At 35.2% G+C, this 72089-nt stretch overlaps 6 protein-coding genes across 6 annotated transcripts; 3 read left to right on the top strand and 3 right to left on the bottom strand.

The window, feature by feature from the left end:
- Positions 1-15352: 15352 nt before the first annotated feature.
- On the top strand, positions 15353-16002 carry LOC116117082 (protein PELPK1-like). Its single transcript, XM_031403112.1, has one exon. The coding sequence runs from the start codon at positions 15409-15411 to the stop codon at positions 15850-15852; it is 444 nt and encodes a 147-aa protein (XP_031258972.1). The 5' UTR covers positions 15353-15408; the 3' UTR covers positions 15853-16002.
- Positions 16003-26508: 10506 nt separating this feature from the next.
- LOC116117077 (ubiquitin carboxyl-terminal hydrolase 17-like) lies at positions 26509-38661 on the bottom strand. The gene is made up of 13 exons (XM_031403106.1): positions 38396-38661; positions 31472-32378; positions 31280-31368; positions 30816-30901; positions 30552-30714; positions 29899-30013; positions 29633-29790; positions 29266-29350; positions 28973-29185; positions 28319-28380; positions 26922-28233; positions 26803-26844; positions 26509-26722 (listed from the first exon to the last, which is right to left on the bottom strand). The coding sequence occupies exons 1-11, from the start codon at positions 38659-38661 to the stop codon at positions 27600-27602; spliced, it is 2778 nt and encodes a 925-aa protein (XP_031258966.1). The 3' UTR covers positions 26509-26722; positions 26803-26844; positions 26922-27599.
- Positions 38662-50665: 12004 nt separating this feature from the next.
- Positions 50666-52859, bottom strand: LOC116117081 (tetraspanin-2-like). The gene is made up of 2 exons (XM_031403111.1): positions 52251-52859; positions 50666-51297 (listed from the first exon to the last, which is right to left on the bottom strand). Exons 1-2 carry the CDS (start codon positions 52746-52748, stop codon positions 50986-50988), a joined length of 810 nt encoding a protein of 269 aa, XP_031258971.1. The 5' UTR covers positions 52749-52859; the 3' UTR covers positions 50666-50985.
- Positions 52860-54347: 1488 nt separating this feature from the next.
- On the top strand, positions 54348-56163 carry LOC116117084. Its single transcript, XM_031403114.1, has 2 exons — positions 54348-54659; positions 54745-56163. The coding sequence occupies exons 1-2, from the start codon at positions 54367-54369 to the stop codon at positions 56036-56038; spliced, it is 1587 nt and encodes a 528-aa protein (XP_031258974.1). The 5' UTR covers positions 54348-54366; the 3' UTR covers positions 56039-56163.
- A 1047-nt stretch (positions 56164-57210) lies between these two features.
- LOC116117086 (1-aminocyclopropane-1-carboxylate oxidase 1-like) lies at positions 57211-58589 on the bottom strand. The gene is made up of 3 exons (XM_031403115.1): positions 58417-58589; positions 58110-58333; positions 57211-58002 (listed from the first exon to the last, which is right to left on the bottom strand). Exons 1-3 carry the CDS (start codon positions 58516-58518, stop codon positions 57408-57410), a joined length of 921 nt encoding a protein of 306 aa, XP_031258975.1. The 5' UTR covers positions 58519-58589; the 3' UTR covers positions 57211-57407.
- Positions 58590-66406: 7817 nt separating this feature from the next.
- Positions 66407-71900, top strand: LOC116117076 (K(+) efflux antiporter 6-like; the record flags this gene model as incomplete). The annotated part of the gene is made up of 15 exons (XM_031403105.1): positions 66407-66872; positions 67178-67221; positions 67594-67649; positions 67795-67873; positions 68037-68098; positions 68199-68274; positions 68400-68474; positions 68665-68736; positions 68821-68904; positions 69242-69310; positions 70610-70687; positions 70805-70893; positions 71251-71347; positions 71491-71544; positions 71805-71900. Coding segments are annotated over exons 1-15 (1239 nt in total), but the record flags the coding sequence as incomplete, so codon positions are not given.
- Between the last annotated feature and the right edge of the window lie 189 nt (positions 71901-72089).

The raw sequence follows: 72089 nt of genomic DNA, 5'->3' as shown, positions 1-72089 counted from the left end.
CTGGCAGCCAAAATCCTTGAATAAGAAACTAGTGGCATTAAACTGAACATTCTGTTACAAAGACATAAATTCAGGCGATAACTTCATCCTCATCTAAAGTTCTTATCTTTCTCCATGGTCTACAAGGATCCAGTATTAATACTTTTTGGTATGGAACTTCCATAAATTTAAAATTTTATGTACAACAATATGATATCAGGTCAACAATCACCTTTTCAGAATTGACTAGTATCCCCCGGCTATTAATTTTACAGGAAATAGCCCCAAAACAACTTATTAGCAAATTCAACCCCACATGCAACAAAAAATTTTCTCTAAAGCAGGGAAGGAGATGTGCATACCCCTCCTGGACCAGTTCTCTTCATGAAGTTTTCAGAAGTGTTGACAATCTCTTTACTGAGTATGACTAGTAAAGTCAGTCTCAGTGTTTATAGAAAACTATATGTCGGCTACAATTGGCTTTGATCGCATCCTTCAAATTCTAAACCCGATCAAAATCAACTTTGAAAGTAACCATGGTGACTCCATCTTTACCAGTATCATAATCCTGCTTGATGTCCTCAACTTGAAAGGATTGTAGCTGTGAAAATCAAAATGAGACTTAAGTCAATTTGAAATTACCATATGGAAGACATTTCTAGAGCTAGAAAAGACCACAAAAAGCACAATGAGGATGTAGCACATAAGAGTGCCATATTTGTTGGAGACAACTTAGGCAATAAGCATTCTATATCCCATGAAAGTTGGACAACATCTTAAGTTTTGCGGTACTTACGGTCAATTCAGAGAAAAACTTAGCAAGAGCACAAAACAGGATACAAAATATGAAAAAGAAAATCAAATTATGCTGTTAAGATTGCAACATGACAGGCTTAAAACTTATAGACCTCCATAATGAAAATAAAGCATGACTATCTAACAGTGAAAGCAGAAACTGGAAAATCCTATTTAAACGCCAAGACTGTGGCATGCAAAATTCAAATCACAGTCAAGAGGAATGAGCTGCTTTAGGCTAGAAGTGTAGATCGAATTGACTTAATTCTATTGTCCACTTAAGTAATTTACCCGAAGCCTCTGATTTTTTAAGGACCTGTCTGAGTAGGTAATTAGTTAAGACATGGATGGTGTGGGCCTGGAAGTAAGGTCGTAGCTTTCTGGAGATGATTACCAAGGCAAAGGCTAATCGCTCTATTTCTGGATATCTGATGTCTAGCAGCCGTTTGTTGGTGTAACACATAGGCCATTGAATTTTTTTTCTTCCCGAATAAGAGCTGCACTAACCGTATGCTGAGAGACAAACATATAGAGAAACAGGATTTCCTTGGGAAGTGGCTTGGACAAAAGAGGTGGCTTTCCAAGATGCTCTTTTATGCTTTGGAAAGCTTGCTCACATTCTAGAGTCCATTCAAATTTCTTATTAGCTCTAAGTACATTAAAGAATGGCAAACAACGATTTGTAGCTGTCAATATGAATCGACTAAGAGCCGCTATCCTTCCATTCAAGCTTTGACCTTGCTTAGGTTTTGTAGGACTACTCATATCTAAGAGAGTTTAGATTATTTCGAGGTTGACTTCAATTCCTCGATGGTTAACCATGTACCCTAGGAATTTAACCGAGCCTGCCCCGAATGAACACTTAAGTGGATTAAGTTTCATTTTATATTTTTGGAGTATGTTGAACATTTTTTAAAGGTGAGTTATGTGATTTGAAGCGACATGTGACTTGACTAGCATGTCATCGACATAGACTTCCATTGTTTTCCCGTTCCACTCAGAAAACATTTGGTTAACCAAGCGCTAGTAAGTTGTTCCAACATTTTTTAGGCCGAAGGGCACCACTTTGTAAACAGTATAGCCCTAGATCTGTGATGAACGAGGTATGTTCCTCGTAAGGCATGAACGTCGGGATCTGGTTGTATCCCGAATATGGATCTATGAAGCTTAAAAGCTCGTACCCAGAAGTGGCATCAACGAACTGATCGATTCTAGGCAAGGGGAAACTGTCCTTGGGGCAAGCCTTATTGAGATCCGTAAAATCAATGCCAGTTTGCCATTTACCATTATGTTTTTTTTTTTTTTTACCAAAACAGGATTGGCAACCCAACTGGGATAATGAGCTTATCGAATGAACCCAATTGAGAGGAGCTTATTGATGAACAATTTTATAACCTCACAAGTGCACGAATCGCTCTCGTATTCTAGTGTGCAAAAGCAAGGGTCGATCCCACAGAGATTTGTAAACAATTTACTAATCCTAATAACTATGCTTCAATTAAAATTAATATTAAGACATAATAATGAAGAATTAGGAAAGATCAATTTAAAAGTAACAACTAAATAAAACTAAAATTAACTAAAACCCAATTGACCAAAACCTAGGGCTCATATTTCACCATAATTATCCAGTTGTATGTCAAACATCTCTCTATTGTTTATCAATTCAGGCTCTAGGGTTCGCATTCACTATATCAAGGTATCACCGCAAGGCATTCGGGATTAACCTAACATTTTTAACACAAGACTAGCTAGGGCATATGGTTTAGCCTATGAATTAAAAACTCATTAAACACAAGAATACTCAAAATCAAGACCAAAGGCGCATCTATTAGGGCGTATGCACAAACATTAATTATTCAAGAATTCATGAACCTACTAATACTCTATCAGGGCGTATGTACAAAGTACTAATCATTCATTCACATGAGTTCTTCAAGACTAAAACATAATATATGTCTAATCTCAACACATACAACCTAATAATTCACACTAAGTGTCGTCACACAATAATGAAAATTACAGATTAAATTAATAACCTAAATAAATCAAGATTTCCAATTGAATTGATAGCAATAACATATGTTTAACAAAGAGCCTTCCATTACACATTGACATCAAGAAAACAAACCTCAATTCCCTCAAAAGCATGAAAAATCCAAAACCCTAGGAAGAATCTTCTTCTCTTTCTTGCCACAAAGTGTCTCTCAATTTAGGTTAAGAATAACCCCTAAAATAAATTACAAAGTCCTATTTACACATTTCCGTTGCTAAGGGTGTTTTTTGGAAAAATACAAGTTCAAGTCGGAGTTGGAAAATGTGAGGTTTTTATTTTTCTCACGATCCATGTCGCGGCGCAGAATTCTTCCGCAACCTTAAAGATTTGTCACACCACGGTGCCAACCTTTTCACGCTGCGGCATAAACTTTCTACCCCAAATCATCTTTTCGCACCGCAGTGCAGAAAAACCATGTCGCGGTGTAGAAAAATAATGTTGCGGTTAGGGGTGTTCGGTTTCGGGTACCCTGCACTTTTTGAAGGAACCGGAACCGAAGGTTCTTTGAAATTTGGAACCAGAACCGGAACCGACGGTTCCGGTTCCTAGGTACCCAGAACCAGAACCTGTAACAACGTTTCTGGTTCTAGTTCTGGGTACCCTGTAAAATTCACGACCTCCCAAAAGTTTTTAAAATCGCAAAAAAAACCCTTAAAAACTTACAAATACCCCCCACCTGGCACTTGTTAACAAAAATAAAATTATAAATTTAAAATTTAAAATTTAAAATTACAAACTCCATTACTTTGTAAAGGTAGATTCTTAAAAGTCAAACCAACTTACTTTAAATGTTATGAAATATAAATGTATTCACATTACATTTTCTACAATAGTTTTTATTAACCCCCCTAATCTTTAATTTTATTTTATATTAGTCTCAGTTCGTGGTTCCTGGTTCCGGTTCCGGTTCCTAACTATAGGAACTGGAACCGCACAGTAACGGTTCTAAAAATTTGGAACCGGAACTTACCCATTGACGACTGGTTCTGGGTAGAAACCGGAACCAAACCCAGGGTACCCGCCGGTTCCGGTTCTTTTGAACACCCCTAGTTGCGGTGCCATCCGCCAATTTCACATTCTTTCTTATGCTTGACGATCCCGTTTTTCTCTTTAGCAAATCCAAAGCCTCCAACCATCGTGTGAGTACAAAGTCACCAGTTTTTCGCCCAAAAACCTGAAACTCATACACATACTCATGATTCTTGAAAATAGAAATATATAAAGAAACTTGCATGAAAATAATCTATTATAGTCATGAATTTCAAACAATCTACCCATAGAATCACTGAATATAAATACCATTTCACCATTTATCACTTATCCACCTCACTTTTGAGAGCCACATAACACTTTAGGTCTATGACTCTTCTTTTTTGGCGAACTGGCCTAATCTCACGATCGATGTTGAGTGCATGGCATATGACTTCAAGGCTGATCCCGATCATGTTAGCATGTATCCATGCAAAATCATCGATATTTTGTTTGAGGAAGCTCGTTAAATTAGTTGCCAGCTGGGGGCTGTAATTACTCCCAATTATCAACATACGAGCTGGCTCATGCTCGTCAATAATTACCTCAGACAATGTCTCTACTGGCCCATTGTAGGAATTCCCTCCTGAATACGAGGATCAATGTTATCCTCCACTAGGCCATGTTGTGGCTTCATCTTGCTGGTCACCATTGACTACTCTGGCTTGCCCTCAGGCTTTCCTTTCCCCTTGCATGCAATCTGAACTGCTTGATTGTAGTAGTCACGAGATTCACGTTGTGATCCCCTCACTTCCCCACACCTTGACAGAGTAGGGAACTTCATCCTCTGATAATAGATAGAAGTAACGGCTTTGAAGTTCCGCAACAGTGGTCATCCAATGATGCCATTGAATGTAGAGGGACAGTACACTACCTGGAATTCTGTCATCTTGGTCACTTTGTGGGGATCGTCCAAAGTGACTGGAAGAGTTATCAGTCCTTGTAGAGTTAGATGGTCCCTGGTAAAACCATAGAGAGGAGTTGCTACTAGCTTCAAGTCTATATCTTCCAACTTCATCTCCTCAAAGGCTTTCTGAAACAGGATATTCACGGCGCTTTCATTGTCCATCAACATTCTGTGGACTTCACACATTTCTATCTCAGTAACAATGACTAATGCCTCAATATGAGGGTGATGGACTCATCTTGCATCTCTTTTAGAGAAGGTTATTTCAATTTTTATATCCTATCTCAAATAGTAATTGAATCTTATTAACATATGAATGTGGGATAATGTGATAATTTATATATCAATGTATTAAAAAATTTTATCTTTAGGCTAACGCAAATTAAGGTGAGAATATATAGAAAATTATGAAAGATAATATTTTTTTTTTTTTTTTTTTTTTTGTAGATACCCATTACCCCCTTACCAACCTCATTTCTAGTCAGGGATATGACATTAGGGTACAATTTCTTCATAAATTTTTAATTAAAGGACAAATGTTACTTCTTCTTCATAATTAAGGGACAATAAAAAATAAAAAAATTGAATTTGACTTTATAGAAGGGCAAAACAGTAATAGTATACGTTTAAATTATTTCTTCTTCAAAATAAATTAAAATTAATAAAAAGGAAAAAAAAAATAGTAAAAGAAATCAAAACTTAAAAATGAAAATTTTTGGAAAAAAAAAAAAAAAAAGGCCAGAAAAAGCTTTCTTTCTTGAAGTTTTTTCGTTTCAATTTTTTATTTACTCAAAAAAATGTTGGTCAGTGTTTAGTTTTTAAAAAAAATTTAATCTAAGAACTAAATTTAGTTAGGGAAAAAAAAAAAAAGGAAAAAAAAGTTAAGGGCATCTAAGTCTTTCTATCATTTTTCATTAAAGTTAATGATAAATCACCGGTTGTTAAATGTCCCTTAATTAATGGATTTATAACTTTTGTCTTCCTATCCAAAAATTCTAAAAAGTTTATACCATAAATGACAATATCCATTTCTAATTATAAAGAAAGTTTAATGGTAATTATGCAGCTCTTTTTCTGGAACAAATTCATATTCAAAGACATTAATTGAGCGGTTTGGTCATTGTTGCGCCTTGCAATAATACCAAACTTGGAACTAAAATTCAATTTACCACAAAAAAACTAGAAAATCCTCTTCTTCTTTGAATTGATTCGAAAATCTATAAGGTAAAACTTGTATAAAGTAATACCGTCAAAAAAATAAACTATTTATTAATTCCTATATTATGCCAGAACATATGTGTTCATAGCTGATCAACTTTGTCAACAACCCAAGTTTAAGATAACAGGTTGACCTAGCGTTTCTAGGCTAACTTGGAACCAACCTTTTCCCATAATGCTAGTTCACCAAACTCCTGGACCTTCAGTTCACCTAAAAGAGTTTTATCTATTTGGTTATGCTGAACCAATGCATGAGATCAAACATGCGTCGATGAACCATCAGATTGATTTCCCAAACAATCCAAAATCACAACTATGTGGGCTGTATGGTATTTTTCTGAGTCAAAGGTTAGTTGAATTACCCAAATCATAACCAGGAACTTTTGTGGATTGCTTAAGAGTTTGGGTTTTCTGGGAATCCCCAACTTTAAGTTAAACTTGCAGGTAGACCTATTAGGGAGATAAACTAACCAATGTTTCTCTATACTTTCCCCAACCACAACTCATCAAACTTTGATTCTAACTAAATGATCAACCATAGTTCCAACATTTTTCCATCTATATAACCCTATTTGAAATGAGTAACTCTTCAAGAAAACACATACTAGAATTTGCCCATTGTTTACAGATTCCAGCTAGAGTCTTGTACCTTCTGCTATCTTCCAAAAATGGCATTTTCTAAAGATTTTCTGGCTCTTTGTTTGTTGATAGCAATCAATCTCCAGCATTGACATGAGCCTGGCAGCTCGCCATCTTTTGGACACACCGGCAGCTCCACCTCCAGCATAACACTGCCTACAATTCCACCTCTGCCGAAGGCCACATTGCCTCCATTGCCCTCAGTGCCAACTTTGCCTCAGGCCACATTACCGCCATTGCCTCGACTCCATTGCCAACACTGCCGACGCAACCAACTCTTCCAAACCCACACTGCCACCTTTGCCAAGCACCCAAATCCCATCTTTGCCACAACCTACATTGCCCACCATCCCCGCAACCCCTAAAGTTACACTGCGCCATTGATCACTCCTCTGCCACAAATCCCCACCATCAACAACAATACCAACCATTCCATTCCCCTCCCCACCCCCATCTAAAGAGCTAAGCCCTTGAAATGCCACGGTTACCGGTTATTACCACCATAGAATGTTTCTTGGACGTGTTTCAAGTCAGATATCGTGGGACCTGCCATGGCACATGTGCTTTTCTGCTGGACTTAAGTTAGTCCATATATATTTGTTGGTTTGTGGATCATTGATTTCTTCTATCCAGAGAACTTAATGTATCTCTTTCTGTCATATTAGTAATGTATGGAGTATATTTTTATGTATTAGTCTTACTCTTCTTGATACAGATGTTATAGTTCTCAAAAAAAGCTCTTTAAGGATATGGCCATGATTATGTCAGGATAAATAATATTAATTTATGCTACTCTTCAAAATGTTTAAAGATGAACAAAAGTAGAGAAGCAGCACTTATGCGGCAAGGAACCAGCATATCAAATACGTGCCGGCACAAAAGCACTAGCTCTAGCCAAAACCAAACAGGCAAGCCAATCACTACAAAGACTTCATTTAATTCATAAAATTGTCTTCAAATTCCAGATTCTCCATTTAAAGAACTAGTTACGAGAAAATGAATACAACATATATGCAATTAACGTGGTAAAGTTGCTATTTCTGAACAAGAAAGTAAATTTAACTGTATTTAGAAGTGAAAATATATTGGAGAACTGCTTATCTTCAATTCCAACTTGAAGCATTTCTGTTCTAAGAGGAAAAATACTAATAAACACTATAAACTTAGAAGTTTTGCATCAATGGACGAAGCTGGCAGCCAAAATCCTTGAATAAGAAACTAGTAACATTGGCATTAAACTGAACATTCTGTTACAAAGACATAAATTCAGGTGATAACGTCATCCTTATCTAAAGTTCTTATCTTTCTCAATGGTCTACAAGGATCCAGTATTATATTACACTTTGCTATGGAACTTCCATTTTTTAAATTTTTTGTACAACAATAAGATATCAGGTCAACAATCGCCTTTTAAGAATTTATTAGTATCACCCGGCTATTAATTTTACAGGAAATAGCCCCAAAACAACTTGTTAGCAAATTCAACACCCCATGCAACAAATTTTTTTCTCTAAAGCAGGGAAGGAGATGTGCATACCCCTCCTGGACCAGTTCCCTTCTTGAAGTTATTAGAAGTGTTGACAGTCTCTTTGCTCGGGTATGACTAGTAAAGTCGGTCTCAGTGTTTATAGAAAACTATATCTCGGCTACAATTGGCTTTGATCGCATCCTCCAAATTCTCAACCCGATCAAAATCAACTTTGAAAGTAACCATGGTGACTCCAACTTTACCAGTGTCATAATCCTGCTTGATGTCCTCAACTTGAAACGATTCTAGCTGTAAAAATCAAAATGAGAGTTAAGTTAATGTTGAAATTAGCATATGGAAGACATTATTAGAGCTAGAAAGACCACAAAAGGCAACAATGAGAATGTAGCACATAAGAATGTCATATTTGTTGGACAACTTAGGCAATAAGAATTCTATATCCCATGAAGGTTGGACAACATCTTAAGTTTTGCGGTACTTGTGGTCAATTCAGAGAAAAACATAGCAAGAGCAAAAAACAGGCTACAGAATATGAAAAAGAAAATCAAATTATGCTGTTAAGATTGTAACATGACAGGATTAAAACTTATAGACCTCCGTAATGAAAATAAAGCATGACTATCTAACAGTGATAGCAGAAACTGGAAAATCCTATTTAAACGCCAAGACTGTGGCATGCAAAATTCAAATCACAATTGAGAAGAATGAACTGCTTTAGGCTTGAAGTGAAGATCGAATTGACTTAATTCCATTGTCCACTTAAGTAATTTACCCCAGGCCTTTGGTTTTTGAAGGATCTGTATGAGCTAGTAATTAGTTAAGACATGGATGGTGTGGGCATGAAAGTAAGGTCGCAGCTTTCTGGAGGCGATTACCAAGGCAAAGGCTAATCGCTCCATTTCCGGATACCTTGTTTCAGCGTCCAGCAGCCGTTTGCTGGTGTAATACATAGGCCATTGAATTTTATTTTCTTCTCGAATAAGAAATGCACTGACCACATGTTAAGAGACGGATAGGTAGAGAAACAGGATTTCTTTAGGAAGTGGCTTAGACAGAAGAGGTGGCTTTCCAAGATGCTTTTTTATGCTTTGGAAAGCTTGCTCACATTCTAGAGTCCATTCAAATTTCTTATTAGCTCTGAGTACATTGAAGAATGGCAAACAACAATTTGTAGCTCTCGATATAAAACAACTAAGAGCCGCTATCCTTCCATTCAAGCTTTGAACTTGCTTGGGTTTTGTAGGACTATTCATATCTAACAGAGCTTGGATTTTTTTGGGGTTGACTTCAATTGCCCGATGGTTAACCATGTACCCTATGAATTTAGCCGAGGTTACCCCAAATGAACACTTAAGTGGATTAATTTTCATTTTGTATTTGTGGATTATGTTGAACATTTCTGAAAGGTAAGCTATGTGATCTAAAGTGACATGTGACTTGACCAACATGTCATCGACATAGACCTCCAATGTTTTCATGATCTGCTCAAAAAACATTCAGTTAACCAGGCATTGGTAAGTTGCTCCAACATTTTTTAGGCCGAAGGGCATGACTTTGTAACAATACAACCCTTAATCTATAATGAATGAGGTATGTTCCTCGTTAAGCATGCACATCGGGATCTGGTAGTATCCCAAATATGCATCCATGAAGCTTAACAACTCATGCCCGAAAGTGGCATCAATGAGTTGGTCAATTTTGGGCAAGGGGAAACTGTCCTTGGGGCAAGCTTTCTTGAGATCCATGAAATCAATGCAAGTTTTCCATTTACCAAAACATGATTGGTGACCCAACTACGGTAATGACCTTCTCGAATGAACCCAATTGAGAGGAGCTTATCCACCTCACTTTTGAGAGCCGCATAGCACTCTGGGTCCATGGCTCTTCTTTTTTGGTGAATTGGCCTATTCTCATGATCGATGTTGAGTGCATGACAGATCCTAATCACGTCAGCATGTATCCATGCAAAAATATCGATATTTTGTATGAGGAAACTCGTTAAATTAGTTTCAAGTTGAGGGTTGAGGGTTGAGATTACTCCTGATTCTCAGCATAGGAGCTGGCTCATGCTCGTCGATAGGTACCTCAGACAGTGTCTCTACAAGTCCATTGTGGGAATTCCCTCCTGAATATAAGGATCAACGTTATCCTCCACTAGGCCATGTTATGGCTTCATCTTGCTGGTCGCCACTGACTGTTTTGGCTTGCCCTCGGGCTTTCCTTTCCCCTTGCATGCAATCTTGATTGCTTGATTGTAGCAGTCACGAGATTCACGCTATGATCCCCTCACTTCCCCACACCCTGACGGAGTAGAGAACTTCATCTTCTGATGGCATATAGAAGTAACGGCTTTGAAGTTTTGTAGTTGTGGTTGTCTAATGATGCCATTGAATGCAGAGGGATAGTCCACTACCAGGAATTCTGTCATCTTGGTCACTTCGTGGAGATCGCCCCAAGTGACTGGAAGAGTTGTCATTCCTCGAAGAGTTAGATGGTCCACGGTAAAATCATAGAGAAGAGTGGCTATAGGCTTAAGGTCTGTATCTTCCAACTTTATCTCCTCAAGGGCTTTCTGAAATAGGATATTCATGGCGCTCCCATTGTCCATCAACATTCTGTGGACTTCGCACCTTCCTAGATTAGTAGCGATGACCAATGCATCAACATGAGGGTGATTATGCACTCGTCTCGCATCTCTTTCAAAAAAGGTTATTTCTTCTTCTCTACGCTGTTTATGAGGTCGATGTTCCAGATTGAGAACATTATAAGGCTCATATCAGGCTTCTCGGGCATACAGATCTTGTGCATGCCGAGAGGTCCCTATAATATGAGGTCCCTCAATGATGGTCCCAACTAAGTAAAGACCCTTGCAACTTTTGCATCTTTTCCCGTCGTCATAATCTTTTTCCCTCAAAGGAATTGGACCACCAACATACTTCTTGGAATGACCGTTCTAGATGAGATCTTCAATTGCTTGCTTGAGAGCTCGACACTCATCGGTATGATGTCCAATGTCCCTATGGAAGTGACAATATTTCTTATCGCTTCTCTTTGACTGGGGTGCCTCAATGGGCTCCGAATCTACGAGTAGGTTGGCTTCTTTTGAAACAGCCAAAATGTTCAAGATCGATGTGTTTAATGTAGTAAAGTTGTCGCAACGAGGTAGCGGGGCATAAGCCTTCTTGGGCTTAAAACATTGTTTATTTCCCTTCCTCTGATCGTCATTTGCCCATTTGCGACCATTCCTTCTACTCTCCCCGAAATTCATCCCTTCGACTGGGAGCGTTGGTCGTAGGCCTGGGGTCATGGAGATTTAGAGTTGCCACAGAGTTTTCAATTCGTAGATATTTTTTTTTGTAAGATTGTAGAAGCGAGTAAAAGAAACATTGTCTTCCAATTGTAGTTTCCACAAGTCGATTTGCAGGCGAGCTCCAGCTATAATCAGAGTTCGAACTGAATCTTCGAGTGTGTTGGCCACCTTATTCAGTTCCTTGCGGAACCTGTCAATGTAAGATTTGAGAGACTCATTCTTCTCTTGTTATATATTGCTCAAATAGTTGAACGACATTGAGAATTTCTGATTTACTTGGAAGTGTTTTAGGAATAATGAGCTCATCTACTATCATGTGTTGATAGACCCTGGTGGAAGCGATCTGAACCAACGTTTTGCATGGGTAGTCAGGGTCATTGCTAAACAACGATATTTTGCCAAGTTTGAGATTGGTGCAACTCTATGAGGTCGTTAAACTCATAGAGGTGATCCTGAGGATCACCATTGCCGTCAAATGCCTTTATATCTGGCCTTCTGAATCTTGGCGGAGAGGTTTGTCATGACCTTTAGAGAAAAGGGAGACGCCTTAGCGATCACTCTCTGCTCATTTTGTTGAGCTCGAAGCTGATCTAAAGTTCGCTCTAAATCCTCAATCTAAGGAAGTGGAGCCTTTGGGGGATCACTTTCCGCAACATAGGTGCATGCCCTATGTTGCGGTTGATGAAAGACCGCAGGTAGGTACTTTCTATGCTTTGGTTGGAGCCTTCAGCTTGCCTTGACACTTGAGGTTGAAGCCCTATGAAGGCGCTAAGTGGTTGGGGGAGTTTTCCTTATCTCTGTGATGGTCGGAACCATCATGTCGATGATGGTGGGAACCTCCCTGCTTGGCACTTTCATGAGCGTACTCGTGCAATGTGCCATGGGACTACTCTTGAGTAAAGTACTGCCAAGCCGCTGAACAGGAGTTTGTTTCTCTATTCGTGGGCAGTATTCAAATGCCCTTTTGAGTCTTTTTGCCCTTGATAGGCTATGCGTTTACCTTTTTGCACTGTAGTGCACATGGTACGAGGATGTGCTCGTTTCCACGCTTTTGCGCAACCTATAGGCATCTTTGGGGGTGGTACCACCTTGTTTGAATTGGGTGGTACTACTTTGTCCAAATGATCTAGTCACTGGTTCATCGTTTGGAGAGTGTTGTTGAACTTTTTCAAGTAACAAATTAAGGTAGTATCCGTCTGGGAGTCGAGAGCATGCTCCCTGCATTGTTTTTAGGGAGTTAGAGCTCCTTCGAGAGGAGTTGTTTCCTGATTGTGGGGAATCTCCTCGTTGTTGCCAATGCTAGGACGCTCAGTTTTGAAGCCATGAGCCATGAGAATTTTTGGTTTATCTTTGGAAGAGAAACTGACAGGTCAATTGAGTTTCCTAGATAAAGAGCTGATGTGAATATAGGCCCTCCTTCTAGCATCGAACTATTGATGCTTGATTTTGACACCAACAACTTCGCACATGTAAAAGGCTATGAAGTCACACGTGAGATGATTATAGTAAGTGGGTGAGGTACTATAGGCACAGTAGCATGCAAAGACGTAAATATAAAGCTGACAAAAGAATTTTTACAGTGATTCAGATGCTTAAAGAAAATCCTACATCCATTGTGTTTTTTATATCAATTTGTTCCTGTTCATTAGATAGGCTTACAAGAGGTCGTGAACTACGATCTGGTATTATAAGTGTCTCGTGTTCTACGTGTCTGATCTCGATTTTGTGAGGAGGAGCTGCCTATTTATACATGTTTTGCTCAAGATAATGATTACACTTTTGCAAGTGGCTTAATGTCGTGAAGATCTCACATGCCTTCCCATTCTTTAAGAACTCAAAGAATATCCTCAAATTAAATGAGGCTTGGACATGTATGCGAACCAAATTCATCCAGGGACAAATTCTTGAGTCAGTTGGGTTATTGACAACTATATTCTTTTTGCCTTTGGAGACGGCATAATGCTTTTTTGAATTCTGATTGGTGCTTGATGACATCAGCATAGGTCAACCTTATTTTAGGCATAACAGAATCTATCACCTACATAGATATAATTTGTTAGATTTTAATTTGAATGGCTCTCGAATCTACCGCCTAAGCAAATTGAACTAGGAATGTGTTCCTGAATTCTGCTCAAGCTAAGAACCTTAAGACTAACCTTATTAAAAACTATGACAAATCCTATTTTTGCAAGACTAAATAAACTAAACTTTTAATAAAACTAAATAAACTTAGTTTAATTTCCAACAAACTCATTTCTTAAAACAATTAATTCACCTGAAATTTGAGAAACATAAGTTATGTTCGAATAAAATAAACAATCAATACTATTTATTTGCAATGAAAATACGAAAAAAAAAAATTTTCAATTTTTATATCTTAGCTCAAATAGTAATTGAATCTTATTAACATATGAATGATGGGATAATGTGATAATTTAGACATCAATGTATTAAAAAATTTTATCTTTAGGCTAACACAAATTAAGGTGAGAATATATAGAAAATTATGAAAGATAATTTTTTTTTTTGGTAGATACCCATTACCCCCTTACCTGCCTCATTTCTAATAAGGGATATGACATTAGGGTACATTTTCTTCAGAAATTTTTAATTAAAGGACAAATGTTACAAATCCTTCAATTAAGGGACAATAAAAAATATATATAATTAAATTTGGCTTTATATAAGGGCAAAACAGTAATAGTATACATTTAAAATATTTCTTCTTCAAAATAAATTAAAATTACTAAAAAGTTAAAAAAAAAAAATTACAATATAGTAAAAGAAATCAAAACTTAAATATAAAAATTTTGGGAAGAAAAAAAAAGGCCGGAAAAAGCTTTCTTTCTTGAAGTTTTTTCGTTTCAATTTTTTATTTTTTTTTTTTTATTTACTCAAAAAAATGTTGGTCAGTGTTTAGTTTTTAAAAAATTTTAATCTAAGAACTAAATTTAGTTAGAAAAAAATAAAGGAAAAAAAAGTTAAGGGCATCTAAGTCTTTCTATCATTTTTCGTTAAAGTTAATGATAAATCACCAGTTGTTAAATGTCCCTTAACTAATGGATTTATAGCTTTTGTCTTCCTATCCAAAAATTCTAAAAAGTTTATACCATAAATGATAATATCCATTTCTAATTATAAAGAAAGTTTAATGGTAATTATACAGCTCTTTTTCTGGAACAAATTCATATTCAAAGAAATTAATTGAACGGTTTGGTCATTGTTGCGCCTTACAATAATACCAAACTTGGAACTAAAATTCAATTTACCACAAAAAAACTAGAAAATCCTCTACTTCTTTGAATTGATTCGAAAATCTATAAGGTAAAACTTGTATAAAGTAATACCGTCAAAAAAATAAACTATTTATTAAGTCCTATATTATGCCAGAACATATGTGTTCATAGCTGATCAACTTTGTCAACAACCCAAGTTTAAGATAACAGGTTGAGCTAGCGTTTCTAGGCTAACTTGCAACCAACCTTTTCCGATATTGCTAGTTCACCAAACTCCTGGACCTTCAGTTCACCTAGAAGAGTTTTATCTATTTGGTTATGCTGAACCAATGCATGAGATCAAACATGCGTCGATGAACCATCAGATTGATTTCCCAAACAATCCAAAATCACAACTATGTGGGCTGTATGGTATTTTTCTGAGTCAAAGGTTAGTTGAATTACCCAAATCATAACCAGGAACTTTTGTGGATTGCTTAAGAGTTTGGGTTTTCTGGGAATCCCCAACTTTAAGTTAAACTTGCAGGTACACCTATTAGGGAGATAAACTAACCAATGTTTCTCCATACTTTCCCCAACCACAACTCATCAAACTTTGATTCTAACTAAATGATCAACCATAGTTCCAACATTTTTCCATCTATATAACCCTATTTGAAATGAGTAACTCTTCAAGAAAACACATACTAGAATTTGCCCATTGTTTACAGATTCCAGCTAGAGTCTTGTACCTTCTGCTATCTTCCAAAAATGGCATTTTCTAAAGATTTTCTGGCTCTTTGTTTGTTGATAGCACTATCAATCTCCAGCATTGACATGAGCCTGGCAGCTCGCCATCTTTTGGACACACCGGCAGCTCCACCTCCAGCATTAACACTGCCTACAATTCCACCTCTGCCGAAGGCCACATTGCCTCCATTGCCCTCAGTGCCAACTTTGCCTAAGGCCACATTACCGCCATTGCCCTCGACTCCATTGCCAACACTGCCGACGCAACCAACTCTTCCAAAGCCCACGCTGCCACCTTTGCCAAGCACCCAAATCCCATCTTTGCCACAACCTACATTGCCCACCATCCCCGCAACCCCTAAGGTTACACTGCCGCCATTGCCATCTACTCCTCTGCCCACAATCCCCACCATCCCAACAACAATACCAACCATTCCATTCCCCTCCCCACCCCCATCTAAATGAGCTAATAGCCCTTGAAATGCCACGGTTACCGGTTATTACCACCAGTTAGAATGTTTCTTGGATGTGTTTCAAGTCAGATATCGTGGGACCTGCCGTGGCACAAGTGCTTTTCTGCTGGACTTGAGTTAGTCCATATATATTTGTTTTAGTCCATATATATTATTTGTTGTTTTGTGGATCATTGATTTCATTCTCATCCAGAGAATCTTAATGTATCTCTTTCTATTCATTATTTATAGTAATGTATGGAGTATATTTTATTATGTATTAGTCTTACTCTTCTTGATACAGATGTTATAGTTCTCAAAACAAGCTCTTTTAAGGATATGGCCATGATTATATCATGGATATAAATATTATTTTAATTTATGCTACATCTTCAAAATGTTTAAGGATGAACAAAAGTAGAAAAGCAGCACATAAGGCTGCAAGGAACCAGCAAATATCAAATGACCTGCAGGCAAAAAGGCACTAACTCTAGTCCCAAACCAAACAGGCAAAAGCCAATCACTACAAAGATTTCATTTAATTTATAAAATTGTCTTCAAATTCCAGATTCTCCATTGAAAGAACTAGTTACAAGAAAATGAACACAACACATATGCAATTAACGTTGGTAAAGTTGCTATTTCTGAACAAGAAAGTGAATATAACTGTATTTAGAAGTGAAAATATATTGGAGAACTGCTTATCTTCAATTCCAACTTGAAGCATTTCTGTTCTAAGAGGAAAAATACTAATAAACACTATAAACTTAGAAGTTTTGCATCAATGGACGAAGCTGGCAGCCAAAATCCTTGAATAAGAAACTAGTAACATTGGCATTAAACTGAACATTCTGTTACAAAGACATAAATTCAGGTGATAACGTCATCCTTATCTAAAGTTCTTATCTTTCTCAATGGTCTACAAGGATCCAGTATTATTACACTTTGCTATGGAACTTCCATTTTTTAAATTTTATGTACAACAATAAGATATCAGGTCAACAATCGCCTTTTAAGAATTTATTAGTATAACCCGGCTATTAATTTTACAGGAAATAGCCCCAAAACAACTTATTAGCAAATTCAACCCCACTTGCAACAAATTTTTTTCTCTGAAGCAGGGAAGGAGATGTGCATACCCCTCCTGCACCAGTTCCCTTCATGAAGTTATCAGAAGTGTTGGCAGTCTTTTTACTCGAGTATGACTGGTAAAGTCGGTCTCAGTGTTTATAGAAAACTATATCTCGGCTACAATTGGCTTTGATCGCATCTTCCAAATTCTCAACCCGATCAAAATCAACTTTGAAAGTAACCATGGTGACTCCATCTTTACCAGCATGATCCTGCTTGATGTCCTCAACTTGAAACGATTGCAGCTGTGAAAATCAAAATGAGAGTTAAGTTAATTTGAAATTACCATATGGAAGACATTTCTAGAGCTAGAAAAGACAACAAAAAGCAACAATGAAGATGTAGCACATAAGAATGCCATATTTGTTGGAGACAACTTAGGCAATAAGCATTCTATATCCCATGAAGGTTGGACAACATCTTAAGTTTTGCGGTACTTATGGTCAATTCAGAGAAAAACTTAGCAAGAGCACAAAACAGGATACAGAATATGAAAAAGAAAATCAAATTATGCTGTTAAGATTGCAACATGACAGGCTTAAAACTTATAGACCTCCACAATGATAAAGCATGACTATCTAACAGTGATAGCAGAAACTGGAAAATCCTATTTAAACGCCCAGACTGTGGCATGGAAAATTCAAATCACAGTCAAGAGGAATGAGCTGCTTTTGGCTTCAAGTGTAGATCGAATTGACTTAATTCTATTGTCCACTTAAGTAATTTACCCGAAGCCTCTGGCTTTTGAAGGACCTGTCTGAGTAGGTGATTAGTTAAGACATGGATGGTGTGGGCAAGGAAGTTAGGTCGTAGCTTTCTTGAGATGATTACCAAGGCAAAGGCTAATCGCTTCTTTTCTGAATATCCAATGTCTAGCAACCGTTTGTTGATGTAATACATAGGCTATTGAATTTTTTTTTTTTTCTTCCTGAATAAGAGCTACACTTACTGCATGCTGAGAGATAGACATATAGAGAAACAGGATTTCTTTGGGAAGTGGCTTGGACAAATGAGGTGGCTTTCCAAGCCGCTCCTTTATGCTTTGGAAAGCTTGCTCACATTCTAGAGTCCATTCAAATTTCTTATTAGCTCTAAGTACATTAAAGAATGGCAAACAATGATTTGTATCTCTCAATATGAAACGACTAAGAGCCGCTATCCTTCCATTCAAGCTTTGACCTTGTCTGGGTTTTGTAGGACTACTCATGTCTAAGAGAGCTTGGATTTTTTTGGGGTTGATTTCAATTCCCTGATGGTTAACCATGTACCCTAAGAATTTACCCGAGGCTACCCCGAATGAACACTTAAGTGGATTAAGTTTCATTTTGTATTTTCGGAGTATATTGAACATTTCTGAAAGGTGAGCTATGTGATCTGAAGAAACATGAGACTTGACTAGCATGTCATCGACATAGACCTCCATTGTTTTCCCCATCTGCTCAGAAAACATTTGGTCAACCAGGCGCTTGTAAGTTGCTCCATCATTTTTTAGGTCAAAGGGTATGACTTTGTAATAGTATAGCCCTAGATCTGTGATGAACGAGGTATGGTCCACATTAGGTGTGAACGTCGGGATCTGGTTATATCCCGAATATGCATCCATGAAGCTTAACAACTCATGTCCCAAAGTGGCATCAACAAGCCGATCGATTCTGGGCAAGGGGAAATGACAGGATATTCGCAAGTATACGAAATCGCGCAAGTAGTAAAGCTCGAGTAAACGAGTGTCGAATCCTAAGAGAACTACCTATCAAGTACCAAACTAATCTATTTTGTTGTTATTTGATGACACAGAATTTTAAGAATGAATTTAATGAAAAAGAAAACAAACTAAAAACTAAACAAAAGCAGAATTTTATTAATACTTTAGTAAATAGATCAATATGACTAAACCTAGGGCATAGATTTCACACCAATTTAATCCTATGCATTGACAATTATTGCTAACCTAATTAAGCTTACTCTAAAGGCCAAACTCCCTAATATTCCACTTTCTCTCGAACAATTAGCGAATTAACCCTTAAGCAACAACCCAAAATATCTCTAAGTTAGATTTAGGAGCTAAGAGATTATTAAATTCTATGGAATTTACCATAGCCTCATAGATCACAGTAACCTATCTCTAGCGTTCGCTCAATCTATGATTTTATTACCTTAGAAAAATAAGGTTTTATCTCTCGATCTCAACCCAACCCAAGATATCATTCAACTCTCGGATCCTTAAGAATTGAAAGCATTACACACAATAATAAAACTTAGAATTAATGCTCAATAAGAATTAACAACAATAAAGTCAACACATATTCATAAATTGGGCTACATCTTTAGCCCTAGAAAAGGGATTTAGTTCATAATTGCAATAATAAAAACCATCATTGTATTCAATAACATGAGTTCAAGAAAGAAAAATATACTTCTCTAATTGGCGAACGAGAACTGCAAGAATTCTGATCTCAAAAATAGTAGCCGTCATTTCTCCTTCTCTAATCCCCTAAAAACTACTTAAAGACCCTTATTTATAGTGCTAAGGTTTGGAGGTTACTTAGGAAAGAATTAAATACCTTAACCCATTGAGATTCGGAGTAGGAGAATGCAATAACCCAAACAGGCCCATGACCCATCGTTGCGACGATAAGAAACAATCGCTGCGACGATCGTTCTTTCTGTCCCACGAGTCTGTGATATTTAGAATTTGGTAAAGTCATCGACATGAACTTTCTAGCTCTTTGAATAATCTTTCTAACGCCACAAGAATCGTTGAATTCTGATTTCTACAGCTCAAGTTATGATCGAAAAATCGAAGCATGCTCATCTTGAAGGATTTCCAGATTTTACGTTATATCTTCGACGCATCACAACTTTCTCGTTTCAACTCCAATTCTTGCACCGTTTATTCTTACTTGTCACAAATTCCATTGACATCATTTTTTTTCCTTCAAATATCGGTTTGAACCTAAAAATACTCAAAATACACCCGTGATCCCGTAAAAGGTATTTATAAAATAATTAATTCAAATTCCACAAATTAAACACATTTTTCCACAAATAATCCAATTAAATCACTAACAAAATATATACTTTCAAGCTCTTATCAACAAACTATCCTCGAGGCAAGCCTTATTGAGATCCATAAAATCAATGCCAGTTTGCCATTTACCACTGTGTTGTTTTTACCAAAACAGGATTGGCAACTCAACTGGGGTAATGAGCTTCTCGAATGAACCGAATTGAGAGAAGTTTATTGATGAAAAATTTTATAACCTCACAAGTGCACGAATCGCTCTCGTAGTCTAGTGTGCAAAAGCAAAGGTCGATCCTGTAGAGATTTGTAAGTAATTTATAAATCCTAATAACTATGCTTCAATTAAAATTATTAATAAGACTTAATAATGAAGAATTAGGAAAGATCAATTTAAAAGTAACAACTAAATAGAACTAAAATTAATCAAGTATTAAAATTATCTAAAGCCCAATTGACCAAAACCTAGGGCTCATATTTCACCATAATTATCCAGCTCTATATCAAACATCTCTCTATTGTTTATCAATTCAGTCTCTAGGGTTCGTATTCACTGTATCAAGGTATTACCGTAAGGCGTTCGGGATTAACCTAACATTTTTAACACAAGACTAGCTAGGGCATATGGTTTAGCCTATGAATTAAAAACTCATTAAACACAAGAATACTCAAAATCAAGACCAAAGGCGCATCTATTAGGGCGTATGCACAAACATTAATTATTCAAGAATTCATGAACCTACTAATACTCTATCAAGGCGTATGCACAAAGTACTAATCATTCATTCACATGAGTCCTTCAAGACTAAAACATAGTATATGTCTAATCTCAACACATACAACCTAATAATTCACACTAAGTGTCGTCACACAATAATGAAAATTAAAGATTAAATTAATAACCTAATAAATCAAGATTTCCAATTGAATTGATAGACATAACATATGTTTAACAAAGAGCCTTCCAATTAGGCTACATTGGATCCCTAGATAAGAATTTAGTTACGCATTGACATCAAGAAAACAAACCTCAATTCCCCCAAAAGCATGAAAAATCCAAAACCCTAGGAAAAATCTTCTTTTCTTTCTTGCCACAAAATGTCTCTCAATTTAGGTTAAGAATAATCCCTAAAATAAATTACAAAGTCCTATTTATACTTTTCCATTGCTAAAGGTGTTTTTAGAAAAATACAAGTTCAAGTCGGAGTTGGAAAATGTGAGGTTTTTATTTTTCTCACAATCCATACTGCGGCGTGATTTTCTGGCGCCGCGGCGCAGAATTCTTCCACAACCCTAAAGATTTGTCACACCGCGGCGCCAACCTTTTCACGCCATGGCATAAACTTTCTACCCCAAATCATCTTTTCACACCGCATCGCAGAAACACCATGTCGCGGCACAGAAAAATAATGTTGCGGTGCCATCCACCAATTTCACATTCTTTCTTTTGCTTGAAGATCCAGTTTTTCTCTTTAGCAAATCCAAAGCCTCCAACCATCGTGTGAGTACAAAGTCACTATTTTTTTGCCTAAAAACCTGAAACTCATACACGTACCCATGATTCTTGAAAATAGAAATATATAAACAAACTTGCATAAAAATAATCTATTATAGTCATGAATTTCAAACAATCTACCCATAGAATCACATAATATAAATACCATTTCACCATTCAACACTTATCCACCTCACTTTTGAGAGCCGTATAGCACTCTAGGTCTATGACTCTTCTTTTTTGGCGAACTAGTCTAATCTCACGATCGATGTTGAGTGCATGGCACCTGACTTTAGGGCTGATCCCAATTATGTCAGCATGTATCCATGAAAAAACATTTATATTTTGTCTAAGGAAGCTCGTTAAATTAGTTGCAAGCTGGGGGCTGTAATTACTCTCAATTATCAACATACGAGCTAGCTCATGCTCGTCGATAATTACCTCAAACAATGTCTCTACTGGCCCACTGTAGGAATTCCCTCCTGAATACGAGGATCAATGTTATCCTCCACTAGGCCATGTTGTGGCTTCATTTTGCTGGTCGCCATTGACTACTCTGGCTTGCCCTCGGGCTTTCCTTTCCCCTTGCATGCAATCTAGACTGCTTGATTGTAGTAGTCATGAGATTCACGTTGTGATCTCCTCACTTCCCTACACCTTAACGGAGTAGGGAACTTCATCTTCTGATAGTAGATAGAAGTGACGGCTTTGAAGTCCCGCAGTAGTGATCATCCAATGATGCCATTGAATGTAAAAGGACAGTCCACTACCAGGAATTCCATCATCTTGGTCACAGTAGCATGCAAAGATGTAAATATAAAGTTGACAAGAGAATTTTTACAGTGGTTCAGATGCTTAAAGCAAATCCTACATTCGCTGTGTTTTTTATATAAATTTGTTCCTGGTCGTTAGACAGGCTTACAAGAGGTCATGAACTGTGATCTGGTATTATAAGTGTTTGGTGTTCTAAATGTCTGATCTCGATTTTGTGAGGAGGAGTTGCCTATTTATACATGTTTTGCTCAAAATAATGATTACACTTTTGCAAGTGGCTTGATGTCGTGAAGATCTCTCTTGCTTTCGCATTCGTTGAGAACTCAAAGAATATCCTTAAATTAAATGGGGCTTGGACAAGTGTGCAAACCAAATTTATCCAAGGACAAATTCTTGAGTCGATTGGGTTGTTAAGGTGTAAATGAGCCGAGCCGAGCTTTTGGCTTATCGAGCTCGGCTCGTTTACAACAGTGTCGGGCTCGAGCTTGATAAGGCTCGATCAAACCACCATTTATCCGGGTTTGATGGAGCCAAGTTCCCCTTTTTTACAGCAATCTGCCTACGTACAGCATTTCATATTTACATCCAATGTTGAGTTAACCATGACAGTTTCGAACATTACAAAATGTCTATTACCTTACAAAATCAAAAAACAGTTCTGAATATATATAAATAACATTCCTAGGAGATTACCGATTTCAGAGTGTCTGGTTCGCGATTTGGGATTTGGGGGTCTTTGATTGTGATTTGGGATTTAGGGCAACTAGGATGGGGAACTAAAATTGACGCTCTGTTTTGGTGTATCGTATTATTTCAAATTTGCACTTTGGGGGTGAAACTGCCATTTTTTAAAACTTTTTTCACTGAAAAATATCAGTTTAATACATAATAGTTTAAAAAATCACCAAAACACCCTATGAAGTGTACAGTGCTTAATCAAGCCGGACCAGGCTCGCGAGCCCACGAGCTGAGCCAGGATCGCAAACCCACGAGCCGAGCTTCACTGTGTTCGAACTCGACTCGGTTAACGAATCGAGTTCGAGTCGAGTAGAACCGAGCCTTATCGCTCGGCTCGGCTCGTTTACAGTCCTAGTTGTTGACAACTATATTCCTTTTGTCTTTGGAGATGTCGCATGTTCTGGACAGTGGAATGCTTTCTTGAATTCTGATTGGTGTTTGATGACATCAGCATAGGTCAACCCTATTTTAGGCATAACAGAATCTATCACCTTCATAGGTATAATTTGTTAGATTTTAATTTGAATGGCTCTCGAATCTACCACCTAAGCAAATCGAACTAGGAATGCGTTCTTGAATTCTGCTCAAGCTAAAAATCTTTAAACTAACCTTATTAAAAACTGTGACAAATCCTATTTTTGCAAGACTAAATAAGCTAAACTTTTAATAAGACTAAATAAACTTAGTTTAATTTCCAACAAACTCATTTCTTAAAACAATTAACTCACCTGAAATTTGAGAAACATAAGTTATGTTCGAATAAACATAAACAATCAATACAATTTTATTTGCAAAAAAAAAAAAAAAATCAATTTTTATATCCTAACTCAAATAGTAATTGAATCTTATTAACATATGAATGATGGGATAACATGATAATTTATATATCAATATATTAAAAAAAATTATCTTTAGGCTGACACAAATTAAGGTAAGAATATATAGATAATTATGAAAAATAATATTTTTTTGGTGGATACCCATTACCCCCCTGCCTACCTCGTTTCTAATCAGGGATATGATATTAGAGTACAATTTCTTCAGAAATTTTTAATAAAAGGACAAATTTTACAAATCCTTCTATTAAGGGACAATAAAAAAAAAATATAGAGTTAAATTTGACATTATATAAAAGCTAAATAGTAATAGTATACATTTAAATTATTTCTTCTTAAAAATGAATTAAAATTACTAAAAAGGTCAAAAAAATACAAAATACAAAAAGAAATAAAAACGTAAAAATGAAAATTTTGGGAAAAAAAAAGGCCAGAAAAAGCTTTCTTTTTTGAAGTTTTTTCGTTTCAATTTTTTTTTTTTTTTATTTACTCAAAAAATGTTGGTCAGTGTTTAGTTTTTAAAAAAATTAAATTTAGTTAGGAAAAAAAAAAAAGTTAAAGACATCTAAGACATTTTATCATTTTTCATTAAAGTTAATGGTAAATCACCAGCTATTAAATATCCCTTAATTGAAGGATTTGTAACTTTTGTCTTTCCATCCGAAAATTCTAAAAAGTTTATACCATAAATGATAATATCCATTTCTAATTATAAAGAAAGTTTAATTGTAGCTATATAGATGCTCTTTTTCTATAACAAATCCATATTCAAAGACATTAATTGACCGGTTTGGTCATTGTTGCGCCTTAAAATAATACCAAACTTGGAACTAAAATTCAAGTTACCACAAAAATACTAGAAAATCCCTTCCCTACGAACATAGCTGAAATGATACTATAAACAAAACAAAATCCTCTAGGCCATGTTGTGGCTTCATCTTGCTGGTCGCCACTGACTGCTCTGGCTTGCCCTCGGGCTTTCCTTTCCCGTTGCATGCAATCTTGATTGCTTGATTGTAGCAGTCGCGAGATTTACGTTGTGATCCCCTCACTTCCCCACACCCTGATGAAGTAGAGAACTTCATCTTCTGATGGTAGATGGAAGTGATGGCTTTGAAGGTACATAGTTGTGGTTGTCTAATGATGCCATTGAATGCAGAAGGGCAGTCCACTACCAGGAATTTCGTCATCTTGGTAACTTCGTGGGGATCGCCCAAAGTGATTGGAAGAGTTATCATTCCTCGAAGAGTTAGATGTTCCCCGGTAAACCCATAGAGAAGGGTGGCTACAGGCTGAAGGTATGTATCTTACAGCTTCATCTCCTCAAAGGCTTTTTGAAACAGGATATTCATGGTGCTCCCATTGTCTATCAACATTCTGTGAACTTCGCATCTTCCTATCTTAGCAGCGATGACCAATTCATCAACATGAAGGTGATGCACTCGTCTCGCATCTTTTTCAAAGAAGGTTACTTCTTCTTTTCTACGTTGTTTGTGAGGTCGCTGTTCCAGATTGAGAACAATGTAAGGCTCATATCAGGCTTCTCGGGCATACCGATCTTGTGCATGTCAAGTGATAATCATATTTTACACTATGATTTTGCATTGAATTTTGATAGGATTTAGGATATTTTTCATACAATTTGGGTCATAATTGCTACCTAGTTCTATTAATTTGTCTTTGCAGGCCTAAACGATGATTTTGAGCACTAATGATAGTTTTGAGCGTAAATTGTGTAACTTCATATTGAAAACTTAGAATGACCTGAATTTAGAAGCTTTGGAAAGCTAAGAAGAAGAGCTACAAGTCTTATGTTTTGGTTTTTTCCTAATTCTGACTGGACAAGGGTGAAATTTTGGCTTGAAGTCTTGAAAAGTACGCTGGGAACTGAAGAAAAAATGTCTTTGGATGCGCTTCAGTATTTCTGCCATAACTTGAGATGTATACCTCGGATTGTGCTGATTCTTGAACGAATGGAAATATAATTGAATGGGATACAATTCCTATTTTTAACACTTTTCAAGATTCAGAATCTATCATGCTCAAATTTGGCTCGAAAGTCCTCGCCACGGCAAGGAAAAAACTTCGCCGCAGCGAAACCTGCATCAGCTGTAAAAATAAAACGACGCGTTTTGGCTTGCTAGGGCTTCATCCTTAAGTGAGAGAGGTATAAATTAGAGCAAAAATGAAGAGAAAAGGGGACTTGGTTCGTCATTTGGAAGGCAGCTCTTGGAAGGAAAAGAGTATTGAAGATTTGGGCTTCAAATTAGAGAAGATTTCTCCATCTTTTGCTTGTTTTTCAATGATGAATCTTGATTCAGTTTATTTTTGTTATTTTATTTCGTTTTTGAGTATGAATTGACTTGTTTAGCTAGTGTAACATCTACTGAAAACTGTACAATGCATGCATAATAGCAATAGAAAATTGGGCCCAAAGTTTTCTTTTCATTACAATTCATGTGTCTTTTATACATAAANTGCACCCACAAAATGCTTAATCACAACACCAATCTGAATTTTCATTTATCTTTTCCTACACATGAAGCCTTCAAACAAATTTGATGCAAATAACATCTGAGGTAAATTTCATTTACTTCAGATAGGTATGTGATGATGAATGGCTTATAAAAATTTTCATAATCTCAAAGGAGGTTTCAACTCAGGCGTAAGCCTGTACTTTAGCTAACCTCACGAGGAACTCAAGAAAATATTCCAAAAAAATCTAGTAAAAGAAATGGGCAAACACAAAAGTCTTAAAAAAAAAAAAAAATCACCTTGTGACAACGACCATAACTCTATCTAAACCAGAAGAAACAATAGCAGAATGAATAGGTTTGCCAGCAGTACCCGAAGGTTCACCATCATCATTAGACCGGTATTGATCTCCAACCTACAAATTATATCACATAACTACATTTACAAATCAATTCAAATCTACCAAACAATACAATTATTATTCAAACACCATACCTTATAAGCCCAGCAGTTGTGAGTAGCGCGAGGGTCCCCAACCTACACAAACAACATGAAATAACATCCATTTAATGAAAAACGAAATTGTCAACGTGGATTATATAAATATAAAATACCTGAGAAAGGAAAGAACGGGCAGATTGTTCGTTGGAAATAGGTCCAGCGATGGCGATGAATTTGCTCTTTTTGATTTCTTTCTGAAAAGTTACTCTCTCTTTGATTGTAGTGTATGCGCCTGCACTGTTGCCGTGGCTACTGCTAGCTAACGAGGTGACCATTGGAGCTGCCTTGGCGCGGGTGAGTGAGAAGAGTGAGCGATGATTGAACTTGTGGCAATAGTTGTGTATTGTTGTGGCCACAGGCATTTGGTTTTTGTTTTCTTTTGCAGTAGACTTTCAATGCCTGCCTCTTCCTCTTCGCTCGCTTATGCCCCAACCTTAAATTTATTTTCCTTTTTTGGGGCTTCGGTTGACTGGTGAACGTGTTTGTAGCCTGAATGACTTGTCAATCATTCTATTAATTTTCTGGCTCTTGTAAACATCATGTTATTTTTGCGGCTTCGGTAGACTGGTGACGATTGGAGATATTTGCATTTGTTGTAAATAATAAACTTCTATTTCATTTCACCCATAATCTCTATCCATCAAACTGCGATTTCAGCTACTCCAGCCCAGTCGATGCCAATTAAAGATGAAGTAACGGAAAGGAAAGATGGATAACAAGTCTAGAGAGATTAGGGGGCGACTGATAATTAACTTTCTTCATTATATTTCAATAGATTGCTTAATTTAATATCAACTCAAACCTCGATAAAACGTTTGAGCTGACGTATTGTCACTTGCTCTCCTTAATCTTACATCATAAGGATTAGCCGAGAATACATTGTCAGAATTAACGCCCTTTCTGCTATTACTAACAAACCGGTGGCTTAAGTTTTCATAATGTTCAATTGAGTCAGTATCCAAAATTTCAGGGTTTCCATCTTGTCTCCAACCCTCTCTCCAGTCATCTGGGTCTGTGTTGAAGTTCTGCGAGGAAGATGTAACCGAGTCTGATAAAATCCCATAGCGGCTGTACCAGCTAGGTCCCATTTCACCAAATATGAAATCAGTTAAGTCCTCACTCCTTGAAGAATCCTTCGTACTAGCTGTGCTGCAAGAACTGGCATCGGACCAGCTGAAAATGGAAGAACTTTCACTTAATGAATCTACAGTTGGAATTCTTCGCATTGACTGATATCTCCATTCATCTCCATAAGGCATCTGATTGTTGGTTAAACCAAACTTTTGCCTAGCTGGAATATCAGATTTAGATTTCTGCTTGGAAGCATTATGGCCAGAAGGAACAGCTTCCCAACTCCTCCTCTTGGACTTCACACCATGACACACCACATTATTTCTCATCAAAGTTGGAGGCCGTGGAGAGTGCCTGAGAATAAGAAAACTGAAAGTGCTAATGCTCCAATAAAGTGAAGAATATATATTTTATCAATCCAGCCATACTGATAGATTACCTTGCATACAAGAGCATGTATGCCTCTTGTAATAAGACCACCTCCAACTCTACAGGCATAACCTACATAATATATCACCAGTCAGTTTATAATTCAAAAACAGATTCCAATCTAATTATTAAAAAAAAAAAAAAAAAAGGATTATCCAAATTCTATAAGTTCAATAAATAAAAATATAATTTATCTATTTATTTTCTAGCATAGTATCGCAACCAGCAAAACAACACTAGTCAACAGCTAGAGTTCATATATGCACAAAAGACACCATTTAACGTATTGAACAAGTTTCATCAATTCTCTTAATAAATTCAAAATTGTGAAAAATGGAAGATGCTAAAAAGTATCCAAAGAATGAACTCCAACCTTGAGGATGCAAGATTTCATAGTAAGTGTACCTCAATTAATCAAGGATGCAAGTATAATTTGGTATTTACAATCCTAAACATTTGATACAATTAGGGGAAAGGGTTAAAATACATATGCAGAACAGTTTTCTTTTGTTCTAAGTCAATTCCAACTTCGAAAGGGGGCAGCTTTTAGTTAAAGGGGATATTTTTCTGTAACAAATAGATAAGAGAGCAAACAAAGCCAAGCCTCAAAGGAACAACAATACTTGTAAACACTAAACACATTAGAGGTAAACAAGAAACATACACTGCTGTCATCAATTCTGAACCACTCCCCATGAGAATCCTTCACATAACAAACATAATGACCAGAAAATGCAGCATGCGTAACATCCAAGTGAACAACCACTGCATAGAGACTGTACACAGGAGATCTGTCGCCAGTTTCACTCATATATGGAGCTATGTTGAGGACATCAGGGAACTGAACTGATTTATTTAACTTCCCAAAGTTTCGAGACTACAAGGCACAAATGGCAGAGCAAACATCAACAATCAAGATCACATAAAAAGCACAGGAACTTGCAGTCAAAGAACTACCTGAAATCTTTTTAAGACAATAGTAAGTATATTTGGCTCCTCCAATATCATCAACTTCTTTTTGGCTTTCTCATATGATTTACACCTGATTGAGACAATATAATGTAAATTTTACTTTGCATCACTAAAGGGTCAAACAAATTATTCAATTACTTTAAGAGACTTGTATTGTAATCAGAGAAGAAACCACAGAATAAAAGTAAGACTTAAAACTTAGATAAAATGGATAACACTTAAAGTGCCAAATGAATGAGATTTTTATTCTAAGAACCTAAACCATGGGGCATAAAACAACAGAACATGTAAATATCTTGATTCTAGGAAATTTGAGCAAGAACTAAGAATGGAAAATGAGCATTTAATTAACCTGTCGCAATGATACTTGTTCTCTCCAACCAAGATCTCAGTAGCTGTAAATTGGGCAAGAGCATCTTCAAGTGTTTCAATGTCCCCATCTATCTCAACAGTTAGATCCATCATCCGCTCACACCACTCAGATTTACTGTGGCATTTCAAGCATTTGATCTGATAAAACCCGATCATGACATTCCAAATAACAAAAATGAGACGACTTCTACTTTGGTAAGGAAAAATAACATTATCATAGATGTATCATCAAGATCATGAACAAACCTTAGATAAAAGGAAACCCCCGAAAGTCAAGCCTATTAAAGTTGTTTCTTCTGCTAATTTTCCTTGGGTCCCAACCTCCTTGAGGCAAACAGATTGCATTGTATCCACAGCACACCTGCCATCTTATAGAGTAATGTCGTAATTCACATTTGCGAAGATAACAAAATTTAAGGCACAATAACTGTAAAACGCCCAAGGTTTCCCTAATATCATAAACCCCTATGGATATCAGAAATAGCTCTGAGACCCTCACTATTTATCAAACGTTAAGAAAATTTTTGTGGATAATCCAATTAAATAAAAACATATCTTGTAGGTTGATTTTGAATTCGTTGCAGATTAGGTTTGGATCGGTGAATTTAGTTGTTTGCTGTGTTGATCTGGGTTATAGGTGCTCGGGTGAGGTGTGGCGGGGTGGAGTGGGGTGGGGTGGGGCAGGGGAAGGTGATTTAAGGACAATGGCAATATAGGTATTTACTAGTCAAATGACAAATTTCAGAACGTTTGCTAATGGTGGGGTCTCAAAGCTATTTCTGATACCTTCGGGGGTGTATAGTACAGTAGGGAAACCTTGGGGGGTTTACAGTTGTTATCCCCAATTTTAATATAAAAACAGTAAATACAAACAAACAGTAGGTTATTAGCTGTTTCACCTTAGAAATTCATGAGCATCTTCTTCTCTCCCATGACCAAGATGACTTCCGATTTTTTCAATCTTGGATAGTATACCTATGGGGGACACAGGAGAGTTTCCCTCCCTTGCCTTCAGAATTAGGCGCTCAAACTCACAAATGAAACACCACTCTTTCTTTCGACCTGGGAAAGATGATAATTGAAAGAATGAGAGTGTTAACGAGCACAAATTCCTAATAATAAACTCGTTGTTAATCCACAAACAAAGCATTAAAAGAACTTACAAGCTCTGGAGTGGAGCCTTTGAACAAGATAGGAACTCAAAGGCTGAGTAAATGCCAAGCATTGGAGCACAGCATTAGCATAACAACTGCAGAAATTCAAGATATTTAGCCATATGAAAAAACAAGAAACTAAATATTTCAATGTTAAATGCCTTATTAAATTACCAAACGAATATGGCCTTGATTTAAAAATCAATGGCTTAAAACCTCTAAATACCCAAAAAATAAATATAGTGGAAAACCATAAACGACGTACACAATACAGACTAAGATAATAAGTGCATGATTTTAGCAATCTTGTTGTTTCAAAAAGTATGAACCAGAAACAACAGCAATGGTTAATTCACCCACCTCGTAGAAGTATTCACCAGAAAACAATATTAAGAGCATGGAAAATGAAGCACGCGAAAACATATTGCATCCATATATTAGTGTTTTATAAATTGAAAAAATTCTAAAATTACCTGTTTCCACAATTTGTAAGGCCAAATGGGGATAATTCCACCTCATCACAAGAGTAAAGTTTCGTGAATAGATCATACGGAAATATTGTCTGTCAAATCAAAAAGAGTAAAAAAAAACAATGAATACTGTGTGACATGGGAATTAAGAAAACCACAGGGCTCCAGAAAACCACATCAAAACATGCAAATAACCTTGTCGTTGTAATTTTCAGCAACCTCAGTCTCTGAACCAAGCACATGAGACTTCAATGGTTTGGAAGCTCTAAACTGCTGCACAACCTTCTGCACCGATGTTTTAAACCCACGACAAGCATTTTGTGGCAGGCTTGGAATATTATTATTTTTTGTGAGGAACACAGACCTAGATATGGTATGTGATTGACCTGCTGCAGCCGAAGATGTCCGAGGAGCAGAAAATGATGAAGATGGAATATCTTTTCCCTTAGGGAGCTTAAAATCATCTTTACTATCTTTAATTACAGAATCTGGCCTTGAAGAACTCAAAAATAAAGAGCTCCTGGATTTAGAAGGGTCTTTAATTAACAATTCAGGCAAAGCACCTCCTCCAACAGGCTTCTTATCACCCAATTTTCCCGGTTGGACATCATTTGGCATGGTTGTCTTCCCATTCGGAAGCTGCGATCTGAAGTTAACCTCTTCATCATTTTGACTCAATTGCATATCATTTGATTTACTTGCAAGAGAAGTGCCACCTATATCATCAACTGAATTAATGGACTCTGAAGATGGTGACATTTTCTGTTTCATCTTCTTGACTCTAGTCCTTGTTCCAGGCATAGGAGTAACAGCATCAGCACTAGGTCTCTCTGGTCTGTCAATATTGCTAGACGGAAAATCAAAATGTGTTCCTTCTTCATCTGCACAAGGCTTAAGATTCACATCATTATCTTTCATTGATACAGCTTCAGAAGAAACATTGCCTTCTATCTCAGAATCATTACTATAACTTCCTAACTGTTTTTGTGATGCTGTTACACCAACAATGCTACCTTCCTCTCTCAATGGCATGGTAGAAATCAAGGGACAACACGCATCCTTGTGACCTTGTCTCCAGTGAATAATTTGACACTTACCAGAACTACAAGTAGAAATATTTAAAAGTAAATACAATAGGAAGACACCAAGTTACTGGAACTGTGCATATTCAGAAGCAAATACAGTAGATATTCAGCCACACATCAACAAAAGCATAAAAATGCAACCAAAACTTTCAGATGATAAAAAAGTCTGTATTCCTAAACATGTCACTGTTGCACTCCTCCCAGTAACATCTCTGAAGATATGCAAGTCAAGTAGAGCTGACAAAAATCCATAATGATTGAGCTCCGACTTGACCAGGACAAATTGAATCAGAAAAGTCATACTAATTGCCAAATTATCATCAAGAATACAAGGCAGGCATTCTACAAGATACTTGAAGATTCATTTTCCAAAGCATATCAAAAGAAATGACAAGCAGCAAGTAAAATAAAACAATCTATCTTTTCTAAAACAGTGTGAAAATCCCACTGAAGCCCCTCTCTCCCTCCAAAAAGCAAAGATGTAAAAATAATAAGACGAATTTCTATAAGGATATTTTCATAAAATAGATAAACCAAACACTGATAGTGGCAGGTTCAGTGTCATTATACATGAAGATTTATCACATCGAAGATAGTTGAATTTTCAACAATGTTGTCCTCACAATGCGAAAATTATATAATGCCTAATCTTCCATGTAAATCTTCAGGTTTCATGCACCATTAAGAAACAATCACTTCTCTACTTTCTTGTGGTTAGGGACATTAAATGCACTAACTACTGCAAAAACAAAAGTACCAGCTTCACTAAATAGTCAGTATCATACATTCTCAAACAAGCAAAGGTCTTTCTCAACCTAGCTACATGATCTCCCAAATATCTTGCCTGACATAGATTTCAATCACACACAGGAAATCAAAATAAGAACAACTTTTTCCATGAAATTACTCAATATCAACACCTTGTCATCAACATCCCACCACCCTAGTACTCAATGACAAGCTGATTCCCTAAATTGTATTTATCTGTTATGATCTACATAGATAATTAAACTAGGCTCTCAGCAACTGATATAGCCATTTCCATAAAAATGACTATAAACATCCTTTCCTCTACTCACGATAAATATTAACGCATGAAATTTGATCGCCAATGAGGTGTACTTATAACCGATAACATAGTGATTTAGTGAAATGCAATCAATAGCCTGCAAAAAGACAGAAAGAACATCAAAGGGAGTTGGCACTATTCTGACTAATCACCCAAACGTTGAAGTTAGCTCTTTGATGATTCAACATTAAAAAGATAAGAACTAGGAGGTTTTGTTTGTGCCTCATAACATTCTGATTAAACATACATGCAGTGCCAGTAGTTTCTAAGAGTACTTGGGTCCTACTAAAAGTGATTCTATCATCTATTACCAATATTCGGTTTTTATCAATCTCCTTGTCAAATTTTGAGATTAATCTTATTACTTTACAAGCCTACTTGATGGCAATTTCCGATTAACAAAGTTATCTAGTCTTGATACTCTATTAAGCCAAGCAAGAAGATCATGTGTGTATTTTTTCCAGTGTCACATGTGTGTTTATAGGAAAATTAGTAGCAGCATTCCTCTTTCCAACTATGGTCACCTTCATTAGGCACCTTAGGTCAAATTATGGTGGCACTTAATACCCTCTCTACTCCCTTTTTGGTGACACCTAATCAACACCTTTTAAGAGGTATTTGGAGCCAACCTTGGTGACATGTTAATGCCACCCATAGGGCCAAGCATAACCTGTTCTCATGACAACTTGATCCAAAGTTAGTGAGAGCTTCATCTCTTCTATACATATGGGTTACCATTTCATTTTATTCTCACATTTAAAATTTGTTTCTAGGGAATTCATCGGTCTTAAAGAATTATTAGTCTCCATCTTTTGATTGCTTTTTCCAGTGAATCTTTACTGTTCGTTGTCTTTTGTTCTTCTTGGTATTTTGGTTTGGTAAATTTTTCTAATCAATAGTTTTCACACCTAGTACTAATTCCATGTCATTGATCCATAAAGAAATTTTATGCTTCGTACAAACGCCCAACTAGTGCTAATACCAGTGAACATGGTAGTATACACTAAAACTTAAGATAGTTTTTGCTCTTACTACATGTTATCTTTTTCCTCAATGTCCAGATAACACTAAGCCAGTGGTGGTGGTAATAGGGTTGAATGGTCTATCAACAAGGAGAAAATAAAATGCATGGACTCCATTCAACTTGTAAGTCTTTAGGATTACAAATTGGGCACCAAGTGCTCACAAGGGACATCAGAAAAAGGAGAGAATAATTTAATAGAGGGAATTCACACTGCTAATTCGTTTGCAAAATTCACATGTGGCGGTTCTAAAATTCGCAGGTGCATAAGAATGGTAGCTCTTTGACATAACGAAGTCAAATAACAGCTGCTACCAAGCATATTTAGAAGGGGTCATTGCCCAATCCCTCCTAAGGTTTCCCTAAAAGAACTTCCCTCTTATGGTATCCAAAATAACTATATCCCCCCTATCCATTAGGGTCCATCCATTAACCTTGAAGGGTGAATCATTTTTCGACCTTTAGGTTCCACAAAAGTATAATTTACCCCAATTATCTTTTAAAGCAACATTTTCATCCTTAGCATTTGAGGGCTGATACTTCAAAATAAAATATAATCGGGCTTTTATCAATCCTTCTCAAGATTTTCTTTTTTCTAGATTATATTATTTCATATTAATTAATTTTATAATTATAATTATATTTATATTTCATAACTGTAAATTTTATTTTTAAATATCAAAGTAATTACTTTTAGTTATTGTAATAGGACTATACAAGGGTAATGAAATCTTCTCATAAGAGATGATAATGTCAACAAACTTGACTAATGATTGTTAAATCCAAGGATAAAAGTGTAACTTACATCAAACCTAAAGGATGAATAACTTCACGCTAAAGGATGAAAACGAATGGCAAGAAGATTATAGTTATTTTGCATGAGAGGAAAACTATCTTTTAGGGAAATAGCAATTACCCCTACTCAGAAATTGCCAAGATTTCTACAAGACCTAAAAATTTTAATAGGTTAGCAATTATCTTCGTTTTTAGTTAAAAAATTTCCAAGATTAGTCTTTTGTCTTTAGGTTTTTATATCTATCTTGGGCAAATTTTATCTTTATCACCTTTTAATCTTATAATCGTGGGCTTTACAGTCATAAATAGGTCAATTATTTTATTAATCATCATCATCCATTAGTATTTCTTATATTTTCCTTTTGACTTACTTTTCTCATAGACTTGAAACCATATGCTCAACAATATTAGCCCCCTCATCCACTACATCAAGCAGTATACATAAAGATAAAATAAAAAAAGCATTTGCCTCAATGTGCACCTCTTAAGAGAAAGAAAAGATAGAAAAATTCTGAGTTGCATCGAAGATTCTCTCACTAATGGCTTTCACATAACAATCTGTAAATCAGACACAAAAACAAATGGTAGTCGAATTGATGCATCAAAGAAGGGCAATCCATTAGGGATGTAAGACTGATTTTAAAAGCAATCTTCAATGAGCTTATTCCAATCCTCCAAACTTTTGCTATCGTTTTCATCCTGAACATGTTATTGATTCATTAGATGAAATAAAGGCCATTGAGTTTAAAGAGATTCTAGAAAGGAAACAAGCTAAATATCCAGCCCAGAAAGGATAATGTCTATTTTGGTAGGAACTTCTAGAATATGAAAGAAAATGGCCTACAAAGGCACGGGGAAAAGTGAAACAATATTAAGTGCATGAAGGATAATTTTTTCCTACTCCCGAGGCTGAAACGTCACCCATAGGGAGAGAATAAGAATATGTTCCTAAAGCTTCTAAAGTGGAAGGATGATAAACTCTGAAGCAAACTATTCTTGTAGTCTCTAATTTAATCATTACATCAATACATATTGGATTGCACATTTTGAAGAAGGTAAACAAACTGGTGAAGTAGAAAATTATTTGAGAAGATATAATTGCTTAAACTTGACACCAAGTAAGATGTTCCATTTGAAAATATGGCTGAGAAGGTACAACACACTGAAGTTGAAGTAAAGCAAGATGATACGTAAGAGCAAACACTGTTAAGCTGAAGAACAAGAAGGTTGGACATATTGGAAAAGATTATATGTTCAATTTCCATTGATGGCATCGCGGCGTAACCATTATTTAGACGTATTACGTTCCAAATAAACATAACTTGAGGACTAATTATATCGAATTGCAATAGAAATAAAATAAAAGACTTTTATACAATAAGAACTTTTTTTTAACCAAAGGAAAGCTTTTATACCACTTGATGTAACTAATAAGGAGGTTAAACATTGTTTTAGCATATTTTCTCAAATCCATTAGTATATTGTCAGATACACTACAAACTAATTCTCCAAAGCAAAAATATAAAAAAATATTACTGAACACTAATTAATGATATATAAAGCCTGTTTATAGCTAATAATCCTAAGATAAATAAAAATAAAAGAATAAGAGATGATGAAGACAACAAAAGAAAAAAGATGACTATCAAAACCAAAAGTAGAAAAGAAAGGGGAAAAAAAAAACTAATCTTCCCAAAAGGAAAAAAAAAAAGGAAGAAAATGGGTAAAACCTAAGAAGATAAAAATCCTAACCAATCTGGCAATCTCCCCTATATCAATAACAACTCAAAGAATTTGATGAAGAAAATGATAGAAATAAAAACATCAGAAGACCGATAAGATCATTTCTACCAAAAATCTATGACTATCATAGGATACTGTAGGTATACTAAAAGTGGAAAAAAAAAATTCTACCAAGTAGTTCTCGCTTTCTTCTAAACTCACCCACCAAAGAGCTAAATTGAGCTTCCAGAAGGTTTTTCTATATTCTTTCTGCTAACTATTATTTGTATTCCCACAACGAAAAATCCCATGTCATCAATCATAAACACAACGCACCACATAGTGATGAATTTCTCACTTCAACAATAAAATATTTCCAGAATTTTCAAAACCTACAAGTTCCATCAGAACAATTCTTCTTAAAAATTGTCCAAAAGAAAATAATCTAACACAGCAACTACAGAACAATCATTAATTTCTACCAATACGTAAATTACCCATAAATACCTAAAATCAATTAAACCAAACAAACAAACTATGTTCCAACCAAAGCACCAACAAGTTTGTTTATTTCATTCAAGAAATCTAAAGCACTAAAGTTCCTCATTAACTCTTAATCTAAAGCACTAAAGTTCCTCATTAACTCTTAAACCAAAATGTATTTCATAAAACATAAAACAAAAACCTTCATATTCCAAGTTTTATCAATGTATTCAAAAAAAAAAAAACATTAAACAAAAACCTTCATTTTCCAAGTTTTACCAAAATTTATTCATAAAACAATACCTTCATTTTTTTCAAGTTTTACCGAAATGTATTTATAAAACACAAAACAAAAACCTTCATTTTTCAAATTTTACCAGAATGTATTCATAAAACAAAAACCTTCATTTTCAAGTTTTACCAAAATGTATTTATAAAACAAAAACCTTCATTTTCCAAGTTTTACCGAAATGTATTCATAAAACAAAAGCCTCCCTTTTCCAAATATTACCAAAATTTAGTAATAAAACATAAAACAAAAACCTCCACTTCCCAAGTTTTACCAAAATTTATTCATGTAACATAAAACAAAAACCTTCATTATCGAAGTTTTACCCAAGTTCATTCATTAAACATAAGACAAGAACCTTCATTTTCCAAGTTTACCAAAATTTATTCATAAAACATAAAACAAAAACCTTCATTTTCCAAGTTTTAGCAAAATGTATTCATTAAACAAAAACCTTTACTTTCCAAGTTTTACCAAAATGTATTCACAAAACAAAAACCTTTACTTTCCATGTTTCACCAAAATGTATTCATAATCATAAAACATAAAACAAAAATCTTCAATTTCCAAATTTTGAAATTCAAAAGGCTATACATATATTGGATTACCTCTTAATTTCACAAAAAAAAATTAAAAGACTAAATAATTAACTAACCAGTAACGAACAGCTTTGCACCGGGAGCAACGAGTGGTGGTGGGAAGAAAACACACAGCACATTGATAGAACCGTGGCATGGAATTGTACTGATTCGCAGCTTCGAATTCCACCATGAGCGATTCCTCGGCGACGGCATTGAGGAGATTCGTAACCTCCACCTTTCTGACAGCGGAATCCCTCCATTTCTGCCGAATTACAACGCCAAAAACAAGCAAACAAACGACGAGGATGCCGTGAAACCCTAGAATTCCAGGAACCAGCATTTAGCTCAAATCCTAATAATTAAACCGGCGCCGAGGACGAGACCTGAACTGAGAAACATTGAGGCCGGTGTTTCAATGATATACATGAATTCGATTAGTGCGCCGTCGGTGGTGCTAGTGGTGGTGGTGGTGGAGGAGGAGGACAGGGCGGTGGCGGAGGAATCAAGGGGTAGAAAGGGAAATGTAAGTGGTGGTTGTGTTGAATAAAGGATGATTCTTTTAGCATCTGGATTGAAAAGAGGAGCGAGAGTGATTGTGAGAATAGCAAGCGGACTGAGTGGTATAGAATTCGTGAGTGAGTACGAATCTTTTTTTGTTTTTTTACATATTTTGTCCTGGCAAGGACGTGGTAAAGTAAATGTTTGATAACCCATTGAGGTTTCATATCATTACAAACTTCCTCTAAAAGTTTTTAAAATAACTGAAATTCCCCTATCTTATTGTAGTGTTAGTAAACCCATAAAACTTAGACAGGTTTTTGGAATTGGGATAAGATTGGATTAGAGTATTGATAGTGTTGTCTCTTGTTTGGTGTATTACAAACTGGATTGTAAATATATTAATAGAGTAATGCTACGCCAACAATCTTTTCTCACAAACTTCTGTTACAACCCTCGATGTTGGCGTTGTCACATCAAAATGATTTTAATTAGACAAAAAACCGTCATTCCTTCATAGGGAACAGTCATTCCTCACGAAAGGAATAATCATTCCTCACGAAAGGAATAGTCATTCCTTATGAAGAAACAACCAAAGGAATGGTTGTTGATAAACAAGGAACAACCATTACTAATGGAGGGACAGTCATTCCTTATGAAATGAATAAATGTTCCTTAAGGAACAATAGGAACAACCAAATGAATGATTGTTCCTTTGTTCTTTCATAAAGAACAGTCATTACTTATGAATAAACGGTCGTTCCTTCATAAGTAACAACCGTTCCTTTTGAAAGAACGATTGATTCATTTCTAGTAGTGTCTTTGGTGTCTTGAGAGCTGACGTGACAATACCAATCTACCGACACGTTAGAATTGTAAGAGAAGGTTGTAAGATTGGGTTATAATCGTAGTATTTTTCATATTAATAAGTTCTTTTATTATGTAATTATAAAATAGCTTACAATTGAATTTTATAGTTAATTATTATTGAATACCAGTATTTTAACTTTTATTTACAAATAAATTTAGGCAATGATGCTTTAAATCAAATGAATATTTATGTTAGAATAATTAGAAATAACATTTTTAGATTAATATAGGTACAGTAATTTATTTAGGAGTTTTTTTACTCCTATCTTGGGTAATCCCACGTGCATGGGCAGGATTGATAAGCACACTACACTGCTACATCAGGATTAAATTTTGAATTTAGGATCAGTCCAATCCGTTGAAAGCCAGCAAACATGGGACCGAAATGAATTATAATTGAGAGTAAACAAATTATTTAAATTTTAGGGGTATTTATGTCATTTCATGTTTAAAGTTAAATTTCCGGTCAAACATCCTAAAGTGTCTTTTGATTAACATTTTTCAAAACTTGTGTCCCTTGATTGATACATTAGAAAAATTATATGCCCTTAAAATAGTATGCCATTACGAGTTAATATATATTTATTTTAACATCTAAAATTTATTAGGAGGATATTTATTACTATGGGACGTTTGGATCGTATAATGTTTTTTTATCTTAATAATAAGATTATTGAAAAGAAATATTACATTGTAGATTACCAGATTTAAATTATTATTGTGCTTGGTTCAATTGAAATGTATTAATAATTAATGTGGTTAGTTGACAGTAATAACAGATGTCCTTAAATACCCTTTTCCTAGAATACCCTTAGGATGATTACTTGTATTACTAATTAATTTGTTTGGTTGGCTGTAACAGCAGATGTCTTGATTACATTTTACTAAAATGCACTTTAGATGATTATTGGGTATAAATAATTAACTTGTTTGGTTAATAAAAGAAATGATAAATTAACAAAATTATTTTTCTTATATTTTAGCCAAGTATTTTATTGTTAAGTTATTTATTGACAAATTTACACAAACTATTGAAACTCCGAAAAAAACCTATTGTATATTCTGTTGGGTATACATTCAACACCTGACCCTAGTATTGCAACAAATATAGTTGCCATCTCCCAATTTAAAACTCTATCTAAAACTCTAATTTTTGTATTACCACAAATTATAGTTCGTACATGTTCATTTCTACTTTAGTTCAATTGAAGCCTTTTTTTTTTCAAGGCAAAAGAAAAATTGTATTTTTTTGGTTTACACCATGGCTAGAATTTAGAAGCAAGTTTCCAAATTTGAGGAAATTTTTTAACTTTTTCCACTTATCCTGGGCCGAAACTATGTCTGAAAAGTGTGAGAATTATTGGTACATTTGTCATATCACATATTTTGGAGTACCTGTGCATTTACATTATGTTGAATCCAAGCAATGTACCAATAAATTAACTACAAACTGAATAACAATGCTCTTTAAACCTATGAACCAATAATAATACATAATTTCGCACGTTGCAACAGTGAACATAATCACCACCATTTTTTAAGTGAACTCGATTTGACATCCGCAAATACTAATTACACAATACTCAATGCATAATAATCATACATAAACGAATAAAACGTAGCCTATGCTACTCAACTTCACACAGCAGTTTGTCACGGAAGGCTGTAAATTCAACTAGTGTAAACCAATCATGCGTCATCTGTGGAGAATAAAAATCAACAACAATAACTCACATATTATAATTGAAGAGACAATAAACAAATCAACCTGATCAATTAAAAGATTGCAGTAATTACAAAGTAAAGATACCCGTCGTTGATTGAAAAGTCTTCTGGGGCAGCTTCCACAAACTTGGTTATATAATACAGTACGAAATATCCGCAATCCATGTGGTTCCGTTGTTGAGGGACCTGGTGAGTGCATTTATCGATCACAACAAATACATGAAATACTGAACATATGAACCACTAATTACCATCAACCAACACAATATACTGTTTTATCACCTTAGGCACTAGCAAAGGCAGTTTCTCAACCAATGGTGGATGCTTGGGCATTGTTCCTGATTCATAAATATCCCTCACAAACTTGCATAATTAAGCTTGGATAATTTGAAACCCATTCCAATATCACATCTCCAACAATACAATTTCATCATGTGCTCAAATGTGCTTGCAAATAATTGCGAAATAATCAAAGTTTACCGTCAAATCAGAGGTTGAAGTGTCTTTCTATTTTCTGATCCAAGTGAATCAAGCAGCACCATGCATCAAGTTTTAATTTCCAAGTTTACATCTCCACCAAAGTTGCACAAAACTAGTAAACTCCAATGACCCCTGTCAGCATAATTTATGCATATTATCAATGTCAACTCTTAAGTAACCGAAATCAATCCATGTCCGCGTTTGGTAAGTATAAAACAAATGCCTACAGCCACAATATCAAAAAATCACCAGAGGACTACAGGAATGAACACATATTTCCTTGAGAATGTGTTCAATTCGTCAATCCACTTCAGCACGTTCCTTTTGTACACTTCTTCTATGTACATAAAAAACCACATACAGTCCAGGGTGATGAAATTGTGAAAGTTATCTCCTTTAAAACTCCTTCACAAGTTCCTGCAGATCACTAAATATGCAGTCCATCATATGAGGTAAACATATTATGTAAATATGGCATGAAGCATGTAAATTGTAAAACAGTTTTGTACCCCATGTGGAGGTCAAACATACTGCTGCTCAACATCCCCCCTCCCCTTCTGTTTGTCAATCGCCTACTTGACCTTCATTGATTTGTGGCACCTGCATATGTTCATCATTCATTTACATTAGCAAACAATTCCATACATCTTTCATAACTGAAAGCATTAGTCGGTTTACGAGTTGCAAGGTTGGTACCTTTGCATTTGCTGCCCTTTAAAGCTGAAAGAATCTCTTAATTTTCTTCATGTACCAAATGACTGGTCCTGCCTACATCTGCACAGCAATCAATTATGAGCTACGTTAATAAGCATTATTCCCAACCATACAACAAATTGACTCCATAACTATCCAATCGTAATACCTTTCACATTGCTATATATACAAACTGTGTGGCTCTCTTGACATTGTTCACGAACTTTTGTGCTTTCTGTCGTCACTACTGGGCAACATGGTGGTCCTCCCATCGTTCCTACAATCCAACCCACAAAACAAAGCACATCAAAGAAGGAAAGAAAACAAAAATTATAAAATTGACACTTTATAAATGCTAGTATACCTTGACCATACTTTCTTGGTGACCTAAATGTCAGTTTTCATAAGTAAATCAAAATGTCACATTCACCATACTAAGACAACAAACATTAAATGCACAGACATGTAAACATCCTTTTATACATCACTACCAAAGTTAAGAGTTTTTTATATTCCATATTAGTGATCCGTACCTTCCCGTACTAACTGCAAACATAGACCATTACCATCTAGTTACTAGACATACATGGTTTTCACAAAAACATAACAAAAGACATAATCCTGTATGCTGTTAGAATATAGGCAAAATACAACTACGGGAATATAACCACTGTGTCAGCATACTAATAACCCTGTGCACAAAAATAAAACCCATTACAAGACTTCACTAGAAATCAAATATTGGTCGGTACTCATTACTTGTTCCAAGCTGCATCTTCATAAATTCTCTCTGCACATGCATTGGTAACCCAAACAAGATATCTATCTTGTGAGGTTCCTTCCAAATCTATGTGGTGGCTGTCAGCATCTCAGTGACTGTGAATCCATCCAATTGAGAAATGATGGAATACACCTGCCCTTTACGGTCTTTCTCTTGGGTCTCCTTCTTGAAGTAATCAACAATACCCTTCAGCTCAGCTCGAATCCCAGCCAAGGCAGTCTCAAACCTGCCCAATGTGGCGTGCCACTCTGTTGCTTTTCCAGCCTCTTTTTTCCTCCTCTTACTGCTGACTGCAACTCTGCTTTGACTAGCAGCGGCCACCTAACAAGTAGAATCAACCACATCATCCTTTGACGGGGACATCGAGATCTACATCGACATTGATGTCCATCTGTTCATCATTGTTGTTAGCACTGTCTATTATCAAAATCCTCAATAACATCAGCCGCTGTCTCCGCACCAGCTCCATTGGCCCTTTCTTTGTCGAAGATGGCGATAAAGGAATCATAGTGCACCCACGGTTTGTGTCGCAGTGCTTTTGCAAAACGATGACTATACAAAAACGTTAATTATCATAAGATATGCAGCATTTGTATGAATACATATAAACATGAAGTTCATAATTTAAAATGTACACAAATAAACCAACAGAAGCATACTTACCCGGACCCATTCATCAAAGACATCCTTGGTACATGTAATGTATTTCTCCTCATCATTCCACTCGAAGCCGCTACATTTCTCAAGCATCTCGTTGATTGCATTATATTGCCTCCTCAACATCTTCACCCTCTAGTCGATATGTGGTTGTGCTTTCAGACCGCAATGAGGAAGCTTTTCCCACATCATCTTTTCGACCTCAGCTAGGTAACCGCATTTGAACCCCCACTCAGTTCTCTAAAGTGGCTGCTCTTTGAGCTCCAACAGACACTCCACCAGCATAGCGTCCTCTTTTTTTGTCCATTGCTGCTTACTTCCCTTAGCCTTTGCCTTTCCCTTTCTGTTCTTTTTCATAGGCACAGGGTTGTCATGCATGCTAATGCTCCTGTCGGACTCATGGGACCACAATGCTGACCTTTCCATATTGCTAAAACAAAAAAAGAAAGGCAGATTAGTGATATTGGGAAAAAAAATTAGGTTACAACTTCATTTATACACAGTGTTCGAGCTACTGATATGCGCGATATTCATAATTTTAAGTAAATCAACAAGAATAATACATGAACAGGATCAGTTAACATTCAACCATCCACATTACGACAAATGTAAGTCGATGTACAAGTCCACTAACAAAGCATTTGTGTTTGGGTTCATTCATAAATGGCAAATCAGAAAAGACAGAAATTTAAAAAGTCACAACACTACACATAAACTAAACACAAGCACAATCATTCATGTCGTGCAGCCATCCAAGTATTGAACATTTCAGCCACCAAATTGTCTCTAAATGTAGTCCACGCGGTACTAGGCTTAACATGCCTGATCAATTCTCCATCGTCATCCTCTTGCCCTTCATTGTTCACCTCTTCTTGAAGATCCGCTTCAACCAGGTCAATGGACAACTCAGACCTTATGAAATTATGCAAAAGACAACATGCAGTAATGATTCTACATTGAGTTTTGTTGGGGTAGTAAGATGTGTCCTTCAATATTCCCCATCGAGCTTTTAGGATGCCGAAACATCGCTCAATACAATTTCTTGCTTGAGAGTATTTCATGTTGAAAAATTCTTGCGGTGATGCCGATTGGTGACCTTGTCGCCATTCACTTAAATGATATCATTGTCCTCGATAAGGGGCCAAAAACCTTTTCCTGTTAGTGTATTTAGCATCGCACAAATAGTATTGCCCTAAAATAAACAATTTCAAGTCAATAACAATTACTAAGTGCACTATTATGGCAGACCCTAACATTAAAAATGCAATTTATTTTGTTATATTACCTTGGGGGACCTTTAATCCATTTCTCCTAGTAATGGCATTCTTAAGAATTCTACCATCTGCAGCGGAATCTTCCCACCCAGGGAGGACATATATAAATTGCATGTCAGGTGTGCATACACCAAGGACATTAGTTGCGATTTCACTTTTCCTTAACCGATACCTAGGTATATCGTCAGTTGGCACGTGAACCTTTATGTATGTTCCATCTAAGGCTTCCAAATAGTTCTAACACAGAACAACAAAAATATTTTAGAGAAAACACTAAGTTTGATTTTAATAAGCTACTGAACTACATGTGCATCCTAAACCTATTGATTAGACTGTACCTTGAACCATTTCCATCGCTCATTGGTTGAGTTCTCGGGAATGGCCTCTGGTTTTTTAAACAGCAGGGTATGCAATCTTAACACGGCATTTAGGACTAAGTGAAAATTGCGACTTATCATCTCAGTGGATCTATGCATTTGACGTTTCATTACTCTGGCATTTTGGTTATGGGCAGGGATGTGAAGAAAGGTCTTAACTAATTCTTCTACGGATGAATGACGGGTTGATTTTAAGTTGCCATGTATAGTAAGTAAATTACATAATTTGTGAAATAGAGCCCTATTCATCCTACAGCTCTCAAAACATAACTCATCACTTTGGAAAAACATGGTGTGTAAATTGAACGACCTAACCTTAAACCTAGACACAGACTCACTAGCATATGATATAGCAGCCTTACGTCTACCCCGTATATTAAATGCATTAGCCAACCCAAGAAGGACGAGCATGGTGTACATGGTTTCCAACATGTCCAAATGGAAGACTAGAAGGGCAACCAAGTGCATCTTCTGCCTGACTGTTAAACGAGTCATAGCTGTTTCACATAATTCATGGATCAAAGCATAATGAAGTCAATCAAGCATGTACAAGTCCTTAAACCCAACACAGGCAATTGTATATGGAAGAAATCAAACTGAATATCAAACCCTAAACATCATAAACACCATAATTTAATAATCTCACCAACAAAAAAAAATTCACCTCAAACACTCATACAATTCTCAACGTCCCACACATAAAAATTTCTCATCCATCACACAAACCGACATAAACATCACAAAAATTTCACATCAATCCCTCAAAACTGTCTTCTTTAGCAATTCAATTGGTAACATAATCTGTAAGGTTAATTTTTACTGTATATATTTTATTTAACTGTCCTATAATTCGACGTTTAAAAATCCTAAATTTATTACCGCTTTGGCCGATTTTAGCAATTGCAATTTTATTAACTTAATCAAATCTTGATTAGGGTTCCTCCTTCAAAATTGTTATTGGTTGAATAGTGGTTATCTCCTTTAGTTATTTCCAAACAAAATATTAAACAAGGAAAGACTAGTATTTTTTGCAGGCATTATTTTGTTTCTTGTAGATCAGTACGATCAACATAACTTCCTAGGTATCATGTATCATGAGACAAATAAGAAAAAAGTATGAGCATGTAAATAATGACAAATTAACACCCCTCTTTGAACTGGTTGAGTTGAAACCTTTGTCTATATGACGCTGCTATACTGGGCCTCATAATCATGGACTAATTTGCACACATATTGGTATATGGCCATTATATTGGTGAGGTAAAGACATTCAATGCTTTGAATTATGTCTCTACAGGTTTTAACTGAGTATGTTGTTCAAGACATAAATTTAAATCCTAAACTTCCATTTGAAGATGATTCCTTTGACATCATTACTAATGTGGTATGTACATCTTTTACATCTCAGGAATATTTCATTGTTTTTTCATGTAAACACTACTAGTGTATGCTTTCCTAATACTACTGAACAAATTCTTACCGAAATATTAGGACACATCTGAATTAATATGTTCTTTTTCCTTCTCATTTGTGTATTACTTGTCATTATATTTTAAGCTTCAGTTGGTTACGGCTTAGAATCACTTGACATGTCACAAGCAAGTAGACCGGTGACATATAAACTAAACTGCAGCCCACTAGGTTGTAAGATAGGCTTCTTCTTAAGAATAAGAGATTTGCATGTACTAACAGAAGAATTACTTATACAGATACTCTCTCATGTGAGATTATGACAATAAGGCATAAGCCACCATTTTATTTGTGTATTTGGTGGCTCAAAGTACTGAAATGACGGGTATACTATCTGAAGTTGTCAGATCTGCTAAAGATCTAGGCATCATTATAAATTTGTATGCCTTTTTTCAATATGATCCACAAAAACTACCAAAATAATGACAATATTTAGAATGCAAAACTAGGGTATATGGTTTGCTTCAACATACAGAGTAGCAACCACATCAATAAGTGAACACGAAAGGACAATTGCATAAACATCAATCAGTTTATCCAAATAAATCACTAGCTATTAGAGAAACCCCCTTACATTGACCAACCATATATCTCTAAGGAAAGAAAAATGGCCAAGAAACAATTACCTTAAAGCTCTCTATGTTAGTGGACCAACGATGGTTTTCAAAGAGTTGTCATATGGGGAGCAAACAGAGGGCGACGAAGACCCGCCATTGTTACGACGGAGATGGTGGACCAACGACAGAGGGAAAATGGACAACTTAGGGTTTAGGGTTGCAATCCAAACAAATCACGCAACATAAAAAGGAAAAAGGGCAAATGACTTACCGAAAATAGCGATCGAACTAATGAACTGGCGAACAAGATCGACGAGAAGAAGACTCCCCTAGTGGCGAATGAGTTTCTGCGCAGAAAAGGAAATCGTGCCTGTTTGTGTGATTTAGAAAAAAAAAAATTTCTTTTATCCTGTAGTTTTAATGAAGTTTAAGGGCATATTGGTCACAATATGCAAATATCTGAGGATAATATGGATACACCAATCTTCGTGGCATTTCTAAAATAAATGATAAAAAGCAGGGCAGTTTCGTCTGGAAAATCAAAAAACTGAGGACAAATACGTATGTCTGTGCAAATTGGCTATTTTGTAATTATTAATAAACCAAAGGATATTTTTGTCCACATAATCCACTGTTTAGGGGCAAGATTGGACATAAATTATGATTACCAGAGAAATGTTTTAATATCAGCCCCCCATCAGGTAATATTATTCCCGATAATTTACCCTCTTTTTGGCACTGTTTGTCATCTTATTTTCCGGTAATGTTTTTGTACAAAAATTCCAAACACGGTTATCTACTCAATTAAACAAATATTACCCATGTTAAAAAATTTCAACCCGATCCAAACGGGCCCATACTTGTAATCATATTTACTTGTTTTACACGGAATATGTTTTATAAATTAAATTTTAGTGAAAATACAATTATATAAAAATTAAAATTAAAGAAATCCAAAATTTATAATTTAAGAAATATAAATGTAATATAATAGGTGAATAGGGGTTAAAATAGAAGTGTGGGTAGGCTTAGGCCTTAGAGTGTGCCTTTTCTGGTAAAGTATAATTGAGCTATTTTAGGATGGTACTACCTAGGAATTATGTTAATATTAATAATAATAAATACATTTATGACATTAAATACTTTGAGTTAAAAGTTTGGTTAAACATTTAGTGACAGATTTGTTTTTTAACATTCACCTAATATTGAAGGAGGCAGAAAATGACTGCAAACTCCTGCATAAAGATAGACCCATTTTCACAAAAATAAATTAATATTTAATGAGAATCTTCAACTGTGTTTAATGAGAATTTTGAATAATATATATATATACACACACATAATCCAATCTCACAACCTTCTCTCACAACTTTGACATAACAGCTCGTAATTGGTCAGTTCACAAATAGGAAGCAAGCATTTGCGAGCTATCAAGTCGGAGGTTTTAAGAGAATGTTGTAAGATTGGATTGTGGACCTATACTCATATATATATATATATTATATATTATATTATATATATATAATATTATATATATATATATATATATATATATATAGTTGTGTGTGTATGTGTGACAATGTTCGTCGACACAAATCAGTTTTATAAAGTTAAAATTTATATTAATACTTTTCTTTTTGTATATTAGTAAAATACTAGTAAAATATATTAAAATTTAATAATTGTAAAACACACACACACACGCATATATGTGTGTGTGTGTGTGTGTGACAAATGTCCGTTGATACAAATCAAGTTTTATAAAGTTAAAATTTTATATTATTACTTTTCTTTTTTTTTATTAAATACTAGTAAAATATATTTAATAATTGTAAAACATATTTTTTTTTAAAATGAAATATGTTATCTACATGAGTATGAGTGATGCTATTGACACCCCAATTGTTTATCTAATAAAATCATATCTCAAGGATAAATTTGTAATGTTAAAATGTATTGCAGTTAACCATTCTTAAAGCACTATTTTAAAACTCGGACTAGATTAGTGGATTGGTTGGTCTGACCAGTTCGACCGGGACCCAGGGTCGACTTTGGTCCGAGTTAATAGTAAAATCAATAATAACTAAAGAACAGCTTTAGATCGATGGTACAGTGCAAACCGGTCAATGCGACTGGCCAGAAGCTTAATCCGGTCCACTAATTCCCTTGCATTAGTTTCATTCTCCATTTCGTTTCCAAGTTTCACTCTCAGCAAGCCAGCACAGAAGCAAGCATTTTCCATTTTCATCTCCAATATCAGTCGAGCCAACAGCAAGCATCCTTCCATTATCGAAATAGAATCTTCTTCATCTTCTTTGACTTCAACTTCAACAACGCCAATCGAAACTCGAGATATTCTCTTCATCTTCTTCACTTATTTTACAGGTTAGATTCTTCATCTTCTTTTAATTCTCTAAATCTTCCATTTTCATCTCCAAAGGTGTCTAAACTCTAAAATGCTTTTTTCTTTTTACTCTTCTATTCACTAAAGTGCGGCTTATTATGAATATAATGTGATACAGAGTCAATGAGGATCTAAAAGAAATTCTTTTTACCCTTCTCTTCACTGAAGTTCAACTTATTTGCAGGTGAGTTCTTTTTATTTTCTCTTCACTTGAGACTGTTTTACATAAATAGGTTTTGAAATAAAATAGCTTTCGCCTTTGTAGTAATTGTTGTATAAGTTCTATAAGCATTAGGTAATTAATAATGTCCATCCCTTACCACCAGCTCATGCCTTTTCTTTTGGATTTCGTCATTAGTAATATAGCAAAGTTTCANTGTATTACAATCAGAAACGATCGTGGAAGGAATGAAGCATCGAAAAGCGCCTGTTGCTTCTTGATCAGTCGGTGAGGTCGGTGCCTTTTCTATTAAATACTCATTAAGAAATTTTTGTGGGGCACCATGGTCTAAAAACTACCTCCTCACTCCCCTCCACCACCCCCTCTCTTTATGTGTGTGTGCAAGCACACGCGGGTGCAAATTGTTTGCAACAAATTGCTAATCTGTAAAAAGCATTCTTCACTCCAAGAAGCCACAATGACCACTGATCTTCTACGGAAGAATCTAAAGTTGAAAAGCTGATAAGATTCTCTGCTCGTTTTAACAATATGAAAATTCAATTCCAAAAGTCTGTCCATACATTCTAGATAGAGCAGAATAAGGGAATATAAATATATTTACACTAGTGACAAAGACACTTTCTTTCTTGAGAGGATAAGAAACAAAAACTGACAAAAACCATCAAACTGACAAGTGGGTTGTGTTTGGACAAGCGTTTTAAGACCAACCCTGTTTGTATCTGCGGAAGAGGTCTTCAGTTTGGGCATTTTTGAAGGCACTGCAGGCAATCAGATAAACCCATATCAGTACAACAACTGCAACAATCAGAATGATATTGGCTTTCCTCCATTCTTTTCTCAGGTTCCCCAACAGACCGGCTTTGCAGGAATTGCAATTGTAGCAGAGTTGGGTTTGGTCATTGTTCCACAAATAGCAGTCTGGATCAGCCATTGGATTCACTGGGTTTAGCCACAATGTTGGGTTCACATAACTGAAACCACAAACCGTTGGAGGCTTACAACATCCTGACTGTTTCACAACAAAATCAAACCTTTAATCCCAGAAAAAAACAGTAAAAAGAACTGCTAAAAAAAGGGGAAAAATATTAAAAGCACCCCACCAAACTATGTCTTTATATACACGCCAAAGCTGGCAACCATAACTAGCAATTTCATCTTTTGCAATAAAGACAAAGCAATAACCTTAATTATTGACTCGTTGATTACTTTAACTCGGGCTAAATTTTATAATCTTCTTGAGTTCTGATAATAAATGAGTGGGTAGTTACTCACTCTATTGGCACAAACTTTCCTGGCCTCGTGATGGAAGGGTACAAAATTTCATCTTCTTAGATAATTGCATATACCCCACAACGAATGATATCTGATATTGTGATTTCTTCTTAAATCATGCTGAGTTAAGCTATCATCAATAAAGTTTTTACTGGGAAAAAAAAAAGGGGCAAGTGGCCTAGCTAATTAAATTACATGTACCACACAGCATGTCAGCATGTGAGGCTTGTTGTCCTCAAATTTAAAAAAAAAATGATGCCCACATAATGGTAGGCACTAATACAATTTTTTTAAGGAAGAAGTGGGTCCTGCGTTTGGACAACTATCTAGTCCTGTCTTCTCCAGTGAGTTCCCGAAATCAGTCGATGTTCGTCTGATCTGTATCAAATCACCAGGAGAAGGAATCATGTTCGTTTACCCCCTAAGTCGTGATGGCAACCAATGGAAATGCGCCACATTCATCAAGATATTAACTTCGTTTGTTAGAACAGTACATTAATTTATGGGGAAGTCAGAAGGGAATATGCACGCCATAGAAATTGGAAGTCTGTATTTTGGAAATTAATGCTAAATCATGGTTGAAAATTTCTAAAACTGAATTAGAGTAAAGAGAAAGTGATGTTGGGTTGTTGGAATTATACATAACGTAAAAAAAATGAAAGGAACAATAGATAGAGAAGTTAAACAAACCTGAAGAGGAGAGATATGAGCACTAAAGAACTGATCGGGGGTGATGTATTCTTGGTTTAGTTTAGGACAAACATCGGTTTCACTGAGACAAGCTCGAATCTTGTTCCAATTCTTGGAGTCAACAACGTGATCCCTCAACCATCTGGAGAACCCATCAAGCCTGTACTCCCTGTAGCCTCTCCCGGGGACGGCATAGCTACCGTCAGGTCTCGTTACAACGAAGGCAAAAACAAGGAGAATGAGGAGGAGGGCAATCAGTATGGCCATGCAGCAGAGATAGAAGGCCAAAAGAGTCTCCTTGTACCAGTAGGCTCCAACGAAGCCACAGAGGGAGACAAAGAGGATGAGGAAACCGAGGATGACAACCGGCCAGCGAAAGAGATGGATACACTCATTGTCAGGCTTGGAGGCTAACCAGATGCCGGAAGCAATGATGGGGATGGAACATAAAAAGGCTATGAAGTTTAGAACTGCAGTTATGTTGTTGGCTACTCCCATGGTGGTGGTGGGTTTCTTTCCAGTTGGTGTGTTTTTGTGGTGTGAAAATGGTGAATTATATGGTTGAAAAGGTGGGTGAGAAACTGGATGAGGGCACTGTGCTCTAGCCTCTAGGTCTGGACACACAGTTTCATAACCAAAAACGGAAGTGATAATTTATAGATAAATATTTTGACTTTAACTGCTTCAATTGAGCCAAGGGCATATTAGGACACCTTGCTTTTTTTGATGTTACACCTTCACTAGCATAATAATACATCATGGGATAAGATAATTATTGATCTTATTTGTTGAAACGTATTTTAATAAAATACTGTTATATTTTCTTTAATATCCTATTCAAATCCAAATTATATTATAGATATTTTTTTATTTTTTTTTTTTTAATAATGTGATATGATTATAAAAGAACAAAATAAACATCTATGAGTTTTTAAGTTTAAATCCTCTTAAACGTTAATAGAAGTGGTCACTTATTGAGATTTTTATCCGATCGTTAATTCTAAAACCCTACATAATTAATTAAGGTGTACGCGAGCTGGCCTAACATCTTCAATAATAAAAAAATTATATTAAAAATGTTGAAAATTAATTTTAAAATACATATCAAAAGTCTTGCAAATGTATAAACATATAACCATTTTCACTCATAGAAACAAAAAAAAAAAGAATCTTGGTAATTGCTTTAATACTTCCGATTCCGTGGAAGTATAGATTAGGTTGATATGGGAATTTTATATACTTTATTTGGCCATCAAGTTGATGATAAAGACTATATAATATAAAGACATGAGAATATTAAATAAAGGGACACATAAGATAGATATACATATACAATTCAGAAGACTTGATATGAATTCCACATGCTTTTATTGGCTAACATGTCCACTTCTTTGGCATACTAATTAATGCCATCCAACCATACGTCACATTTTATCATTTATGAACACATATTGTGCTATCATCCCATAATTAAATGCATAATAATTGACTATTAACGGATTTTCATATCCCAATCCCGTTTAATAGTTGAACAATGTTGAATTGATTGATTCCTTGATGGTTTTCACTATCAGCATGTTATCTATTTTATTTTGTATTTCTAAAAAAGAAAATATTCTTATAGATATATGTATCTTTCCTATAAAGGATAAACAATGTGTTTGCATGAATATTTAGAGTGTTTTTTTTAAAATAAACTGTATTTTTGCATAATACTGTTAATAATCAGCCATATAATTTGACTAATAAAATGTTGTGTATCTTAACTCTCTTTAGTGAATGTTTCGGTTATAATTTATCAATTTACAGACCCTTTTTAATTACAACTTTAATAAAAAAAATATAAAAGTAATATTTTTTATATTACAGTCAAACGTTTCGAATAAAAACACCTTTTGTAAAGCCTTTAAATTTTCTCTAATGAAGCATTGCAAAACAGAAGCCATATTTGGTGACGTCGCGCATGTGTCACCGAGAAAGCCGCGGCTTCGTCGGTGCCATCGCCATGTGGCATGTGGTCTCGTCTTTCTTTTTTACCCTCCCAAAAGGCGCTAATTGCTTAAATTCCCCAACCGCTTCCCCAATTATAACACTCTATTGTTTGGCTACAAGTTTTATGCTAACCTTCCCCCACCCGCACAAATTTTCCCGCGTTTTCCAGAACTTGAAAAAGCAATTCCTCACTCTCCCAGTGAGAAGGAATATGGAGTCATGGCTCCCGCTCATGGACATTTTTCTCAACAACCCAACACCAGAAGTGGAAGCATCTCTATGGCTACAACAATCTTTCAGTGCCACGTCGTCGTCGTCAACCTCAACCCCAATCACTACTAGCTCTTTTATTTCTTTGCTCACAAAACCCTGCAATGTCACTATCAACGATTCATCCTCTTCTCCCACCACGAAAACGTGAACCCAGAACGTGATTTAGTTTAATTCTTCGGTGTTTTATTTTTCTTGCTTATTTTTACTGATTGTGGTTTTTGAATTACAGGGTTATGTTTATAGAGACTTTACCGGGTTTCGTACAGTCCAGGATTTTATCGTTTCTTGCTTTTGAGAATAAGAGATTTAATGCACGTGAGTTGTGTGGGTTGGCCAGGGATGTAATGAGTGGAGGTGGGGGGAGTGATTTTTGGGTTAAGAGAACTGCACGCCATCTGTTTGACGCGGTGTCTGACTCGAACTATGAGTGGATTTCTGGCTTGAGTTTGGATTCTGAGGATCAAAAATTTGATGAAGAGTTTGAGTCTGTTCCGTCTTGGCTTAAGGGCTCTTTGAGTAGTAACGATGATTTGCTTTTCCCTTGGCTTCCTATATCGCTTAATGAATTGAATTCAAGAACCTTTTTCACTGCTTGTGAAGATGAGAATGATGAGGATTCAGTGAGTGAAGTGAGAGAGAGTTTAGAGAATGAATTGAATGAAGTTGTGGAGGAAATCCAGGATGATTGTCCTACACATGTTTGTACAGAAGGTGAGATCGGAAAAGTGGCAACAGATTTAAGCGAGCGGCTTAGGAATTTCGAATCTAGTTATAAAACTGTAGCTTTAGCCAATGAAATACAACAACTTTGTTTGGAAAAAGGAGGAGACTCTTTTAAGGTTTTGGGTTTGATTAAACCTTGGAAAGCAGATGATGAGACTGCTTCGGTTCTGATTTCTCATTTTTCAAGTGGAAGTGAAGACGAACTTGCTTGGCCAAGCCAGGTTCTTTGCTCAGTTGTCCTTCCTAAGTTATTGGTTCTTGAGGAGCCCGCTTCTCGTGTGCTTGTGAGTGCATTGATAGAGTACTGCAAGATCCATCAGAGAGCTGCTGAGTATGCATTAGTTTTTCCTCTAATATTGCGAAGAGAAGGTATCAACAACCCTATTTGCGATGTAATAACAAGAATTTTAAGGGAATGCCTGCACCCAGCTCATGTTTCAGCCTTCTGCCAGAAACTGCTTTATGGAGGAGAAGATGAGAACAGATTCATCTGTCTTCCATCCCACCAATGTCTTATCTCTGATGAACTGGTATGGACAGAATCCTTGTTTACTCTTTTCCAAAATATCTTGAATCATAATGTTCATTTTACTCAGGATTCGATTGATCATATTGTTTTCCGGGTTGTGGAATTGACTGAAAGGTTTTTCAAATCTCTTAAGTTTGGAAACTTTTTGTTATGTTTGGTCACCAAATGTGCCCCACTGTTGAAGTCTCATAAGCTTTTATTGATCGAAGTCGTTGAGCACACAAATACGATTGTTACCAAATCTATATTATCAAAATTGGCTAGCTTTTAGCAGTTGTACTTTTCAGATCATTCTTGTTGATGTGAGTTTGAATCAGTCTTTGGGAACATACAGTTTGCACAATCTGCAAGCTCTCATTAGAAAAGTTAACATTGATATAATTGTTTGGATCATTTCTTGGGTGTTGCTACGTAGGTTGTGCTCTGGAAACATTTGAAAAGTTTTAATTTTCATTGATGAGTTATTAGGGCCTTGTTGGCTATATTCTGTTTAGATTAATAGTTAACCTAATAATATTCAGAGAGTTAGTCAATGCTGCTGTCAGCCTGTCACTGGTGTGTATAACCATTTAGTCATTTTTGTCTCCCTAGTGGCTTATGATATTTCTTCTTACCAACAAAATTTAGGAAGCAAAGAATAAATATGGGTTTCTGTGATGAGCGAGTTTTCTCAATTTCTGGAAGACTGAACTCAAACGTGTCCCGAAAAGCCCAATAACTCATTCACCTCATTAATAATAATATATATATATATGGATTGTTTCCAAATGATCTTATTTTAATATTTTTATTTCTTTAGATTTTATATATATCTCAACATTTAAGACGTAAGGCAACAGATAAGATGCAATTGCTTAGGAAGAAATATGATTTGCATATGCAAGAAAATATTCACTCAAATCATGGATTTACTATGTTAGGTAAATTGAATGAGCTTGTGGTGCTGTGAACTATATAAGAATAAATGGCCATGTGGTTTCCTTGGTTATCTTTTGTAAACTACAAAAGTATGCTAATATTCTATATAATTTTATCAACTTTTTTGATATATAAAGGGTAGGTTTAAGGGCACCAATTATTTTTCTAAAATCAGTGACACAATTTTTTGAGTCATTTGGAGTGAGGTTGAGTTTTCATGTTAACTTGCACAAATAATCCATTTAGTTTCCAACTGTTTAAAGACAAAAATTTACAGTATTTTAAAAGCGGAAATTTGGTTAAATTTTGTCTTTTATAAATTATGTGATACCTATGAACGTGATCCGGATTTTAAGAAAATCAGGAACGTTTGCATTTGGGAACTTTCATAGATATATCGACTTCCTCATACTCTTTTATTTATTTATTTTGTTAATTACCTTTCATTTCTTTTGTCACTTTGAAATGGGGTTTCATGTTAGGAGTATTTAAACTGCTTTCGTAATTAAACTTCAATGATTTATAATACTTCAATACAGATAAATGATAAATGAAGGATAGAGAGCATCATTTGTTACATTCTCAAGAAATCCAACAGCATAACTCTCTTTCCTAGTTGGGCAAAAATAAAAACACATTCTTCTATAGAAATAAGAAAATGTAACGTCAAACTGACAAATAAACCCCTTACATAGTATCCGTAGCCTAAGTAACTGATACTTTTATATAAGACTATTGTGGTGGCCATTGGTCATCTTCTTCACTGACTCGAATCTGGGGCTTTTGTCTGAGAACTTCGTGGTGGCATAGAGCTTCAGGTAATCCTGAAAACTGTAGTTATTGGGGTATAAGAGTTTGGGAGCCGGAGAAATAATGGCCTCACCAGCAGGATTGTAGAAGGTTGCAATGGAGAGTCTGCTTCCTTCCTCCCCAGCCATTACACGATGCAACGCACTTTTGTAACTTCCATTACTCAGCACTTCCACTTGGTCACCTGTGTTGACAAAGATGGTGTTGTTTTTAGATGGTGGGATTTTTATCCATTCTCCATCTTTCAAGAATTCAAGACCTGGAACTTGGTCGTCTTGGAGGAGGAGGATGATCCCTCCAGCATCAGTGTGTTCTCGAAGCCCTCTCACAAGCTCTGGACGAGGACATTGAGGATATTTTGCCACTTTTGTCCCCACAGAAGGACCTTTCTCTCCCGAGAATGTTTTCATTATATAATCTTTCTCTAAACCAAGGTTCTCGCACATTAGTTCAGAAAGCTTCTCTGCTAGCTTAATTAGTTGAGCGATGTACTCGTCCATTGTTTTGCTGCAGGTACACATCACATATAGGTCAATAAATTTATCGATATTATTTTGAACTAGATATATAAGTTGAAAGCGTAATTCTAGCTTGACAGATTCATAGTGACTAACCGAAGATCCTCAGATAGATTTGTAATTTCATTGATGTTAGATTTTGGATGATGCCAGATAAAAAAGGTGCTTTCCCAGTCCATATCATTTAAATTATCTTTGCTGTTCAACCTTTTAGCCATCTCTGACTCATAGAAGCTTTCCTTCAAGTTATGTTCATAGTGTGAGTTCACCAGCTGCTTCACCTTTTCCATCAACTTCTTGTCTATTCCATGGTTCTCAACCTGCAGAGATTAAGCATTTTGGTATTAGAATGAAGAGTTGATCAAATATTCAATTCAAATAAAGAAAACGCCATCTTTTTTACCTGAAAGAAGCCCCATTTCTCACAAGCTTGATGCAGAAGCGCCATTGTTTTTTCCCTCTTCTCACCTTCGAGATCACTGAAATCTATCACAGGGATCTCCATTTTTCTTTCTATCACAGTGTAAAGATGAGTAACTGAGGGTGGTATTTATAGGCTTTGAAACAGGGCTTGCTTTCTTTTTCTCTCTTCTCTTGTTTTTTACCACTTCTTAATTGTGGCAGTTAGATTTGGAGCATAAGTAATTACAGGTATAGTATAGCAATGACGATAATCATGTGATTGACTTTATGTTTCTCTGATTGGCCAACCATGTCCTCGTTATTGCAACGCAAAAAATAAAAATTCTTTTATTTTTTTGTATAAGTAAATTTTTTCTTTGACGTGGACTACCCGCCCCTTGTAATGCCTATCACGTTGACTGTCTCTTTTGCCCCTTTGTATTATTGTCTGTATGCATGTCAACCAGTCAACATGGCTATATTCTAACTCTATGAATGGGAAACTTGTTTTGCTTGTTTTGGGCATTGGAAATCCTCATTTCAAGCAAAACTAGGGGCAGTGTTTCTTACTGAATGATTTGACCTTCAAAGAGAAAGTGGGGGATAGGAATCTTTTTCTCTTTAGAGACATTCCAATGGGCGTTCTTGGTGGAAAGTAGTCAGAGTCAACATTTCTGTATTGGTTGGTTTTTGTAAATATTCTCGGTACTGGCTTCAATGTAGATATTAGACTGATATATAAGTTAAATATTCTTATTGGTTGGTTTTTGTCAACATTCTCAGTATTTGTAATTGGTAAACTGATGATGTTACCATTTATCGTATATTGTAGCACTTGGTTTTATGCCATGACTGATCAGATTCAGCTGCAGGATTAGAATAACTCTAATTTTAGATTTTTTATTTATTATATAGTTTGAGAGACGTATTAGAAGAGCCTTTTCTGAGAGAACAGTAGAGCTTAGTTTTCTACCATAATTTAGAAATCTGATGATGGTTTTTGGACTGTTTTTAATGCTATTTCTATGTGCTAATCACTGTATAGATGACTTTTTGAAACTTTTATTGCCATGTGACAATATGATGAAGTGCAACAAGTAAAATCACTATTATTTAGTCTCTTTTGAATGAAGTAAAAGTGTGTATAAAAAACCTCTAAGGTATCGGAGAAAGAAATAGATTAAATAGTTTTACAAATTAAGAGGCAGATCTGAGATGTTATTTTATTTACTTAATATTTGCGTCTGAATAGTTTCTTTAAAATTAGTGAGAAATCATTCCCAAGGATGCATCAAGTCACAGAAGAATCTAAACTTTAAGGAAAGGTACCGAAACCTAGCCAGGTACAAAGCAACTTGATGTAGTTTGCTTGATAAGTTATCGCTCCAAATTAATTAAGTTTTCGTTGTTTGATTCATACAAACGCAAACTCAACATTCTGCTTTTGTTCACACTAAATTATCGCCGGCTATTGTAACTTTGTTCTTTGTATTGAGGAATTATTGAATTGAAAATATGCTTATAGTCAATTAAAACATGTCTATACTTGTTACTTGAAAATGCAACAACCAGAGATACCCAATCGACCTTGGCGGGATTGGATAGGATATGTACATGATTACAAATAACCAATTAGGAACATATTAGAAAACAAATAATGAAAAGACAAAGATAGATTTTAAAGTGGTTTGGCGAGTTAGAATCAAGTTTACGTTCGTTGTCATGTTATTGTTTTGTATTTGCTTTACACTCAGACTAATTATAGAGAAAACACATAAAAACAAGGATCAACTTGTGTGAATAATCGATCTCCCAAAACAAAGGTGGTTTCTCCTTTTTATACATCATCTGATAGTGGTTGTTACAGAGTGTATTATACACATAATCTCCCGTAATTCGGATTTGAGTCGGGCACACCCATATGTAAAACTGAACACCCATGCTTAATACTGATAATCTTGCTAGTGAAACCATCTGCTATGGGAACGATACGTGAGGTGAGCTTAATCGTTAGATCCTGATATGGTGTAAGGAGAGGTGACACAAATTTGGTTGTCGAAAAGTCCACTGCACAACAATACTAATAGATGAATTAGTGGTGTTGAGAACTTGTGCTGTGAATAGACTGTTGTATGTCCAACAATGAATGTGAACATTTTAATGATAATTAAACACTCGATGCTTACATATAAATCATTACATAATCACAAGATAAGGATAAGTTTTTAATGTAGCTATTGACTTTTTGTAAAACACATGTTAATATTAATAAAGGCAAATTCTCTATATCATTGTGTTTATATTATTTAATATATTGGTATATGCTTTTAGAGCGGTAAAATCACGATGAGAGTATCAAATGTTTTAAATTTTGATTGTAAGGATTCTATGATCACATATGATGGTTACTCTAGAATTGTTCGCAGCCTTAGTATTATTCTGAATTAAGGTCAGTGGCGGATCCAATAAATGACAAGTGGAGACTACAGACCCTACTCAATTTTTAAAAAATTTCAGATTTTATATTTATTTAAATTTTACCCCTATAGAATTTTGAGATTTTGAAAACAGAAGGGCCCCTACTGTAAGTTTGGATTTTGTTTTAGTAAAATCTCATTTTTAATCCTAATATATATATTTCGTATTTTTTGTGATTTTTATTTTTATGCAAGGGGGTTTGTTAGTTTTTAAAAGCTTTTATTATGAGTGAAAATTAAAGGAATAAGAACTGTTGGGTTTGCATCTAATTGAGGGGAGAAATCTGTGCATTTTTACAATAAAACTGATGTAGCAGGGTCATAGTGAGAATAAGAGATCAAAAAAATTGTTTTATACGTATATAAATTGGCTGTTCGCCCAAAATGAAGAAGAAGAGAGAAAAACTCATAAAGAAGAAAGGAAAAGGAAAAAGAGAAGAGAGGAAATAATGGGTTTGACCAGTTTTTTCTATCTAATTTTTCTGCACTTGAGTTGACGGTATTTGAGAACTAGGCTAAGACTATGTTATTGACATGCATTCTTGTGATGAATTTGCTAAGTTATAAGAAATTGGTGATTTGGCTAAGAATTTAGTTCAGTTTAAAAAAAACATTTTATATCTGTAGGTGTATAAGCTTGTGAAAGTTGTATTGGTTTTACCAGTTGTGATTGCGACCATAGAAAGGATTTTTTCTGTAATGAATCTTGTGAAAAGTCGGTTACGCAATCGAATGGGAGATCAATGGATGAATGATTGCTTTGTCACCTATATTGAGAAAGATGTATTTGATACAATTGACGATAAGATGATTATCCAACGTTTTTAAAATGTAAAAACTCGTCGAGGACAATAGTAGAAAAATTGTTTTATGTTTACAAAAATTGTGTTTTTTGAAAATATTTATTTGTATTTTGTAACTTTTTGTTGAAGCTCATCGTAATGAAAAAAAAAAAGCATGGTGATGATTGGTTTTATTTTATTTTTGTTTATTTTTTGCCCTCATAAAGTGAAATTCCTAGATCCGGCACTGATTATGGCACAAATAACTCAGTAAGACTATTGTAGCGTTGAATAACCTTGTCGAAAGATAGTGATAGATCTCTCGCATGTCAAAATTGTTTGGTGACAACTTGATGCAATGCTTGAGTGTTTGTAGTTAGCAAGTTCATTGGATTGACCTCTCAAAGGATTTCATATAAGATGGTAACTTTAGTGTCTATGGAATATATTATTTAACGGATGGTGGTGCATGTGATCCTTAGACTTGAGATCACCAAAGCATTGTGCGTAAATATTGATGTAGTTTGACACTAATCTAACGTAATCTTATTGAGGGTTATCAGTACGATAATGGTTGGCTACATTGAGAAATGCACTATGACTATGGTGAATCGACATAGGATTCATCATTTATGGGTATATGAGAATTTATCTCGTTGAATAATTCGGTAAATGATAACAACCGCAAATCTGTACCCACAGTGAAATTGAGTTGGTGCTGAAGTCCAATTTTATTTAGACGTTGGTTCGGTGACTGAATACGAACATATCAAGATAGTTGATTTGAAGTTGACACTATTTATGTTCTTCAAACCTTGATGAGATAATAGATGATGAAAGAATTAGATTACACGGTAACCATATTGTTGATAGGAAGCTATATCGCTGAATCTGAATCTATTGTGTGGCCATGATGCCTTGTCAGAGACCAATCTTGGACTGTGTTTAGTGAGACGATTAAATGAGTGTTAATTACGACAGTACTCACTGTCGATATGATGAAGAGCTTACGAGTCATACACATATAAGATAGTATAAGAATTAATAAGTAAAAGGGGTATTTTCATCTTTTAAGATAAAAATGTATTTTATTAATTTCTCAGTGCAATTAAATTTGGTGAGATTGTTGCCTGTATTTAATTTCATATGAGAATTAAAATTAGTGAGATTACGTATTTATTTAAATGTATGTGTACATATATTTAAATGCAATATTATTATTTGATATTAATGTAAAAATACCATATATGGCTTGTTTGCTTGTGGGGTTAATTCTATTCTAATAAAGGAATAGGATATGTGCTACTCCAATTATGGACCAGGGTTTTATTTGTTGCACTGTATAAGTGCAACTTAAAATAAAACAAATAACACTTTTTAATATTGAAAACCCTAGCCATCCTCTCTCTAAAAGACGTTCACCCTTGAGAGAGTGAATTTTTCAATTGAAAAATTCTGCCCTTTTTAATTCTAAAAGTCAATTGATTATTCAAGCAAATTAAGCAATTGATATATCGTCCTATTTTGTGTGGATACCGTTCGTGCATTCCTATTCTTGGAGTGAAAGTGAATCCGCAAAAATCAAGTGAAGGAGCCTACAAACGCTGGTATGAAATTGAATTAATACTTTTATTAATTGTTTCATGTTTAAAACAAGGCAAACCAATATAAGGATTGCAAGGTTTTGGTTTATGAATAAGAAATTCTAAATTTTGCTGCGCTACAATTGATTCAATAAACTGACAAAACTATGTAAATGTAATTGAAGTTGCAGCAGCTGATTCAAATACAATTTTGATAGTTATGTATTGATGCATAAAACCCTATCTCCGATCTTAAGTAAGGATATAATTGTAACAATAAAATTTATTCTTCTTCCATACTTTTTACTTTTTACTTTAAAATTTTATATTTATATATATATAATTAGAGAATGTTAGATCCACAACCTAATCTCACAACTTTCTTTCACAATCTCTAACATGGTAGCTTGTCATTGGTTAGCGTGTAAAATGGGTCTTACCCACCCATTTGCGAGCTATCCCATGACGAGTTGTCACATCGGGAGCTGGAAGAGAAGGTTGTGAGATTGAGTTACAATTTTGGATGTTTTGTGCCCCATTGTTCTTTATCTTGTGCTTCTTTCCCTCTTCAAGTGTTTGGATAAATGGGGCCATTGTTAAACAGAATAGTAATTAGCAATGGGGGCTAAAGCGTAAAAGAGAAAACCAGTGGAGGCTAACAGTCAAATCACTTCCCTAAAATAAATTGTCATTGTTATAGGAGTTAGATTTTTGGTTAAGTAGATTGGGCCGTGGGCTCAGCCCAAAGAGAATCTGCTGACAGAAAATTAACTTAAAAAAAAAAAAAAAATCTCTCTTAATTATTTTCTCTCTAACCAAACACTTAATTTTCATCACTTAGAATTATGGTTTTAAAACCTGGCCCGGCCCGTCTGGTTCAACCGGTGATCGAGCCGGTCGGTTAGACTAAAAAACCAAAAATTTCAAATGACTCAGTTTGAATCGTGGTTGGATCGGATTTTTTATTACGAACTTTTTAGTTATTTTTTTATATGTCATGTTGATGTCATAATGATGTCATCACGCTGACATCACGGTTTGAGCCCGTGGTTGAACTGGTTTGATCGGTCAACCCAGTGACTTGGTAACCTGATTAGGCCACTCCCCGGGTCGGGTTTTAAAACCTAGCTTAAAACTCCAAGAGATTAATTTGAAGGAATAAAAAAAGTTTATGTCATCTACAAGTTGATTAGTAATAATTAATAGATTAAAATAGTCCTCTAACGTAAGATGAGGGGAGATTCAAACCAAACCAATTTATTAAACACCATATTGTCAGTCAGGAAAGTGATTTTGTCATATAAAATTAAGAAATAGATTTTTCTTTAAGATATAAGTATTCGTAAGAGATTGGTGATTCTGGTTATATAATACTTGGGTCTATTAGTATTGAAAAGTTATATTTAGTTCAATTTAGCCCAAAAAAAAAAAAAAAAAAAAAAAAAGCAAAGGATTAAAGTAAAAATATAGCTGTAATTAAGTGTAGAAGAGAGATATAAAAAGTTTAAAAAAAATTATTTTATTTTAAATTCAAATTAAAACTGCCAAGTTATACCATTTGCTTAAAACCTCAAGTACACTAGTCAATTGTGGAAGCATCTTTTGCGTGAATATAAAGAATTTGATTTAAATAAAAATAATGATAATTTCAATTAAATAAGTCATGTTTGGCCGACAGGATCTAATGAAATATTAAAAAAATTACGAAAGATCAATTTGATTTATTTTTACAAGTTAAATACCTAAATTATTTATTGTTGAAACTCTTAAAATAACATAACCATTTATTTATTTAATTTTTTTGGTAATTGAGATGTCCAAATTAATTTATACGTATTTTAACTAATTTTTAAAGTCTATTAAATATATAAATTCAAAGGACTAAATAAATAATAACGTTATTATGGTATGCAGTGGCGGATTCATAAAAATTTTTTAAGGTGGGTTAAAATAAAAATTAATTATAGATAAATATTTTTGTTCATTAATATTTTTTTTAGGGTAAGCTAAAATCTAAAAATTATATATAAAATATTTAAAAAGCCCAAAAGTGGGCTGGAACCGCGCATGATGGTATGTGACATCAATGTTAAAAACTAAAGGAATAAAAACGAACAATTTTTACCATTAATTTTGAATAATATCATTTATCATATAAATATTATATTAACTACCGATTACAAAATGTTGATAGATGCAGTAGGGCTATCAGCTATGTGTCAGTTTCACATGCAAATTAAATGTTTGGTATACTGTCATCTGATTCTCCCTAAAATAACCTTAATACAAACCCAAACACACTTTTAAATTTTAATGTTAAGATTTTGGATTATAAAATAAATTACCTTTTTTAACAATCATACCCTCCCTGTCAATCCAAGTTGCCCCTCGGCCCACCCATGAAATCTTCTGTGACACATGTCAACTTCACTAAATTTATCTTAAAGCTACGCTGTGTTGACTGTTGCTTGCTTCGCGTTCAACGGTTGTGATCTTTTGACCTTCCCACTGCCATTGCTCCACTCAGAAATTTTATTATTAAGATCGGTGTGATAATCGTAATACTACCTGGAAGAGCGTGAGGAACACGGCATATCCACTCTCTGGTGCATTGCCCCAACCCAACTTCCCCGATCGATGTGCGTGCGTGGTTCTTTTTTTCTTCCGAAAGGAAAGTACCACTTTTAAATTAATTTAGAATCAATTTAGATTTTTTTCTTATACAGGAATCAACCTACTTTGCTTGATTCTAGGGATTTACATTTTTAAAATAATTTTACTAGGATTTTGCTTCAATTAATATTCTCTTCAAATTTCAAAAAACATCAACACAAATTTAAAATCGAAATATAGATAATGTTATTGCTGTTTATTGTAAAACGACAGCAAATGAAATAAATCTTTAACTAACATATCTATTACTATTTTTAATTTAACGTTAGTTCCGTTGGTTTATATTGAATTTCCCCCCAAAAAAAAATTAAATAACATTTTAACTATGCTATATTTAGTTTTAGAAGCATTAATTTAAGTCATATTATTAATAATTGTCTAAAAGACTTGCATTTTTTAACAAAGGAGATTAATGGCCGAATTTAAGTAACCGTAGTCTGGCTGTTTCGTGCCAAGTATGTTTCAGGGTCCGATACTGACGAATTGAAAGTTGCCAACTGGAAAGTAAACTTTTCCACTGTCCCTCACGCGCATTGTCTTGCGCGTAGCGTCACCATTGTCCCTCCTCACCTGACTGAACATCACTCCCATTCCCAATCTGCAGCACCATTTGGATTTGGTGCATTTCTAAGCTAACCTAACCTAACCAAAACACCAAGGAAAGAAACACTTTCCCTTTCCTTTCTCCTTAACAATTCCAAACGACACGTCGCCGTTTCAGGTGCTTTGCAGCAATGAGGTTATCTCTCGCACTCTTCATCATTGTTTCTCTTCTCCTCTGCTTCGCCTCCACCGAATCTGTCACTGAGTCCAACTCCGAGATCAATGCCACCGCTGCTGAGTATAATAATGTGTCCAGCGCGAGATCCAAGGAGGACAGTTTCGCTGACATGCTTGATCGTGCTCTCGAAAAGGAGTTCAATGAGAGTGACCAAAACGAAGGTCTCTTCTAGATCTGAACCATTGTTTTTTTTTTTTTTTGTTATTATTTATGTCTGCATTTATTTATTAGCGGTTGTTCAACTAGGGTTTCTGTGGTTGCGGATCACTTTTATTTTAAATCAATCCCGTTTATTGAAGCAGGAGAACTCATTTTAAGTAAAGCTGAAATGTTATCATTAGGTTGTGCTGGGTGTGGCTCTTGTAATTAGAACAAAGCATTATCCTTATAAAAATTAGAAAAAAATGAACAAATGGAAAGTGTGTATCTTAGATTGTGCTTACATGTTTGTGTTTTTCTGTTGCAGCTACTGATCCTGGCAGCTTCAACAACAGTGTTGCTGGAGAACAGGTTGCTTATCATATTCTTTTTAATCCATATGATTTTCATTGACTTTTCAGTGGACGGCATTTTGTAAAAAAACTGTTGTTTTATATATTTTTCATTTGTGGTGCTGACGAGAGGACAGTATTGTGAAACCACTGTTTAGTTTGTATTACTTGTAACAACTTATGATGGATGTGCATTGTTGCCGTTACAAAATTGTGTCAAAATGGATGGAAAGTAGATAAAATAGAAATTCAATGTGAAACTTCATATTCAAATGCTGATGGCTGATTGAAGAGTTAAATAAACTGTATGTGGAGAGCCTCTATAGTTGAATCTGGCAGTTTTGCCTGATGAAGTGTATTTGTCTGAATGTTGTATCTTTGGTCTTGACAGGCTGTTTTGGAAACTGTTGCCAGAGTTAAGAAGAAAAATGAGACCAAGGAGGAGAAGTATGTCCCTGTAGCTTGAAAAATATATTATTCATTTTTTTTTTAATAAATTTTTGACATGACATTCTTATTACAACAATGGGAATGCTTATTTTGTTTATCTATGATTTGCAAATTTCTGACACGATTGTGAGCCTTATGTTAGGTCATTTCAGTTTCATGATGTTTTTAATTTGGATAATGAAAATGGACAAGAAGATACTCCAACATTGATTGATCGGAAGGTATATTTAGTATTGTGCAATTCATTACCTACTTGATTATTTGTCTTTTGCATGCTTTGGTAGTTTATCTTGTATGATGATACACTACTTCAAACAGTTACATTTTTTACTAGCCAATATTTGAAGTTGATAAAATTTGATCTTTTATAAAAATTTTCTTCAGGACAATGTGTTTATCATATCAAATGCAAAGTCGAAATATCCAGTGCTACAACTAGACTTGAGGTTTGTTACTGACTATTCTGTTATCACGCCCCTGCCCCAACCTCTCAGTAAGAGAAATTTGTTGGCCATTCCAACCTGTTCAAAATGATGTTATTTGCAGATTGATATCAGATCTGGTGGTTGTTATTGTCTCTGCAACTTGTGGTGGCATTGCCTTTGCTTGTGCTGGACAACCGGTTAGACCAATATCATTCATCTATCTTTTATTATTTCTGCAACTGCCTTTGCTTTCAAAGACTCTGTTTTTGGTTACTTTCATACAGCATCCTTAAGGAGTATCTTTCAAATTTTGATTTTGCAGGTTATTACAGGATATCTGCTGGCAGGATCTGTTATTGGGCCTGGGGGCTTCAGCTTTGTCAGTGAAATGGTTCAAGTATGTTGCTTCTTCTCACTATTGTCTTATATTTGGAAAAAAAAAAAAAAGTGATTGTGCTGGAAGGCTATATAATATTCTTTCTCTCTTGATATAGTTCCATATTAGAATAAGTTTCTCATTCTTCAGTCAATATATTTCAAATCTTATAGCTGTTTAATATCACATATCACTTCTTATATTCTTTCAGGTTGAAACAGTGGCCCAATTTGGTGTCATTTTCCTTCTTTTTGCATTGGGCCTGGAATTCTCCACATCAAAGGTTCTCTCATACTTCTCTCATCCATCCATGCTTATAATTTAATTCTTTTCAGTTGAAGTAACTATTGTCTTTTCATAATTACAGCTTCGAGTTGTTCGTGCAGTTGCCGTTTTAGGAGGTCTTCTCCAGATTTTTCTATTTATGTGCTTGTGTGGAATAATAGCTTCGGTATGACTTATATCATGAAAGTTTTGGGTACATAGTTGGTAATGGAACAACCTAGGTGCCTGCTCACCATAAAGATTACCTTTATATGAAGTGGTTTATGTTTAAACTTTAATTGTATTCATTTGATTGAGTATTCTACAGAATATTCAGCCGTTATAAAGATTTTTTAAGTTGCTGGCTTAAAGAAATATTTTATTGTTCCCAAGGCTGTTACCTTTTTTTTTTTTCTTTTCTGGATAAGAGACCTAAGATGTTACTATATAAAGTATTTTACCCTGTGCTCCCAGTTCTGTCTAGATTTGAGTTTTTGATGGATGTATCTGTATGCCTTTTGCAGTTGTGTGGTGGTAAGCCTTCAGAAGGGGTATTTGTTGGTGTCTTGCTGTCTATGTCTTCAACTGCAGTGGTAATTTTTTGGCACAGTGATGTCATTTTGTTAATATAATTTATATCCTAGTAGTAATCTGATGGTGAAAATTTTGTTTAAGTTATCATTGCTCTTTATTGCTGGCCTTTCCATGTGGCTGTATATCTCTCTATTTTATCTCTTTTCATTCTAAATATGACTAATTGTAGATCACATTTATTGCGTGACATGATTTCCTATTTCACATCATTGTATTTGTAATTAATCTCCTAAGATAAAGAATTCATCTAGGAAATGCTTGTTCAAATAGGAGCTGAGGTAAAATCCTGTAGAAACTATAATACTTACAGTAATTATATAAGTATTACAGAAACTAAAACACAAATCAATGCACTGTGCTGGTTAATTATAAGATATGTCTCCATTCCTCATAAAACATTTTAATTTTAGTTTTCTTTAGGACTACCTTCTCACTTCTTAACCCTCTTCATGGGAAGTTGGTAGTCTCCCTCAAGTCAATGAGGTGAATAAAAGTTAAAGTTGCTGAATAATTTAAGAAACTTGGTGCAATATAATCATGTATATTATGACTGCTCTCTACGTTGGGCCACCATTTTGACGGCTGAAGTTTGGAATATGTTACTGGTGTCTTTTATTTCATCTTGCCATCAATTGGTATTTTCTGAAATATTTATTATCTTTTTTGTGCTAGTCATATCAATGATATATACATATATTTATTTCTTTATTTTTACTTCTTGTTGGCTATTTATAAACCAGTCTGAACTGCTTGGTGCTCTCCAAACCTGCTCAGTGTGATTAATGGCAAGTGAGAGTAATGATTTGAACATTTATAAAGTTTGCAAATTGTTTGATGCACTTTAATAGTTATACAGACTGGAGAGGAGGCTACTTTCTTTTTCAAATCCTGGCATCATTTCATATGCTTGAGATTACTGAATAGATTAAAACATGTGGGGTTCATGCGCTTCTACTTCAAGGGGTTGACTGGTTATGTATTAGAATACCTTAAAACATGATGTTATGGTTGACAGAGATTGCAATCTTTGAAATTATTAATACCTGATCAGAATAATAGCATTTCCAGGTGTCTTTGATCCTGGTTGTCTCCTTGAATATGTTTCAGTGGGAAGTTTCTAACATGATGGAAATAAGAATGAAAGCTCTTCCATTGTATAAAGTGTTTTATAAAATGTATGTTGGAGGCTTAAATTGGATTTCTTTGTTACTGTTTACTCATTTATAATATCTTTCGTACATGTTATTTTAAATGCATATGCATCATATAAGTGTTTGTTACACCTTTGCTGGCCACAGGTTTTAAAGTTTTTGATGGAAAGGAATAGTATAAGTGCCTTACATGGTCAAGTCACAATTGGTATTCTTATTTTGCAGGTACATATTTTCTCAGATAATGATAATGATTAATGCTATCTTACTTGCCTGGTTTAAAATGATTGATAAAATTTAGTTATCTATTTTCCATATGATATTGTTCATGTTGTCCCACAGGATTGTGCTGTGGGTTTGCTTTTTGCTCTGCTTCCAGTTCTTGGTGGAACGTCTGGTGTTCTTCAAGGAGTAATATCCATGACTAAATCGTAAGGATATAATTTAAAGTTTATGTAATTAAATCGTTTTTATTTGATTGATCTCAGGAACTCTGCCTGCATCAACTACTGTATCATTGGGGTTTCATCTTTTCTTTGTTTCTCTGTTATGTTTTACATTCTAAATTTTTGATAGTAAACATATCTGTCGGACATCAAATTTATGATAAATGGTAAATGTTAAGAGTATTTAGATGTAATAATTTGAAACTTGTGTCCTCAGTTTTCCGGTTGATTGGACTAGAAATAATGTATATTGGCTGTTGCATACCTGGATGTCTTTCGATGCATTTGCCTACATACTAGAGTATTGATTTGTTGCTTCACATGGTAATATTGAATTTCCAGATTGGTGATGTTGATTTCATTTCTGGCCATTTTGACGATATTATCTCGTACATGTGTACCATGGTTTCTGAAGCTAATGATAAGTTTATCTTCGCAGGTAAGCATATATATATATATATATATATATTTATATACGTTTCCTTTGAAGCTATTTTTCATAGGTGTTGACAGTTATAGGCTCAAATATGGAGTTGGCAAGCAGACTAATGAATTCTGTTATCTGGACTGTTATTTTTGCAGACTAATGAGCTCTATCAACTGGCATCTGTGGCATTCTGCTTACTTGTTGCTTGGGTTTGTCTCATTTACCTATTTCTAATTGCCTTGTGATTAACACACTCTTAAACAATTTGTCTTGTCTGCACAATTGTTCGACCAAAGTGTTCTCTGTTTAATTGATTTTATTGCAATCTAATTGCTATCAGAGATTTTTATTTGTTCCATCTTAATTGGAACCTAAGGAATTAACAGCACCAACCTACACTCCATTCACTTCCAATTTATGCATGCATATCTGCATGGATGTATTAATATAGATTGTTGTGACATTTCAGTGTAGTGATAAGCTGGGTTTAAGCCTTGAACTGGGTTCCTTTGCTGCTGGAGTGATGATATCTACAACTGATCTTGCTCAACACACGCTTGAACAAGTAAGGTTTTGATTTGTGTATCTATTTCTGTAGTCGCACAATACCTGATGACTTTCATTCTGCTCTGCTTATTATAGCATTATTCTTTTTATGTTTACTGCTCATTCTTTTGAGTTTGCGGCAGAACTTGGATGATTTTCATCAGAGTTGCTGCAAATTAACATTCATAAGTGGATTCTTCTGATTTGA

Source organism: Pistacia vera, unplaced genomic scaffold (assembly GCF_008641045.1).
Source record: "Pistacia vera cultivar Batoury unplaced genomic scaffold, PisVer_v2 Contig798, whole genome shotgun sequence".
NCBI lineage: Eukaryota > Viridiplantae > Streptophyta > Magnoliopsida > Sapindales > Anacardiaceae > Pistacia > Pistacia vera.
The sequence above is the reverse complement of the archived record's forward strand: the minus strand, read 5'-3'. Positions and strand labels throughout refer to the sequence as shown.

Excerpts from the sequence above, each read along its gene's own strand:
- LOC116117082 (XM_031403112.1), top strand. The coding sequence starts at position 15,409 with ATGGCATTTTCTAAAGATTTTCTGGCTCTTTGTTTGTTGATAGCACTA.
- LOC116117077 (XM_031403106.1), bottom strand. The coding sequence starts at position 38,661 with ATGCTGGTTCCTGGAATTCTAGGGTTTCACGGCATCCTCGTCGTTTGT. Across the intron at positions 30,902-31,279 it reads CTTACAAATTGTGGAAACAG|TTGTTATGCTAATGCTGTGC; the intron begins GTAATTTTAGAA and ends GAATTTCTGCAG. Across the intron at positions 30,014-30,551 it reads GATGCTCATGAATTTCTAAG|GTGTGCTGTGGATACAATGC; the intron begins GTGAAACAGCTA and ends ATAAGATGGCAG.
- LOC116117086 (XM_031403115.1), bottom strand. The coding sequence starts at position 58,518 with ATGGAGATCCCTGTGATAGATTTCAGTGATCTCGAAGGTGAGAAGAGG. Across the intron at positions 58,334-58,416 it reads AGAAATGGGGCTTCTTTCAG|GTTGAGAACCATGGAATAGA; the intron begins GTAAAAAAGATG and ends TAATCTCTGCAG. Across the intron at positions 58,003-58,109 it reads AATCTATCTGAGGATCTTCG|CAAAACAATGGACGAGTACA; the intron begins GTTAGTCACTAT and ends GTGTACCTGCAG.
- LOC116117081 (XM_031403111.1), bottom strand. The coding sequence starts at position 52,748 with ATGGGAGTAGCCAACAACATAACTGCAGTTCTAAACTTCATAGCCTTT. Across the intron at positions 51,298-52,250 it reads CTCATATCTCTCCTCTTCAG|TCAGGATGTTGTAAGCCTCC; the intron begins GTTTGTTTAACT and ends GTTGTGAAACAG.
- LOC116117084 (XM_031403114.1), top strand. The coding sequence starts at position 54,367 with ATGCTAACCTTCCCCCACCCGCACAAATTTTCCCGCGTTTTCCAGAAC. Across the intron at positions 54,660-54,744 it reads TCTTCTCCCACCACGAAAAC|GGTTATGTTTATAGAGACTT; the intron begins GTGAACCCAGAA and ends TTTGAATTACAG.